This window comes from Amaranthus tricolor, chromosome 11, assembly GCF_026212465.1.
Source record: "Amaranthus tricolor cultivar Red isolate AtriRed21 chromosome 11, ASM2621246v1, whole genome shotgun sequence".
Lineage (NCBI taxonomy): Eukaryota > Viridiplantae > Streptophyta > Magnoliopsida > Caryophyllales > Amaranthaceae > Amaranthus > Amaranthus tricolor.
The window spans coordinates 26,495,601-26,554,861 of NC_080057.1; the positions used below are offsets into that span (position 1 = coordinate 26,495,601).

At 31.2% G+C, this 59,261-nt stretch overlaps 6 protein-coding genes and 1 non-coding gene across 13 annotated transcripts; 2 read left to right on the forward strand and 5 right to left on the reverse strand.

The window, feature by feature from the left end:
• Positions 1–4,322: 4,322 nt before the first annotated feature.
• LOC130827807 (mitochondrial thiamine diphosphate carrier 2-like) lies at positions 4,323–11,175 on the reverse strand. 3 transcript variants are annotated; one of them, XM_057693661.1, is made up of 8 exons: positions 10,958–11,175; positions 9,967–10,125; positions 8,719–8,835; positions 7,759–7,870; positions 7,375–7,502; positions 7,028–7,180; positions 6,017–6,151; positions 4,323–5,540 (listed from the first exon to the last, which is right to left on the reverse strand). In XM_057693661.1, exons 2-8 carry the CDS (start codon positions 10,081–10,083, stop codon positions 5,319–5,321), a joined length of 984 nt encoding a protein of 327 aa, XP_057549644.1. In that variant the 5' UTR covers positions 10,084–10,125; positions 10,958–11,175; the 3' UTR covers positions 4,323–5,318. The 3 variants fall into 3 exon arrangements, with proteins under 3 accessions (XP_057549644.1, XP_057549643.1, XP_057549642.1); XM_057693660.1 differs by lacking the exon at positions 10,958–11,175 and adding an exon at positions 10,555–10,890; XM_057693659.1 differs by lacking the exon at positions 10,958–11,175 and adding an exon at positions 10,532–10,890.
• Positions 11,176–12,236: 1,061 nt separating this feature from the next.
• LOC130827808 (solute carrier family 40 member 2-like) lies at positions 12,237–18,015 on the reverse strand. Of its 2 annotated transcripts, none has more exons than XM_057693662.1 (8): positions 17,592–18,015; positions 16,714–16,864; positions 16,288–16,475; positions 15,141–15,608; positions 14,124–14,295; positions 13,590–13,727; positions 13,327–13,437; positions 12,237–12,996 (listed from the first exon to the last, which is right to left on the reverse strand). In XM_057693662.1, the coding sequence occupies exons 1-8, from the start codon at positions 17,726–17,728 to the stop codon at positions 12,853–12,855; spliced, it is 1,509 nt and encodes a 502-aa protein (XP_057549645.1). In that variant the 5' UTR covers positions 17,729–18,015; the 3' UTR covers positions 12,237–12,852. The 2 variants fall into 2 exon arrangements, with proteins under 2 accessions (XP_057549645.1, XP_057549647.1); XM_057693664.1 differs by having other exon boundaries at positions 12,858–12,996; positions 13,590–13,642; positions 17,592–17,996.
• A 1,072-nt stretch (positions 18,016–19,087) lies between these two features.
• LOC130827809 (putative pentatricopeptide repeat-containing protein At3g08820) lies at positions 19,088–23,122 on the forward strand. The gene is made up of 2 exons (XM_057693665.1): positions 19,088–19,267; positions 20,414–23,122. Exon 2 carries the CDS (start codon positions 20,444–20,446, stop codon positions 22,520–22,522), a length of 2,079 nt encoding a protein of 692 aa, XP_057549648.1. The 5' UTR covers positions 19,088–19,267; positions 20,414–20,443; the 3' UTR covers positions 22,523–23,122.
• A 336-nt stretch (positions 23,123–23,458) lies between these two features.
• On the reverse strand, positions 23,459–23,529 carry TRNAG-GCC (transfer RNA glycine (anticodon GCC)). The gene has a single exon. It is a non-coding gene; the product is annotated as a tRNA-Gly (tRNA).
• Positions 23,530–27,835: 4,306 nt separating this feature from the next.
• LOC130827810 (putative F-box protein At3g25750) lies at positions 27,836–29,800 on the forward strand. Its single transcript, XM_057693666.1, has one exon. It carries the CDS (start codon positions 28,142–28,144, stop codon positions 29,414–29,416), a length of 1,275 nt encoding a protein of 424 aa, XP_057549649.1. The 5' UTR covers positions 27,836–28,141; the 3' UTR covers positions 29,417–29,800.
• A 360-nt stretch (positions 29,801–30,160) lies between these two features.
• Positions 30,161–32,370, reverse strand: LOC130827811 (60S ribosomal protein L10-like). Its single transcript, XM_057693667.1, has 4 exons — positions 32,251–32,370; positions 31,164–31,665; positions 30,973–31,054; positions 30,161–30,445 (listed from the first exon to the last, which is right to left on the reverse strand). Exons 1-4 carry the CDS (start codon positions 32,258–32,260, stop codon positions 30,368–30,370), a joined length of 672 nt encoding a protein of 223 aa, XP_057549650.1. The 5' UTR covers positions 32,261–32,370; the 3' UTR covers positions 30,161–30,367.
• A 4,211-nt stretch (positions 32,371–36,581) lies between these two features.
• Positions 36,582–41,152, reverse strand: LOC130827812 (myb family transcription factor IPN2-like). 4 transcript variants are annotated; one of them, XM_057693670.1, is made up of 6 exons: positions 40,867–41,152; positions 40,021–40,097; positions 39,637–39,697; positions 39,048–39,117; positions 38,529–38,601; positions 36,582–37,522 (listed from the first exon to the last, which is right to left on the reverse strand). In XM_057693670.1, exons 1-6 carry the CDS (start codon positions 41,051–41,053, stop codon positions 36,923–36,925), a joined length of 1,068 nt encoding a protein of 355 aa, XP_057549653.1. In that variant the 5' UTR covers positions 41,054–41,152; the 3' UTR covers positions 36,582–36,922. The 4 variants fall into 4 exon arrangements, with proteins under 4 accessions (XP_057549653.1, XP_057549654.1, XP_057549652.1 ...); XM_057693671.1 differs by having other exon boundaries at positions 38,529–38,598; positions 40,867–41,139; XM_057693669.1 differs by having other exon boundaries at positions 38,529–38,598; positions 39,628–39,697; positions 40,867–41,139.
• Between the last annotated feature and the right edge of the window lie 18,109 nt (positions 41,153–59,261).

The following is a 59,261-nucleotide window of genomic DNA, read 5'->3' on the forward strand; positions in this document are numbered from 1 at the left end:
ACAAATTGGGTCATCGTAGGCGCAGCAGGTGCGAATGTGCTGCTGCGAAGATGGCACGTGGTGTCATCCATTGGCGCGTGATGGAGAGGAACCACGGCATGTAGTCTGGTGTAGTAGGTGCGCCATGAACATCGATCGGCGCGCCTTGTGCCAGTAGCTCCATTCTACCATCCCAACGAGCGATGTGACGCCAGTTGATGTCCATCCAGTTTGTGGTACCCTGATTTTTGCGTGAAATCTGGTGCAACTGAGGTTCAGTGTCACAAGGCGGTGGAATGCCTTGTACCAACCCATATTGGCGCAGTACGCGCTCTGGTAGATGTACTTCGACAATGTCGAAGCATATGAGTGGCACAGAAGCCCTCCACGCACCTGAATGAATCCCCAAGTGTTCGAGTACAGCTGCATAGGCTTCCGTTGGGTATGGGTCCCACAAAAACTAAAATACATGTTATGAAAATGTAAGTGATATGTTAATTAAATTGTACTAATGTTAATGAGTACTGAAATATTTACCTAGTTGAGTCATAGCAGGTCTAACTGATCTCGAATTTGGGTCTCAAACGTGTAGACTCGGACCCAAACCCTATGGTCATGGATCCACATCCGACCAGAATCCATATGGTCCAAAAATAAGTGGACCCAGACTCTTAAAATAAGGATCTGAACCCTTAAAATTCAAGACCCATGCCCATCCCTAGTCAAACTATATTCGAATTCCTACCCTAAGCCGTAGGGAATAAGAAACAAATGGTCAAAAACTCACTTTTAATTGCACAAGAATTCTCATTAAAACGCCCATGTTTATTAGGATATAAATCAATTCAAAAAGTAAATTATAAAATACTTTAAATTATGAACCCTACGAACATTACATATATCACTTGATAGCTATAAATTTTAAAATCATAACTAATAAACTTATAACAATATATTCCTTGAGTCTAACCAGAGTTTGCCGTTTGATCAATTATTAATTAGTGAAAACCTTGACTAGGTCTAATTCTATTATATTTTTTGAAAGAAATAGATTAGTTAAAAATTCTCTGTAGTACTATTCTCGCGTAAATATTTTCCAATTTCTATAATAAATAAAGAATTTTAATAATCGCCTAAAAATAACTAATTAGAAAAAAAAATGATTTTCTTTATAATTTAATATTTATAAAATTTCGTATTAATTGTCATGTTGAGAGGAAAAGTTGATTTTATATTTATTTAAATTTTGTTTGAATTTTAATAAACAGCCGTTTGAAGAATTAGTTATTAATGATTTTCTTAATAATTAATTAGAAAGAAAATTTCCTCAAGCATATTAGTTGAGCTATCTTTCTGCCGCAAAATTAGGGTCCGTTATGGCCATATTTAAATTTTAGCATCATAAGATTTTTATTGTATTTAAATTAGTTATTTATATTTAAAATTAAAATTTAGCTTTATAAAAACATTAATTCTATATAAACCAATCCCCAAATTAAAAACATTATACAAAAGTTTTCTACGTATAATTAAATCTTCTCCATAATCAAAATATTTTAAAATTTTCCCTAAATTTCATAAATCATGTGTAGAAGTGTTGGTAATAACGAAGTGAATGCAATCCCAGACGAGCATGATGTCGAGAATCAAGTGACTGTTGAAGAGAATGTTGTTATTGGTTGGCCCGTTGCATGGTTCTTTCCGAATTATCAAACCAATCATCGTCAATTTCATGCAACAACTAATACGAATAACGACGACAACAACAATAACAACGATCCTAACAACAACAACGACAATGATAACGACGAGTACAGTTGTTGGGATTCATGCTGTTATAAAAGCGATAGAGTTTTATTGTGTTATATTTTTTTAATACTTCTTTTAATAGTTGGTTTGCTTTATCTTTCTATTCGATTTAATTGGTAGATAAGTTAGTTTAACGGAAATAATAAGTTTCTAAAAATATCATTGTATGTTTTATTCATAATAGAGAATTTAATAATTTTCTAGAAAGTTTTTTTCTTTTGACAGATGAGAAATATATTATTGCCTTGAATATATCATTAATCATTAATAATCCAAAAGTAGAATGATGGCTTCTCGATCTTTTAATTTGTTTTAGAGGAGAATAATGTCTCTGGGTTTTATGTCGGTTTCGTTGTTTAATATTATATTGTTTATTTTCCAAAAAAAAAAATCAACAAGTTATATATTGTGAGACTATGAGACTTTCTTATACAAAAACGCAAATCTTTTAGTTTTACTAGTAGTATTGAAGATGTTTGACGAGCTTAGTTATCTCTATTCATTCACTAATGTACCCGCGTGTCGCATGCGGGTTATTTGATAATAAGTTTGAATATGAATAATTATATATGTTTTTAATAGGTAGTTGTAAATAATAAAAACATTTAATTTTATATTCTCAATTCTTTTTTAGATGAATATGTAGCTTACCCGGTGGATAAATTTGTTTTTATTGTTAAATTCGTAGAAATTAAAAAATTTGTTTTTAATTATTAATTAAACAAACAAAAGTATAATTATGTATTTAAGTTTATGTGCAAACAAACTGCCTTCATACCAAAGAGCTGTTTTTGGACGAGACCGTTTCAATATGAAACGGATAGCCTAATCAGCCAAATTATAATATTTCTCAATATGTGCTCAGTACTTGATCTATTTAAGATCATAATTGACATACATAAGGTTAAAATTAAAATTTTTTTATAAGCTATAACTGATCATAATGAATCACTTAAAGGTCGATCATTCTTAGATCAAAATTGAAATTTTTTATAACAAAGAAGCCTCGAATTCTTGAGTGTTTCCAAGGGCATTCATTGAATCGAGGAAAAATTACCGTAAATAATACAATCTTTTGTTAATTTTCCTACAAAAATACCAACTATTGATTAACCATGAAGAATACCAACTTAAAAGGGTGTTTTTCTAGAAAATTCCTAACATGTTAAAAACCAAACTATAGGTGATTTTAAGACAAAAAAATTGGTAAATTAGTTAATAAACTAAAGTTGGTATTATTCTAAAAAAATACCCCTTAAGTTGGTATTATTCATGGTTAATCAATAGTTGGTATTATTGTAAAAAAATTAACAAAAAGTTGTATTATTCTTGCTAATTTTTCCTTGAATCAATTGGCAAACATAATATTGGGATGGTTTATCCCACATCAACAAAATAAAGATGGTGTGCAGACTTTATAAGCTATTAGAGACCTCCTTACCATTGCCGCATTGCCATATGGTTATGGAATAGTAAATATTTCTTTGGCTTATAAAGTGTGTGCACCTCGTTTTTCCCCGTTAACATGCTAGCATTCACAATAAGTCCAGCCTAATTCAACATATAATTCAAAATGAATGATTTATGTGATGCCACGTAGATTGCTACATCTGAATACTAGTACATATTTTGTCCTATGAACATTATAACAGCATATATAAAAAACTAAGCGACCCTAATTAGTTTAATCTATAGTTTTCAATTTTTGTAAGTTCAATGTAGTTGCGAAAATTTAGTAGATTCGAAACAATTTTTCTTAATAAAAGATTATAAAAAATAAAACATAAATTTTACACAAAAAAAAAATAATAAGATAAAAAAATCTAGCTAAAAGATATAACAAACATCCTATTTCCTAGGTAGTTAGTTTATAAATCTACAATTATAAAAACCCTAATCACCATATTAAAAAAAATCATTAATAGCAAAACATTTTTAAAATTCATATCTTTCTAATTTCATTCATCATGTCCAAAACTTTTTTCTATTTGCTTTTCATTTGGTATATACCCGTCGAGTATGATCTTGAAAATCAATCTTTTGCTAATCAAGTTGAATATAGCTTAACTTCTTCGGATAGCGATAACGATGACAATAACAACAACGACAATAATAACGACAACGACAACGACAACTATTATTATGTTGATGATAAATGTAGTTGGATCGTTTTCATGTTTGTTTTAATTTCATTGGTAATTTTTTTTATCTATAGTATTTTTCATATTGCAAATTAGAAGGAAATTTGGTGTATGTATAAAGATTCATTTTTTTATGGCACACTTTATTGTAAAACTACTTTTGGAATATTTTTGAAACTTAGATTAGTTTGTTTATTTTTTTTTTATTTTTCCACTTATTGATTTCAAATTTTCGCATGTAGTAACACTACAAATTTTTCTTAATCAAGAACTTTTAAAACTATTTATAATAATTTCAATGGAATGAAAAAATATAATACTATAAAAAGAACCCAAGCAAAAATTATAAATTCGCGTAATGGTTGAAAATTTTTCCCCTTTAATACTCATGATTAGAATCTCGATTACTCACAATCTCAGTTTGATATTATTAGAACACCTTATTTTAACGTACACCTTATTTGTATGTTGTTTTTCGAATTTTGTAGAGGCTTATTGCGCCTCGTCCCTAACAAATCGAACTTTTGTATATATCACCCCATTTGGGTTTAGTGTAAATGGTCATAAACACCTTGTAAAATGATTGTAAAACGAGTGAAGATTGCTCTTTTATTGCCTCTCGATCAACTCATTTATATGAAAAATATCCGTTTTCCAAGTTTTACCACCCACAAAGTTGATCGTTCCTCGTATAGACTAACATATAAATTGAGACGTCATTTTGTTAACCAACGTCAGTTAACGTCATTAAGTTACTTCCGTCTAAATCGGGTTTGGGAGAGTCAGATGTGCCCTTGTTAGCGATTCACAATAGGGAAAAACGAAAAGGTGCCCTTGTCAAATAAGAATATATGGTATATTGTACATAAAACAATAGTTATTACTTATTAGTACACCAGTCCTAAATTGGATGCAATGCCAGCAATAGATCCTTCATTATTAAGCTCTATTTCCTAGTTCTTTGTATTCGAAACGTATCGCACTCAGCACTTTTCAGTGTCTTCAAAAGGCATCGTAGCATCCCATATTGAAATGCCGGTATACGCATACGTTATCAACACAAGCGTCTTGCATTTGTAGAAATGAGACCGCCTATGATCCAACACTATCTTAAGATATACGTTCTCCGTCTTTTAATAGTTGCAACGTTTTCCCCGAAAGGTTCTCACATGTTCGGGAGAAATGTTGTGACTGTTAAAAGACTGAGGAAGTACAAGTATCGGGGTTTTCGACGATGATCATGGGTTTGTCTACACTCTACGATAAAAGAATGGGTAACAGATTGCAGACAGACCCTGAAATTGGCCGAAACAGGGTCTTCTAGAATAAATTGGCTGAAACAAAAAAAAAAAAGAAAAGAATGGATATAAGAGAACCAGAAAGTACACATTAGGTTCTCGTCAAGGATTCCAACCACTCGGACGTAAATTCATAAGCGACAAAAGTTACAGCACCAGCGGGCGCTGCCTTTACAACGGATGGAACAATGCCTTTGTAGAGACCAGCCCAGCCTTCCGCTTGCAAAATTCTTAAGAGGGCATCATACATGTTCTTGTACGCTCCTTCCTCCACTCTTGCTCCATATCGCACATCCCTTTGCAATCCTTCCACCTAAAATTCAATTACCGGTCAGACTCAAATTTGTTCCATCGTGTTGACTTGTTCGTCATAAAGAAACTTTCCGAAGATAATATTTTTAAAGTTTTAACTAATGACCCAACAAGGAAAGAAAAGGGTATGCCGATGGCAGGATGTAGGGTTACAACCACATATCATCATCGTACCCAGGGTATTCCGCCCATTGGAACTATGATCAGCGTTTGGGGAGGGAAGGAAGGCGGCAACCCATACCCATAAAAAAGGATACGGCCAAATAGTCTCTCGGCTCGAAAAAGGTCCTCATAAAGAGAGATTCCATATCTATTTAGGGCAGACAAATGGTCAAGCACTTCCCACAACCATGGTCACGTTGAAAGCCTAACCAAATGATTATACGAGCGCATATGGAATTGCTACCTTTTACACATTTATTACGACACGTTGATATGGGTATAATATTAGCAACATTTTACGGCCAAATGGTTTACCTGGAATCTTTTCTTGACGACATCTAATGGGTGGCAGACAACCTTTGCCAATGTGCCAGCCGCTAATCCACAGAGGAAAAGCTGGAAGCTTGAAGGACTATCATCGCTGGAATTTCCTCTCATTCTATTCCAGGCCTACAAGAAGTAATTCCAATCAGCAAAATGGATTCAACATTCTATGCTAAAAGATTTTTGCGACATATAAACAGTACTTCATCAAAGTTTACAATCAAAAACCTGTTTGAGAATTGTTAAATCCTATTATATAACTGAGTATGAAATTTCACTGTCAAAACACCGCATTGATTGTTATGTAACTGTAACGCCTGATATTTCACCGTTACATTATTTGTCAAGAAGAGGTTAAAGAAAAAATCTCTTCTAACATCTCCCTAAATTGTAAAAATGGTTCTTACAATATCTCCCCGTTAAATTTTCATTAACACCCATCAAGTTCTATTGTTAAACAAAAATAAATAACTAATAAGTTAATTAATTATCCACTGTAACCACCTCATATAGTGTAATTATAACTATTGCATAATAATAGTCGTTCAACAAAAATGCAATTATAAGCTGAAAACTCCTCTAATGTGATTTGTATCCAAAATTAGCACCGGGCCAATCGTGATTTGCATTATTAATCTGTTATAGCCACTTTCCGCGACACCGCGTTTCCGCAAACGCATCCACAACCGTGTTTTTTTCCTTGGCCACAATATTACAATGACGTTATGTCATTATATTGATTTACACAGAAATTTCATGTGAAACTACAAAAACAATTTCTGTCCAAAGAATTAATGTGCATAAGTTTCAATCAAAAGCATTGTCACAAAATTAGCTAATCTCCTCATGAATCGCGAATCGAAAAAAGCGAATTATGGTCGGTTTTAAGCTATTCTTGGGTAAATTTGAGCAAATCGCGAATTAACTAGCAAATTATGTTATACTGGTCAAAAGAAAGCCATAAGCTCAAAAAAGCAGAAAATAAAAGTAAGCAAGCCATACCATTGTCCAACGCTTGAATGTATCATAAGTACCAAACTGAAGGCCAGCGTAGGGTATAATTTCAACTAGTGTAGGTGACAAACCAGAATACAGTCCCCGCAAGCCACGTGTGTTAAAAACGCCCACTAATGCAGACCTCATCGTCGGGTATACCTACATATAGAAGAACCCTAGAATTTTAAATATCCGTGCTGATCGACAAGCTAAAAAATCAATGACTAAACATATAAACAGAGAAAGCATGACCAAAAGTGAAACAATCAAATACACGATAAACTGACGGATACGTATGGAAATTTAAAGGCTCTTAAAAACTTTACAACATTCACATTGATAATTATCCATACCTTTGGCTCACCCTGTGAGGCTAATATGGTCCGTATAAGATCAAATGGATATGATCCAATAGTAGCTGCACATCCTGCAATGGCCCCACTAATGTATGATAAGTACGGACTCAACTGGATGTGATTTTCTGCATAAAAGAAAAGGAATACTGAGCCCACATCATGATTGACCGAAACATTTTTAATAGAAAGGCAGAACGTGATACCGATAAAATCTACAACCTCAAATTGCAAAATGGATTTATCGTGGAAGTTAGTGCTTCCCCGCTCAATGAAACAGCATACATTATGAAATTCTATTCAAATTACCCGATCACTCAAAATCTTAAATAAGGTATTAATCGAGAAGACAATATAATAGCACTTAAGAAGTTGCAAACAAACCTGCTTTGGAAGATCCAGACATGTATGTTTTAAACTTGTGTAAGACAGTGAATTGTATGGATGTATAAGGCATAACCATTAAAAGAGCGGGGACATTCCCACGCCAAAAACCCTACAATAAATCAATGTAAGTACGAATTATTGCCATGTAGACAAAAAAATTGATTTTTGATATGTTGGCCCAAACAGAGAGTACTGACAAACAAAACGAACACGATTGCAGAGATGAAGATCACAACTTCAAACAACCAACAGAAGTTCATCAACTGTAAAGAACTTGAATCCAATGTAACATGATTCGCTAGTTAATTTGCTTTTTAGATTCGCGATTCGCTCAAAATGACTCTAAAATAGCCCAAAACCGAGCATAGTTCGCTTTTTTTGATTCGCGATTCGCAAGGAGATTAATAAATCACGTGACAGTGCTTGAATCATCATTTAAGAAATATTTAGTTGAGAATTGACACGGGAATGTCAAATTTAATAGCCACTACTTAGTTTTACTTTCAACAGCAGGCAGAATTGCAAGAGGGAACAATCGGAAGACTATTTTGCTGTACAGATATCAACATCAGTAGTTCTCATGTTTAACATAATAACTACTCTTAATACTCCCAAACTCCATGTTTCAAGAGATAGGGATGAAGAACAGAAGAGATGCTTTGTTATAGTCAAGTTACGTTTTCTCGGAATTCAGATAAAGATTCATCATGAACAAGAAAACTTTGGCAGGACAAACTAACTTGAAAATGAAAAGAGACAAGAACCCTCCAAAATGAGTAAAGACATAGTCATAATTATTGCAATTAAACACATCTTTCTTCCAACCACAAGGATTGTAATTGACGTTAAATTTAAAAGTTCAAGCATTCAATTCCACTTTATCTTCCTTGCATAAAGTCGGACCACAAGTTAAAATAAAATATCATCACGCAAGAAGAAAAATGATCATGAAGTTACCGGTAGACCTTCTTCTCTTAAGATGTCCTTAGTCGCCTGTAACATTCCGGTGTATTTTGATGGCCCATACAAGTTTCTCTGAAGCAGAGCCCATGAAGTGGTCGGTTCCAATTGGACCTATGAAGAAGTCAATGACAAATATTAGTACACATAAGTAATCAGTAATTGTCCAATCTCGATGGCACCAAAAGAAATACTCCCTCCTATTCGGCTTATGTGTCCCATTTCCTTTTATGGTCAAGTCACCTTAATTGTCCCATTTCTATTTTTGGTATGGGTTTTTGACTTTTATGCCCTTAGTAGCTTTATCTTATTTTCAATTATACCCTCTATTACTCATACTAATTTTCCTCCCTTACATTAAAAACCCATAATACTATTCTCTTTCCTACCTTTAGGGTCCCACTTTTGACTCTCCTTAAAATCCGTGAAAAAGTCAAATGGGACTCTTAAGGTGAATAGGAGGGAGTATAATTCTTTGGTTCCGGATTATTATAGACTGCGACAGAATGACAGGTATTAAACATTAAATCATGTGCACTTCTTATATACTTGAAATTGTGATGATTTTGCCATCAAGAATCAATCGAAAACTTCTTTGTTGTTACAAGGGTAAGGTCACATAAACTCAAATCCCTAGACCTTGCCTAGTGGGAACCTTGGTGGGAGCCATTTTATAGCATTCGGGTAATGGAATGAATGAAATGCGATTAGTAAAAATATTCAGCATTCAAGCCTTCATGGTATGTGATAGAGTTAATGCGCACACATCACGTAAAATTAACGAAAATACTTAATCATACAAGATTGAACCAGGGGACAAAAAAGAAGAAAAATTAAATTCATAGTGGCTCATCGGGCTTGTCAGGAAATCTTATCATCAATCGAACAACCGTTAGTAGTTCAAAACATATGTACTCTCAACAACATTGACTATATAGTCAAACCATTAGGGAAGGGTTATAAAGATTCTCCTCATCGTTGATTCTATAGAACACGCATAGAGATGGTCATTGCGTCCTCCCCCGCCCCCCAACTCTCCAATAAAATTCAGTATTGGCTAAATTAAATCTTATCAAGTAAAAGCCACAAAGGTACTAGAATGTATGAATTTTCGATTTAAGCACAATGTGTATACCAAGGAGCGGAATTGGCGAGTATATAGCACAATTTGTGAACTCAGAGTCAAATATAAACAGCAAATATGCACTTCTCAATAGACTACCCAAAAATATGCGAGCTAACTACCTGAAACCTGATCTTAATGACATCCAAAGGCGACGTAACAGTGCGAGATATAGCACCAGCGATTGCTCCGGCTGACGCATCTATCAGAGCTCGCTTTAGCTGACCAGGCTCACCCATTTCCCAGATATCACCTTCGGATTAAAGTAATAAAAGAAATACCTGAATTCCAGAGTGCAATCCGTCAATCAATAGAAACAATGGAATATAAGGCATTATCAATAAATTTAGGAGCAAATTTAAGAAATTTAACCATTTACTTTTTCATAATCACAGGTCTTAGATAAACAATCAAAGGTTAAAAAATAACCATTGAAGCAATTGATAATAAATCAATGGAAAAATAAAAGGGCACAACAAAAATCCTCAAAATAAACCGAAAAATAGCAACAAAAAAAAAAACCCAATTCACTTCCCAAAATTAGGGTTCTTGATTACCAACATAATAAACTCCAAAACTTCAAAAACCCAAGAACAAAAAAGTACCCACCTCATTAATTCAACATCTAATCAAGAAAAGAAATGATTAAAAACGATCAAAAATTACAATGAAAGAGAAGAAACCCACCATAGATTCTCAAGAAAACCCACCTCTTTTTATTTTTCCTTCTCAAATTTTTAGTCTTTTCATCACTATATCAACTAAATACTAATGCCTTTTGCCCTCATAAATCAAAAGAATAAAACTGATTTGACCAATTAAATGCAAGTAAAACTGAAACCAATCAATTTCCGAATATGAATCCCGTTGTTGGTAAGCAATTATCTCCCTTTTTTTAGACCCACTAGGAAAATTCCAAGCATAAACAATGGCTTAAAGGACCCAAAAAATTAATCCAATTATCCAACTAAAAACAAAAGAATATAGCATAAAATAACCATAAAGTATTGAACTTTAAATAATGTAAAGGTTTAATAATTTCATTTTAAAACCAATAAAAGAAAATAAGATTCAGAAGACAGAAAATGGATGAATAAATGCAGCTTTATATACCTGTAGCTGTGAAACTGAATCAGGGAAAAATCTGAATTCCATGGAAATTACTAAAAATATTTAAAATTGGAATTGGGGTTGAATGAATGTTGGAAAAGAAAGGATCAATTTAAGTGGGCGGCAGTGGCACCACTTTATGACGGTGGATGAACCGAAGAAATAAACAAAGCAAACTAACAAACCTTCCTCAAACAATCACAAATTTTCAAATGAAAGGGGCTTCAATGTGAATGATTTTTATTGGCCAATCCAATACATATTTACCGTTTTAAAGGAATTACTTATACTCTTATAGATTTAAATGATCATTTTTCATGTTAAAACAAGCAACAACTTGATTAATTAGAGAAATAAGTTAGTTATATGAGCTCGTTTCGTAATTGGAGGATTTTAAATTAAAAATGATATTCATGTTAGTTAGTATTGTAAATAAGAAATGAATATAAAAGAAATTAATTTTTCAATAATGAATAGGGGATAAATTGTCTTAAATTTCTAGCTCTAAAATCATAGACTTCTCACAATATTGTGAAAGTACATTGAAACAAAGCCATTTTTATCTTCATTCCTATTATAATGTTTAATTTGTTTTTTTAGTACTATTCATTAACCACTTTTAGTTTTATCATTAATATTTTGAGTATATGTCGATTAAAGAAACTAAAATTACAAAATTTAAGGAAATGTTTAATATGAAAATGTATTTCCTTGTAAAATAATTTTGCATAAAAACAATTATAATTGAAAATACTAATGATAATTAGCCGAGAAAAGGTAAAAGCTAGATTAAAATTAGGAAAATTCTACATAATAGAATCGAACTTTCATGAAATGCCAGTGGTAGCACTTTTGTAAGATTTTTCCACATGGTAGCATCCACTTTATACCTTATCTAAATGCCGTAGCATTCTCCGTTAAATTCTTGTCAATTTCCGTTTAATTCACCATTTCGACGTTTTCACCCTTAAGTGTTGATTGTTATCTTTATAATTTGCCCTAAACCATTTTTATGCTCTCAAATGCTTAATTTACCATTTTGACAATTAATTCATCGTTTAATTCATTAACGCTTTCCAATGGTTAGGGCAAATTATAAAGACAAGAACCAACATGTAATAAGGGTAGAAAAGTCAAAACGGTGAATTAAACGGAAATTGACAAGAATTTAACGAAAAATACTACGACAGTTAGATAAGGCATAAACTGAATGGTACTATGTGGAAAAATCTTACAAAGTGTTACCACTGGCATTTTATGAAAGTTCGAAATAAATTAAACCCAAAACCTAACATGAAAAAGTGACTTACTCCAACTGAAATAACTATCAGTTCTCATGAAAATTACTCCAAAGAAAAAAAAATATTTGTTGGGATAAAAGAACGGTGGAAAATTTGTATTCTCCTTAATTTTGAAGAAAATGTTTAAAGCAAAATGCATTTGCTACCATAACTTTTTAGCCCACCAAAAAGGCATTGAAGAACAAATAAGGAAGATGAACCACAAGATTATAGTCTTCTAATGATCATATACAACTACCTACAATAATGCTAAAGACTTAATCCCAATTATATAGATATAGATATACAAACGAAGTTACATGAACAAAAAGAAACAACGTGAGAGTTCCTCCTTAACAAAGGTCAAAGAGTATACTTTATTCAACCCTTATCGTTAATCGTAGTCTACAACTAAGAACAACTATTCAAATGTTCGTCCACATATATATTTCCGATATATTGTCATGCTCTTGTAAATCTCAAATTCTTCGTGTCGTTCTTCAGTAGTCTTGTTATCTATAATCTTCGTATTACCTCTTCAACTTCTAAGCTCATCAAAATCGGATGAGGTGATCATTTACAAGGGCAACTAGAAAAGGATTCGAGTAGGACTTACGACTATGATCCTATAAATCTCCGAGCTAGTCGATACAACTTGTCAAAATGAAACAAATGCCTTCGTACACGCCATATGTGGGTTGTGTAGAGTATTGCAGCCCATGTTACTGCTGTGAAGGATATCAAAACCAACTCCCAAAAATGCTGCAAATTAAAGGTCATATCGTCATAACCGTAACTATAAAAATAAACGCCACCTTACCCATTGGAGATCAAACTTTGAACGTAAATTCTTTGGTTTCGAATTATCATGAACTATAGTAATGCGACGCATTTAACATTTGCGCCTTTTATTTATGCGAACTTGCAAATGTTACTTCCATTCAATAGTAAATCGTAACGACTTCTTTGATGAATTCAGCGCAGCGTCACTCAAAGTTTGGTTTTGAACTCGAACTTCAAACTAGTTTGTTATGAACCTAAATGGACTATTCCAAATATAGTAAGAATTTAGAAGCACAAAGTGTAGTCTACCTTAGGATTTGGGACAATTACACCCATGACATAACCCAGTAACTCCATAGTTGATTGGATGGAATTCTGAACCCCGCCCACGATACAGCGGTCCGAGTCTGGCACCTGATCCTGAACACAGCAAAAAAGTAGTGGTTATTCACAAATAAGGCGAGTTCAACACTTGAACATAAACCCGTGTTGGATATGAGTTCCTGAGTCAAAGTAACATAGGGTAAAATACGTGACAAATCTGTTTTTCGACTAAAGATGTTATATCCTACCTGCATCTGTTGGATGACGGCCAAATCGAACATCCATAATCCAAAGCGGGATGCTGCAACGCCAACCATTAACATGTATGATGATGCTATACGATTTTTGACCCATATTGAACCAACACATATTAGGAGAAAAGACCACTGCATATCAGGACACAAGAATATTCCATCAGACTTGTTCAGATACTGTCAAGGAACCAACTCAACCAAAAGCTTAAGCTGATGGTTGAGACACCGGGATATGTATACTCTAACACGCCCCCTCACACGAGAAACCTTAAGGCTAGAAGTGTGGATGTAACACAGACTCTCCTCATACCTGACGCTAAATATTCCACCTTAAAATGAGGGTGATTGAAATTTGAACCCGTGATCTTTAGTCATGCTGGCTTGTGATACCATGTCTTGAGACTAACTCACCAAAAGCTTAAGCTAATGGTTGTGGTCACATGATATGTTATATACTCTAAGTCTCTAACAGATACAAATGGTTAAATTTATGAATAGCGAGTTAGTTTAGAGGTTTAGTTAATATACCTGAGACCATATGGACCAAAGTCCCGTCCTAAGAGAGGAAATATGAGACTCTAGTATTGGATAGGTGAAAGTTGCTGTTATTCCGACAATAGCACTTATACCTCGAGCTATACCTATCAAATATGCAGGTATACCTTCCCATTCCAGGGCAGCGGTCATCAGAGAACCAAAGCTGCACAAAGACCAACCAAGTATGTCATCTGTTTTAGCCAAGGTATTGGTTTCTTGAAGGTGGAAACTAAATTCCTTCTGAAATAAAAAAAAGCCATATTTTCCTCCATATTATATGTTATTCAGACTTAGATACGTATCCCTGACTCAACTATTTGTGAAAAATTTCAAGAATTTTTTCACTAAGGAATGTCGGTGCCAAGGATCCGACATGGGTAGTGAGGTGAAATGAAGAATCTGAGTCCTTCCCCTTCATTTCCGGTTCTTCTCACTATAGCCTAAGAATCAAATGGAGTAAACGAAAACCATGTTTGAAACTTGATTTACTTTGAAAAGTCATTTGTGAAAAAATCCATTGGGAACTATTAGGAATTAAATAAGATAGTCTTGTATATAAAACATGTATGTACAAGATTTTGGGTTGTTCGGCAAATGATTTTTTTTTGTTGGCTTTTACCTTTTGGCTTTTGACTTTTTAGTTAGTCAAACAACGGAAAAATGTGTTTGGAAACTCGCATTTAGGCCAAAACCAAAAGCTACTCATAATAGTTTTTTTTATCATAAACAGCAAACAACTATGACAACTACCTCAAACAGCTAGCTTAACGGCTAGCGAATCAGTTAATACTTTCAGCTGGAGGCTAGAGCTAATTGCTCCACCAACATCTATTAGCCAAACATATTATCTTATTCATTTCTTTATTCCAAATAGATTAAGTGCAAGAATTTATCTTATTTATTTCCTAATATGAACAAATAAACCTAAAAGCTTTCCTTCATGAACATGTCTATAAATGGCATTGTTCGAGCAGGATGTAAGATACTAACTATAAAGACTTCTTTTACCTGAGTACAGTAAAGTACAACAAAGCCAAGGCTAGTCCAGGTAGCACCACTTCTTGTTTTAAGTACACTTTCCAAGCACCAAGACACGGAAGCATCGAAAAACATCCTAATGCTTGGGTTTCTGGGGAAGAAATGCCACTTCTATCCTCAATAGGCGAGTTGGGCATTTGCTCCAAAATAGATGTGCTTGATTTGGGTTCACAAGAACTAATCTCGTTTCTTTTTCTATCTTTCATGTGTAAAGCCGGTATCCCATTATATACAGAGCTAAGCAACCAGTACTCAAGACAAACAGAGATGACATTCCAAAGAGCCAAAAACATAGCCGAGGCTGTCAATGATACAAAGCTTATGATAAAACCGGAAATCACAGGAGCACCTAGTTTGCACACCAAGTCAATTCTTCTAAGAACAGAATTCAGCCTTGTTAAAACTCCTGAAGTTTGGTCTTCCGACATCACAACAACCCTGTTCATGTCTTGACGGAGTTTAGATTGATAGGCCGTTCCAGAAGCCCAATTTTAGTTACAAAGAAATCGTAATTTTTTGGTTAAATTACTAATATCATGGCTAGGGGTGACTAATGGGCCGGGCTCCCATTTTGAGCCCTTGTCCGACCCATTTTTAGATAGGCACGGGCCAGGCACAAACGGGGCTCTACTATAATTAAAATGAACCGGGATATAAAAGGGCTCAATAAGGGTCGAAAACGGGCCTTTGTAATCACAATAACAATACCAAGCCTTAATCCCAAATGATTAGGATCGGCTACGTGAACCAATTGATTGGTTCTAGCATTCATTTCGGTTTTCTACCATCTCAACTTGAAAATCCAATATGATTTCTGTTATAAAGATTTTCTCATATTCTACTTAATGTTGAAATCTCATTTTCGTGAGTTTAAAAACCAAACAACATTCCATGCAGCATACAATCATGCCAATGTCACTATGTGGCTCAAGCCTAAGTGGGGTCTGGATTCGGAAGGGATGTTTTTACACAATCTTACCCTTGTAATAGCAGATATCTCATTTCGGATTGACCCTCAAGAGTTAAGAAACCGAAAAAATATCATCTTACTAAGCTAGAAAACATGAGGTATGCCGATATCTACATATTACTCCTTTCTATTCTGATCTAGTCTTACCATTCTCGTTCAATCAAGATCGTTCCTGCGAGGGTTGAAAGCACTGCCATGGCTCCTGAGAGATAAGTTATCATAACCAGTGATACAAAAATTATCCACTCTAAACCAGGGTAGGCTAGTAGAATAACTACTGTGATTCCAGCAACAATAAATGACACATTCTGTGTTAGTGTCCAGAGTTGAAGAACCTGTATGTGTGGAAAATCCAAAGCCACGTTTGTTAGGCCGTGACAAGTCATCACATAATCACCCCGTGGGCCCATTCATGTAGACACACCCATGGGCTCGGGCCCACAAACCCATGGGTAATGAGCATTAACTTGCATATACACTTGATGAGGCTCATTGTTTTCCAAAGCGCTCACCAAGCATCATATGCAAGTCTACAACGAAACATCAAATACAATTATGATAAGATCAACGAACCTTGGCATACGTTAATTTGTTCACCCATTGCCCAACTACAGGGCCAAAGAGGGCAACCGAAGCTGATTCAATGACTCCGTATAGAGCGGTAAGAAGCAAAGAGTCTGGCCAGATGTTAATCATGTATAAAGCTACTGAGAATTCCCACATTCTGCATACAAGTTCCACCAAAAATTCAAAAACAAAACAAATGACATTCCTAATCATCATCATCATCATCATGACATCAACAACCCAATATCTCATTTGAAAACAGGGTCTGGATGAAGGAAGATGATGGACATTTCATGCCCATATTCCCTTCAAGGAGACATTCCTAAACAAACTACCAAAATCTTCTATAATAACTATAACTAAAGCAAAACATCGTTGACATATCATCTTTTTCAAAATTGTGTGTATCATCTCTTATAAACACTTTTGCCTCCAAAAATGCAATGATGATATCATAGTCATCATCATATTTTGTATCATTACTAAATATCCTTTAATTACAATTTTAAATTCATCAAAATTATACTTCAAACAAGCAAATATGATAAATTTATCCTTGGGCTTATACACAGTAAGACCACGTACGAGAAAAATTGACTGCACAGAAATTAGGTTCCATCTTAAAAATCAATTGTTATAGGAGAACTCATCAAACTAATATCTTAAACAACTAATCTCTCTAATTGTTCGAAATGGAATCATATGTAAATTATTTCAACATAGTATACATGAACATTCAATTTTGAACAGAAAATTAAACAAAAACCAAATAATCCAAATACCAAGTAGCAAATTAATCACTAATTACAACAAAATTAAACAAACCCAAAATCAAAATACATGCATTATAAAATTATACTTATTGAGGAAAGAAAAGAGATAACCTTGCACTCCATCTTGACAAGAACTGTCCAACATACAAACACCTGATAAGAGCTGTTGGCAATGGCTCAGTTTCTGGGTCAATCAAACGCTGCGTTTCGTCTGCTTCCACCATGATTTCTTGATCATTTAATCTCATTATTTTCTCAATTCCCACCTCCAAGTTTGGATCTTTTAAGGTTGTTAGCTCAATTAATGCTTCTTTTGTGGGTAGTTAAATTTATTCATTTTAAATAGGGAAAGCTTCAATTTTTTATTTGTTTGGTACAATGGTGACAATCAAATAATAAAAAACTGAGGTTGACCCAGAATTTATATATGTATGGATCATGCTATTTGGAGTATCTTTTGGATTTGTTATTGCCATTTTTGTGACGAAGTGTTTGGCATTGTAGTGAGCTGAGTTGCTTACTTGTTACATTATGCGTTCAATCCAATTTGTCTCTTATATTTGCCGACTGTCGTAGAGATTTTTATTAGGTTATTAGGTGGATTTTGAATACTAGTGTAAGTGTTTCATCTCAGTTTAAAAGCATGTTTAGTATTTACATTGATTTTTGTAAAATTTAAAAAATTTTTTAATGTTGAAATAAGTCGTATTCGGTTATAAGATCGGGTAAATATTGAATTGTTGAATTTATTTTGAACATCTTTATTTATTGCCGAGAGACCAAGACCAATGGATAAATTGGTATTTTATGAGGTCGAGAGAAATGTGTAGATGAGATCTAAAAATCAGTTAATAAAGAATTGTGGTTCACAGCCAAAATAAAATATGACAAATTTAATAAAACAAACTAAAAAAAGTTAAAAAATACTTAGTGGCATAGAGAGAGCACATTGATGATGCAAAGAATTATAAAGGTTACTATTTAACCTTGTTTTGATGACAAAATTTCCTTTAATTGACTTTTTTTTTCACAATTCAAGGTGCCTAAATAAGCAATTTCTTTAATTTCTTTCTTGATTTTTGTTTAAATGTAGTAAAATGTCAAGGAGAAGGATGTCTTAGGTCAACTTTAGATGAGAGTTTTGAGTTTATTTTGTATTATGCCATTCAAGTGTCGGTTTTTTTTAATATATTTAAGATACTAATCTATTCACATGGTTAAAAGATTCAACATTCTAATTCTAATTCTTTATATTAATAAGAAAAATTTTATAATATAAGTTGCGTAAGGAAAAATTATCTAGAATAATCTCATCTTACACTTATTTTTCTACAATAATCTTAACTTTTGATTAATGAATAATCCAACGTTTAAGGATTGCTTCTCGACAACATCACATGCAAAAAATTAAAAAAGAGAAATTTAATTAAGATTTTTAAGAGATATATAAATGATAAAATATTTTTTCATATAAAATTTCATTAGATTTATCTTTTAAATATAATTTTTATTTTATATTTTTATAATTCATATATTTAAAAATATTAAGACTCTCAAATCTCCTTAAAAACTATTAAAAAAAAATTTACTTCATGACCCAAATAATACCGACCCAAACCTTAATAAAAGGCTGGATCATGATTCATGACCCATAATGAACCTCCGACTCATTACACAACGACTTTCTTGCTTCCTTAATTACTGACGGCGGTGGCGGAGTTCAAGGCGGCGGTGGTGGAATTCTCGGCGACGGCGGCTGCTGCTGCTGCTTTGGCTTTGAACTCCAAGTACGTTTCCCTCCCTTCTTTTCTGCTCTTCAAACTGTTGAGTGGAATGAATTAACAGTTATAGCTTTGGAAACTTATGAAATTACTTGTTTATTGCTGTTTTATGCTTTTGGTTCAGATTATTTTGTAATTGAAATTTGGAGCATAATATTTGCTGTTTATCTATCACATGTTATTGATATTTTACGAATTGAATCCTAAATCTTCTATATATTGATTCCTGACTTTCTAAATCTTCATGATAATTGTAATTGAAACACAAGGAATGATATTATTGCCAATTGGAGTAGAAAATAAAACCTGGCCATTGATAGAATTCCCCTCCTCCCCATTTGCATAAGGTGACATGCTAGTGTATAGAACATTGAAGTGCGAAATGTGAAACTTTGCCGCGTACCGTGTTTCGAGAAGTTGTCATTCACAACACTAGATTAACTTTTCTCCTTCTCATATGCATCAAGATGGCCTTTCACCTTATAGTTATATTGTAATCTCCTGTTACATAAGACTTTTGATTTATGATTGGTATTATGGGTTATATTTTCCGCTTATGATGAATGTATTTGGACAGCATTATGACCTTATCTTAGCTGGATCAAATTCCATTTTCCAAGTTTCCGAAACACTTAACTAACGTTTCATGTTTCTTGTTTCATTTCTCGTATCGTATAGAATTTAGTTTAGTTATCATTGGTAATTAGAATAGAATTAATGGCGTCAATTGAAAACTTGAGTTGATGGTCGGATGAAATGCTATTTTCTATCAATAGTTTTATTATGTAGTTGATTCTGCAAGGCTGAGGAGAGGATAATGAAACTTAATGTTATTAGCATTATACATAAATGCACTTACTTGCAATGGATATATTTTAGGTATGGCTAGGAGTTCATCTGTTTTGTATAGTTCTATTTATTTCTTTCCACATTACTAATCATCAGTGGTCATCAATGATTTTCAATCTTCATTATTAAACACCTACTACTGATTCCTATGATTCTACTTTTGCAACTTTTTCTAGTTTAGAAGTTTCTTTGAAATCCCCAGTTTAGGAAAAGAATTTTCCTTGAACACTGTTAATTATGTGCTTTCTAATGTTGCAATGATCTCAATCACCTAAGATAATGTCTTCGGGAAACTGAATGTAGGCATGATTAGTTGGACAGAAGAAGAAGAAGATGGCGATGTTTGCAGGAATTCCAGCAGTGCGAATTGTGTCTGCGTCCTTGAAAGCTTTGGAGCTAAAAAGTTGTTTCGACATTGGCTTCGAATCCTTTGAGCACCTCAAACAAGCCCATGGACGCCTCTTTCGCCTTGGCTTATGTCAAGATCGTAACTTTATCAACTCCCTTTTGGGTTATTACTCTCAGTTTGGCAATACCAAGTATATAAAACTCTTTTTTTATGGATACAAGAATCCAAAGGTTTCGATGTTCAATAACGTGATTACAGGATTAGTTTCAAATGGTTTCGTTGAAGATTCTATTCAATGCTACCACCTTATGCGTTCATATGGCTTATTGCCTAACAACTACACGTGTCCATTTATACTAAAAGCTTGTGCTAGAATTTCTGAGTATCAATTGGGGTTGAATATTCACAATCTTGTTGTAAAATTGGGTTTTGAGGGGAATGTTTATGTCAATACAAGTTTGCTGTCCATGTATGCAAATTGTGGGAGTATTTATGATGCCCGCAAGGTGTTTGATAGTATGCCGGAGAAAAATGTAGTCTCTTGGACTGCTATTATTAGTGGGTATCTAAATGATGGGCAATTTTATGAAGCTGTGAGCTTGTTTAGAAGTTTGTTGGAGAACCGTTTGAAACCAGATGGTTTTACCATTGTTAGGATTGTGTGTGCTTGTGCGAATTTAGGGGAGCTTGAGTTTGGTGAGTGGATTCACAACTATGTTTCTTTGAATGGAATGGTAAAAGATAATGTTCTGATGACATCATTGGTTGACATGTATGCCAAGTGTGGATGTATGGACAAAGCACATGGTGTCTTCAATCAAATACTCGAAAAGGATGTGGTTTCTTGGAGTGCTATGATCCAAGGGTATGTTGCAAATGGTTATGTAAATGAAGCATTAGACATGTTTTTCGAAATGGAGAGAGAGAATATAAAGCCTGATAGTACTACCCTGGTTGGCGTTCTATGTGCTTGTACAAGGCTTGGAGCAATGAATTTGGGAGAGCGAGTGATCAGCTCCTTGAAGAGGGAAGAGTTGATGGGCAACCTCGTTCTTGGGACATCCTTAATCGACATGTATGCAAAATGTGGGAATTCTATCTCAGCTTGGAAAGTTTTTAAAGAGATTAAACATAGAGATGTTGCAGTTTGGAATGCCGCAATATCTGGCCTATCCATAAATGGCCATGTCAAACTTGCATTTGGTCTATTTGCCCAGATGGAGAAACTCGGTTTTCAACCAAATAGTAACACTTACCTTGGCCTACTTTGTGGATGTACCCATGCGGGTCTTGTTGATGAAGGATGGAAATTCTTTAACAGCATAAATCATGTTTATTCTATGAGTCCCACCATCGAACACTATGGCTGTATGGTAGATCTTCTTAGTCGTTCCGGTTTATTAAACGAAGCTTATCATTTCATTCATAGCATGCCTATGGAACCAAACGTAATTGTTTGGGGAGCATTGCTTAGTGGTTGCAGATTACATCGGAATACCCATTTGGCCGAGCATGTATTAGAGCAGTTGATCCAATTACAACCTTGGAATTCCGGAAATTATGTTCTTTTGTCAAATATTTACTCTGCAAATAACAAGTATTTTGAAGCAGAAAAAATCAGGGTAAGAATGAATGAGCAAGGCATCCAAAAGATTCCTGGGTACAGTTGGATTGAAGTGGGTGGTACGGTACATCAGTTTGTAGCCGGTGACATTTCACATCCTCTGTCTGTTAAGATACATGCAAAACTAAGTGAATTGGTCACAGATGTACGTGCAGCTGGCTACGTACCAGCTACAGATTTCGCTTTATTTGATATAGAGGTGGAGGAGAAGGAGCAATTACTTCAGTATCACAGCGAGAAGTTGGCAATTGCATTTGGCTTAATCAGTACTCCTTCGGATCATGTAATCAGAGTTGTAAAAAACCTTCGTGTCTGTGGTGATTGCCATACAGCAATCAAGATCATATCGAGGATAACAGGAAGAGAGATCGTGGTGAGAGACAATAACCGTTTCCATAACTTTCTTGATGGGTCATGTTCATGTAACGATTATTGGTAAACCCGAAAACAGTTTCATCACGTTTTTGGTTGTATGACATACAATCCAATCCAGTGAAGTACGATGCAGAATGTCGATCGGAGCTTGTAGTAATGCAATTGAAATGGAGAAGTGGTGTTGTGTACTAGGGAAGTGTCTAAGGCTGTTCACCCCACCGAGCTTGCTGGTAATTCTTCAATATTACAACAGATTTTTTCGAACACTAGCAAGGTTTCAACCTGGTGAGATTGGGTCGACGACCAGAGATAGAAAGATGGGATTCTCCTGCTGCTTCTCATCATCCTAACCACAAAAATCTAACTCCGAGCATCGCACCAACCGACGATTGATGGAGCTACATCGAGTCCATTGCTCGGATATTCTGTCACATACGGCCACGAACACTGAATCTTTGCTTTATCAGTTTTCGTTTGTACTAGTAGGATAGGAAAGAAAACTCGATTCCTTTAATTGTACTGAAAGTAGAGAATAATATAGCGCAAATATAAAGTTGCGTATATCCTACCCTCCAAACCCCGCCTATGTGGGAGTCACTAATGGTATTTTCCTATATCACTCTCGATTTGCTGGCTGATGCATGATAAGTTTAGACGATTTCAATCTTTTGGAATTTATGCTTTGATATTATTGTTTTTACCTCTCGATTTCCCATTTTCACAAACTCATAGAAGACGGCCTTAAACATTAGCAGGATCGTTCGAGACTGATAAACTCGTAGATGACAGCATTAACAAGCACCTACTCACTTTATCTTCTCGCTTATGAATAACAATCGAATCTTCGACAATTGGAGGCTTTGTACTTATAACGATTAAGCCATCATCTCACTCTGAAGATTGAGTAATAGACATAAAAATAGAATATGATGCAACTCTTATGAAGTTTTGTTACCTCTTACTTTTGATGACAAAAAAATTTTTTTTAAATATCAACATTTGCACCAGCCGGGAATCGAACCCGGGTCTGTACCGTGGCAGGGTACTATTCTACCACTAGACCACTGGTGCTTGTCTGTGCTATGTTGACGTTATATGCAATCTGTATTACTCTTTTGTAACATTTTTATTTTTGGTCATTTACTAATGAGTTTATAAACATTTTTATTTTTAGTCGTCCCAATTTCTTTGTAATATTTTTATTTTGTATAATATTTACTTTTTAAATTTTCAGTAATGTCTTCAGTAAATGTTTGTTCTATTTTGGGAGATCACTTCAAATTTTGTGCAATGTTACATGTTCTCATGCATTATTCTCTTATCAATGAATTTGTCAACATTTTATTTTGAATCAATTTTTTATTTTATAATTTTATTTTGTGTAATATTTTTACTAGTTTTTTAAATTTTCATTCATATATTTTTTTACTTAATTCCTTTTATTCTTATCTAAACAATTTTAATATCCTTATTACTTTTTAAATTTTTATGTTATTTTTCACTGTATTAATTTTAAATGTTTGCATAATCAACTTTCTCATCAATTAAGTAATATTAATAGACTGAAGGGCCTTTTTGGGCTTAGGCTTTAATAATTTTACATTAGCCTACATAATTGCATGATAAAATATGAGTTTGGCCCAACCCTTTTCCTCCAAGTGTCTTGGCTTTGGTGGAGCTTATTTAATCTAAGTGTTACATGTTCTACTTAAAAAAGTAACATTAGTGGTTAATCTTTGCATAATTAACCTATTGGATATAATCAATTACTCCAAAATTGAATTATTATTTGACTAAATGTTGTCAGATTTTTTGTAATATATCACTCAAACATTCATTTTGTTCTACTCCTAATATCTTTCATTATCAATTGTATATATACTGATACTAATTCTCTTTATATATTGTGTATTCTGTTTATAAAAGTTATAGAAAGAAGAGAAAATAATAAATGTAAAATATTTTAAAGAATTAAAATTTTAAAGACTAGAACATGAATCTTTTTGGAACTTCTCATTTATTGCTTTTTCACTATGTATGAGAATGAGGAAGAGAAAACCATGAATAAATTGAGATTAATCCAATATTACAATCATACAAATATACTCAATTGTACTTAACTTGTACATTATTAATTTCATTTGGATTATGATATGTTAAAGTTAATCTAGATTTTTATAAAATTAAGATGAGTCAAATCATTATACTTGATACATCTTCTTAAAATGAGGTAAATTAATTAACTTAAATATATTTTCAGTCATATCATCTAATAATCATAATCATAATTATCATAATTATAATCATAAGTACTATTAATTTTGAAGGAAAATGACAAATGGCAAAACTATGAGAATCTTGCTATTTGAAATTATTTAATTTGAAATTATTTAATTGGATGAGAAGTCATGTAGACAAAAATAGTTTCCCTATTAAAAAAAATTATATATTTGATGGTAGTTTTAAATCATAAATAATAAATAAATACTACTCCTATTAATCTTGAAGGAAAATGAATGGCAAAACTATGAGAATCTTGCCATTTTGAATTATTTAAATGGATGAAAAGACATGTAGACATTAATAGTTTCCCTATTAAAAAATAAATACTATTAATTTTAAAGTAAAAGGACAAATGGCAAAACTATGAAAATCTTGCCATTTGAAATTATTTAATTAGTTGAGAAGACATGTAGACATTAATAGTTTCCCTATTAAAAAAAAATTATATATTTGATGGTAGGTTTAAATAAAGAATGTTTTAAAAATATATAATATATCATTAAGAATGCCTAATTTGGAATATAACATTTGATTCCAAACGTTAGTATATGACTTTAAAAAAACTTCAAATATAATATTTATTATGTATGTCTCATTTAAGTATGAGCCTAATTAGCATAATTAAAAAGAATTGAAACTACATAAATAGATTAATAGATGTTGTACTTATATAAAAAAATTTATATATATATTTTTGATATGTATATAAGAATATATAATTGAACAAATAAAAGAAAAATAAATTAAATTAAAAATAATATGGTATATATTAATTAACTTGGGAGTGTATCAATGATTTTAAAAATAGTCTTTTTAAATCAAAAAATAGAAAATTTGATTTACTTACAAAAATATTTACATTATACTAAATTAATAGAAAATTATCTTTTTTATCATAAAAAAATTGTTACTTAGTTTAATAAGATCTATTAAAATATTAATTACTCATTATTTTAAAAATGACTTTAAACAAATGGTCATCAAACTTCATAAACTCAAATTACAAGTATTAAATAATCATGAATTATATTTGCGCATGAATATTCATAGATAGTAAACTTTATAAAAACCATGCATTGCATAGGTATTTTACTAGTATAATATACTAATGAAGAAACGATTATGACACATGTCGACTTCACAATAAAAAATTTTCCGCTCTTTTCATGTTCTTATTAGGCAAATATTTTTTTTGCATATCATGTAATATCTTTCTGATTAGATTTGTTTAATAGATTAGTAAAAAATTAAAGATTTTAAAACTATATCTTATTTACTAATTTTTACCATGTACAATCAATTAAGATATGTGGTATCTTTTAATTACAATAGATAATTATAGGATAACATATTAATTATTTATGTAAAAAATTTAGTTTTATTAAAATATTTTTGTATTAAATTAAGAAAAGAAAATAATATTGAAATAGTTTTTTATAGATAATCATATACACTACATACATTGCTATATTAAAAAAACTACACATATTAAATAGATTATACATTAATTATTTAAGTAAATAATAAGAAAAAGATGTTGGTGAAATAAATTCTATCACCTATGTATGACAAGTATAACACATAAATAAATAAGTTAGGTTATAAGTTGATTATTATAGTAAAATTATACTCTTTTCATTCCCTAATGAAGTTCCCATAAAGAAATATTCACAAGAATTAAGAAAAATAAAATCTTTTAAATAATAGACATCTTATTTTATTAAATAATAAATTTAATGTAGGAAAAGTGGAGACCATAAACATTAAAAAAAATTAAATAAAAGTTAGTGAAAAAAATTAGGGACCATAACTAATAAAAAAATATTTTTATAATGTTAGTGGAAAATATATAGGGACCATAAAGAATATAAAAATGTTAAAATGAAGTTAATAGAAGATATGTGAGGACCATAAGTATTATTAAAATATTAAATTAGACCGCATAAGGTTATTTTTGTTTAAAATTTGTGACATAAACAAAAAGATTTTTTATGAGAACAAATAGAACATCCCAAAATGGCAAATGGAAACTTTTTAAGAACTGGAGGGAGTATGTTTTCTAGGCTGAAAGCTTACTTTAAGGTTTTACAAAGACATTAAACATTTAAATTATTATTTATATTATTTTTTATGTGTTGAAAGTTTCTATTATTTTTATGTAATTACTTATAATCTATATTGTTTAGTACATGATTTTATGATCATGTTTTATATATATTAGTAATATACATCTCAATCTAATTGTAATACTTTTACAACTTTTAAAACAAATCAATTTATAATTTCAATATGATTTAGGAGTTATATAATAACTTAATTACTTATATAAAATTAGTAATTTTTATTTAAATAATTCATAAATCGTGTTTGACACGAAAATCTATCTAGTATATATACTAATAAAAATGTTGAAAAATGACAAATATCATTCTTAGAGAGTCTTGACAAATCATTATACATCATATCATACATACTAATAAAAAATATTAGAAAATGACAAATGTCATTGTTGAAGAATCTTGAAAAATGAAATTATTTTAGTGGATTATAGTTTATTACATGATAATATTTACCTAATTTAGTATTTTATTTTTCTAAATTGGAGCCAAATTAGGTAAAATATTTATATAATTTTATTATAGCAGTTTTATATACCTAATTTAAAATTTGATATATTTGATTTAATGAAAGGGTGATATATTCGATAAATAATATAAAAATTAATATTTAATTTTTGCTTTAAAAAAGTCATGTTTTTAATATTCAATCACGATGATATATATACTAGAATTATTCTTTAAAATTGTATTTTTATATATTTCATACTAATAAATTTATGCATTGTATGAGTTTCTATACTATGTTATATATGACCTGCTTGACAAGATTCAAAATCACGATCAAGAGCATGCATATACACATAATAAAAATGTAATCAAAGTAATTTTTAGTGAATGCTAATTATTTAGGTAATAAAGATTAATATTTTCAAGAAATCATATTATAATTATAATAAATGTTAACATATTAAATTGTGAGGTATATGCATATCCTTTAGCTTAATACTATAAAAGGCGGAAAATTCTCATTATTGATCAACAAACAAATTAATACCACTTCAAATTTTAATTACACAAACAATACTAATCTAAAAAATTTCAACCATGAATAATGAATGGAAAATTTTCTTCATCTTTTAAGTGCTTGAATCATTAGCATTAGCATCAAACATGATTGACTTTTGCGTAGCAGACTTTAATTTTCCTGTTGGATCAGCTGGATATCCTTCTTTCAAATATCTTCAATGTCTCGATACTAGCAATGGAAAGGAAATCCCCAATTCATCTAGGGTCCGCCAACAATTATTAGGGTTTTACATTAGATTGAAACCAAAAAAAAAATGCAGCACCAGATCGTTAATTGGTCAGATCTTTGCTCCGAAATCCTTTCAGAAATCGCCAATCATCTCGAAACTAGATCTGATGTATACAATTTCCGACAAGTCTGCAAAAATTGGCGTTTTTCTCTCTCTAACATCCCACAAAAACTTCCTTATCTTTCCTCTTTATTCCCTCGAAGATATTTAGCAGTTGATTCAGATTTCTTCGCTCTTCTATCTCGTGAAACCCATCATCATCTAGTTGCTGATGCAGTGTATCTTCTTCGACCTCGGAATCATCAAATTTATTCTAAACCATGGCTCATTACAGTCGAAGAATTCAATCGTGGTAAACTTTCAATTAGATTACCGTTATCTAAAATTAGGGCTAAAGGAATTTTACCTGCAAATGAGAATTCGCCAATTAGTTTGAATTTGTTTGATTTTGATGTTAATTTGATTGCTAGAGGATATAGTTTAAGAGCACCTGAATCTGACGAGACTTACTCAGCAAATGGTGGGTTGAGATTTAAGAATAAATTGATCTTATTTCCAATTCCTGTTGGGTTTCAGCCTTTAACAATTGATGATTATATTGGTTTGCTCTGGTTTGAGGATGGTTTAATTGCTTGGTTGACATTGTCAGGGAGTTTAGACTGGGGGTTTCTTGGGTACAAAAGAACATCAAAATTTGATGACATTGTGAATTTTAAGAGCAAAGTTTATGTTGTTGATCATAGAGGGAGAATTTATGTTCTTAATCATGATCCAGAACCGACAAATGGGAAGAACTACAAGCAGAATTTGAGATTGGATTGCATAGTGAGTGATTCATTTTCGAGTGGCTGTGATACTGATAGACGAAATCGATTGGTAGACGATTCGAGGGATTTGTATGTTGTAAAAAGGATTGTTTATTGTGGTGATAAGATACATTTCAAGGTTTTTAAGTTGGATGAAGAGAATGGTAAGTTGGAGGAAATTGGTAGTTTAGAAGATGATAGAATACTTTTTGTGGGTGTTGAGTGGTGCTTCTTTGGATCTAAAGCTGATTTTCCTGGTTGTAGAGGGAATTGTATATTTTTCACCAGTGATTCGTTCCCTGTTTATGGTAGAGGAAGACTGTCTAAAGGAGTATCGGACGAGTCTTACTTTAGAGGAACAACCAAGGGATTGGAATTTGCTGTGTTTCACTTTGCTGATGGCAATGCTCGACCAATTACCGATTTTTCTGGGCATTCGGAGTTCTTATGGCCGCCTCCAGCGTGCTTCTGTTCAGCCTCCACTCTGTTTTGATGTTTTTTTGATGGGGTACAGGTAGAGGATCGTTTACAGGAGCGGGGAAGAGAGAAGTAGTCCTTCCTATGATAATCGAACCCTTGTGACAAGGGTCAAAAGGAAATTGTACAGCCTGTAAATTGTGTACACTTTGTATTCATGTGAAATGTGAAGTTGCAAGTGATGTTATCTATTAAGGGTCAATCGTACGCTTATTGACAGAAGGTAGAATCTAAACTCGTGTCTTCTTAAATCATGACACTAAACATTATATGATAGAAGAGGGGGTTCATTAGCGTAAAAAGTATTGGGTCAACTGTATACTAATATTCTGAATCAGCCTTTATTGAAAAATTTGTGTAAATTGTTCGAGTTATATAAAATATTGATTTCTTATCAAAATGCACTTTAAACCGTGAATCATATAAAGTTCAAGGTGTACTGATAGTGCATAAGCTTGGATTCATTCTTGAATTAGTCTAACAGAGACAAATGTCTTTGGTATTTGATAATATAAGTTTTTTAGTCTGGTCTTTGACATTTAGAACTTACGAAAGGATATACAATAGTATGTATCTGGTATGAATCTATTGAGCTAAACAAATAGTAGATGAATTTGTAGACTTGTAGTTTACAACGAACACTACAAACCAGACATTTTCTTCGGAATATTGGTATGAGAGTGATTTATGATAACTGAGTTCAGAAATAAATTAGAAGGAAACTCATGAACAAAAAAAAAAAAAAAAAAAAAAAACAGGCTTACAAAATGAAAGGGTCTTAGCTAATTCATTCACTATAGTTAAGGAAAACACAAAATTTTAAAGAAAAATTGTCATATTCGAACCATTGCATATTGGACAAAATCAGTCTTGCCAAATTCAAAATAGGACAGCAAAAATAATATCTAGGCCTGGTGAAATCATGCACTACATGGTATCATCTATGATCATATCAAGTACATCCCGCTCATGCACTAGCAGTAGCACTCGTTAAGAAACCTTTCCCAGCTGGGCGATTTGCCAGAGGTCCATGGCAACCAAGCAACTGCACCAACAAAAAGAGAACACCAGCCAAATGGCCACATTATTGATCAACTAAATTAAGCTTGGAAAGAAATATTATGTTTTGCATATAGAGATGTAGGGAATAATGACACAAAACAATCGACGAAAGATCACAACATCAACTAGGAATATGATTTCATTTCAGCAGCACAGGGTAATGCAATTTTAACTATTGGCATTTGCAAGCATCAAGATAGCTTGTGATCACCAATTTGTTCACACAAAAATGCTTTTGGGGTGTTATTAAAGTAAATTCTTGCTCTAAGACAGAAACGTTTACACAAGGAAATATAACCATAAATCAAAACAACAGAAATAATTAAGATGACAAGCAAATTGTTGCTCTAGAGTTTCTGGAAGACGAGTACAATCAATCGTGCTAACCAGAATATAAACTATCATTCGCAAGCATCAAACTTTCATCATATAAACATTGACCACCAGAGACACATAATATAAAAAAAGATCAAATTTATACAGATAGGTCAAAGAATAGTGTTGACAAACCTTAGCATTAACTCCATCTGGTACTATCCTGCCCTCGGATTTGTACTTCAAGTAATCAGCACGGTTGTATTTGGTAAATCCCCTGCAGCATTATAAGTAAAAACATTGATATTCAGCAAATAAATGCTTCTCTAGGAATATAATTACTAATTACCACATCACAAGCAAATAAAAGCAATGAATATACATACCACTTCCTGCTAACAATGATCTTTTGACGACCAGGAAACTTGAACTTAGCACGACGAAGAGCCTCCTGAGCATGGTGACTGTTACTATCCTTGCACCGAACAGAAAGAAGCACTTGACCAATTGCAACCCTGGCACAAGTCCCTTGAGGTTTGCCAAAAGCACCCCTCATACCAGTCTGGAGCCTATCAGCCCCAGCACATGAAAGCATCTTGTTAATACGAAGCACATGGAACGGGTGCACCCTAACCCTTAAATGAAAAGCATCCTTCCCAGCAAACTTAGCCATGTACTTGTTACACGCAATTCGTGCAGCTTCCAATGCCTCACTTGAAACATTCTCCTTCTCCCAACTTACAAGGTGCACACAGAATGGGAATTCATCCACACCTTTTTTCTTCATACCAACATCATAAATCCTAATCTTAGGATCAGGAACACCACGACAAAAGCGGGATTTCGGGTAAGGCTTGTTCTTAATCTGACGGTAACATCTTGCCGGTCCTAATTCAAACCATTCACATTTCAGTTTCTTTACCAATAATACAAACCCAAATTTTAACTCATTTAGTTCAGTGATACGTTTAAGCTTCACTCACTACCACTAATAATCGTTACCAAACAACTCAAAATATTGACAAATGAAATTATAATGTAAAATCTAGCCCAACCTGTTTCAACCCATTCATATTTCAATTTCTTTAACCAAAAATAAAACACAGATTTCACTTTGATTAGATCAATCATCAATTCATCTCATTAGCAAGAAATAGGAAGCGCAAAATTTTGACAAATTGAAGTACTATTGTCGTCTTCTTAACTCTAATATACAAGTTCCTATTCCATAATCATATTTCCAAAAATCCAACCATTCATAACCAAAATAGCATCCGTGAATTATATTTTGAAGTATATATCTTTACGAGTTCATCATATTTGCAGCCAAATTGAATGAACAATTTTTCATTATAATTAATCAGGGATTCAATCAGAATAGAGATATTACAATATAAACAGAGTAGTAATCGAAGAAAATAATATAATAATTGTACATAATTAAGTAGTAAACATAAAGATTCGGAAGCTTACTTCTTCCCATGGCGATGATTCTGCGGCAAACCCTAAATCCCCAAATGAGAAAACCCTAAAATGAATGATTTTATTTCATTGATCGTATTTATATAGTAGAATAGAGAAAGTATGCATATTTAGCTTGGGCCGTAAGTGCTGTTTTTCTCGAGTTTTTACGATCCGGGTTATGTGGCCCACGCAAATCTGAGGTTTTAAACCAAGGCCCAAATTATTATAAGTCGGTCTTCTAAAAGACTGTCTCTTTAAAAGACGTCTCTCAAGCCCAATTCTTTAAAGCTTAATCCTTAATCTTACTCTACATTTTACTTTATGGGCTGACCCAATCAGAAAGACAGACCATTTCTCATAAGAATTTGTGATTATTTATAGCAACTCTTGCGAGCTACGATCTCGTATTGAGACCAATAGTCCAATCGGTCTAATTATAATTTTTATAATACGCGATTAGGAATTGATCAATTTAAGGTCATGATTAATATGTTAAGGTCAGAACTAATTTCTTTTATAAGTTATAACTAATTATTTAATTGATCACTTTATATATAATTATCACTTTAAGGCCTGGATTAATCACTTTATATATAATTATCACTTTAAGGCCGGAATTGATCAATTTAACGTTGACATTAAAGATTTTAAAATAATTAATTTTTCTAAGGTTATAATTTGTAAGTAGAAAATAATCACTTTAATGGCAAAAGCAATTTCTTTTAGATTAAAATTAAAATTTTCATTTAATTTCTTTTAAAAATTATAACTGTATCATTTAATTGATCATTTCATATATAATTGAACATTTTAAGTTTTGAATTAATCACTTTAACGTCAAAATTGAAGTCTATGAAATAATTGATTAATTTAAGGTTTTATACTTGTAAGTAGAAATTGATCATTTTAATGTCAAAATTAATCATTTTTATGTCAAAATTAATTTTTTTTATAATCTATTTCCTACATTTTTTACACGTACTTAAATGTATATTTTGATATTAAATATCATTAATTTGTCTAAACGGAAAATTAGGAAAATTACATATTAGAAAACAGGGTTTTAAGAAGAATTAACAAAATCTCATATGACTATATTATTTCTTATGCATAAGTCGGAATTATCGATACAAAATTGAAAATAAATAGTATTTCTATTCAAATTTAACAAGTATTATAAAACGGATATGTACAAAACTTAAGCTTTTGATTAAGTTAGTTGATTGACACATAGAGTACTGGGAGGCACAATGCCCTATGCATGATGTAGCACCAGATGACTAAAAAGTGCAGAAGGAGCATGACAAAGTAGAGTATAGACCAGACTTCTTTTAAGCCAAGGCAACATTCACTTTGAAACTTTGCTTTAGCCCAAAGTAAGATCCAATTAGTACCTTTACTACTCAAACCTTGCACTTAAATTCAAGATGATCATTATGAATATTAGTAGTCACAATATACACTCAAATCTTGCCCTTAAAGAGAATAACTTTGAATGTATATGTAAAAATTTTTGTGTCCCTGAATTTGCTATTCGTAGCAATGGTACTTATTTCAACTAAAATAAAATTTGATTCTCTCATCTATTATACTTGATTTGTCATATTTGCTTTTAAAAATTTTGGTATTTAGAAAGCAAATGCAACACGTTTAATGAAATGAAAAAATATTGGATTACTACTTTTCTTTATGTTCTTGAATTTGTTATTCTACATCCAAATGACTCTCACTTTAAGCTATGTATTGTAATACAAAAGAGTATCTAAATTTCAAAAATTCATTTACCTAAAATTTCAAAAGGACAAAAAGTGAATATGTAATAAAATTCCTTCATATTCTTTAAGGTTATATTTTTCTTCATCAAAAGAATTAATCTTTTTGATAAATCGATGTCTTACTTGAGAGAAATAAATAAAAGAGATAAAAAATAAATTAAATATTTAGATAAGCATTTGAAAAAATAAAAGTACGATCAAATAAAAAATAAGATGAGTTAAACAAAACAAACTACTCTTTTCATCCTATTAAAATTATACTCCCTTCTATTCAACTTAAGTGTCCCATTTACTTTTGGGACACTATTTATTAATCACTTTTAAATTGTATTTTTTTATTAATTTATAAGTTAAAACATAGTTATATGGAATTTTATTTAATTCGTTTTAATGTAAAATTTATTAATATTAAATTTTTATATTTTTAATTATATATAATTTAATATATTAAAAATTGAAAAAAAACAGAGGAAGTAACTAACAAGTGAAGTAAAAGTGAGCGTCAGAAAAAATACTACTGCATCGGGAAACATTATCCAAATTCCAAAGTTCTAAAAATGGACCACCAAAGTGCAACAATAATCATAGTAAAGCTTTACACAATCTCTGCCCAAATTATTTACATTCCTTTTTGGGAATATTAGTTTTGAATAATACAAGTACAACCACATTTTTTGAGTCAAGAGACTAAATATAGAAAGGTAAGACTGAACAATATTATTGATTTTTTTTTATATTTGTTCAGCTAATTTTACGATTTTAAAATACGTTACTTAATTACTTTAAAGTAATGAAATAATAAACATATGTTATGTTTGGAAATTGGAATAATGATTTTATTTTAAATTCTAAAATTAGCTCAAATTTAATGGTTGATAAATTAATAAAATTTAATTTTAGATTTGAATAATTCAACTAACATTGTATTAAAAGTGTTTAAAATTGAGAATTTGAGAATAATGTTCATAAACTTGTCATTCTCAAAATTTTCATTTATAATTTTATAATTAAATCTAAAATTAAAATAAAATATTTATTTACAAACACAACCTTGTCACATTTGAGTTTGAAGATATTCTTGTAGATGATAGCAAAAAAAATTTCATAAGTTTCTATCATTTGAGTCATGATGTGAATAATAAATTATATTTATCGTATGTTGAGCGAGATATTGAGTTGATGCTGATCTTTATCTTTTATGTATTTGCTTTGGAGATGTTTGAATGCAAAATCTTTAACATACAAATTTGTATATGTATTTTGATAGGGTCACAATAATTAGGATAAAGGAGCTAGACTAATTAAGATAAAAGATAGACATGATTTTGCATAATTCCCCAAATCAAGATATTCACTCTATACATAGTGTTACAATAAAAATAACCAATTAATTAGCCAACTAATTATATCCCACTTGTAATACCCCAGATTTGGTTTGAAAAAGGATTGATAGACTACTCATATCAACAAGGTGCATCTTCTTTTCTAGGGAGCCCATTTGCTAAGAACTCCACAGTTAAGCGTGCTTGGTGGGGAGCAATCTTAGGACGGGTGACCTCCTGGGAAGTGTTCTCGGGTGCGCACGAGTAAGGCCAAAGTGCGCTGGAAAGACTTGTGTTGGTTTGTGGGGCCAGTCTACAGTCTCCATGAGTAGTCACCAGCGGTCCGAGGAGCCGAGGTGTTACAAATGGTATCAGAGCAACCCTGCGACCGTGGCTGATAGTGTTCAGTGCACCTAGCGGGGGAAAAAGATCCTGAAGTTACGGTTCAACGAGGATGTTGTATTCTTAAGTGGGGTTGAGTGTAATACCCCAGATTTAGCTCGAAAAAGGATTGATAGACTACTCATATCAACAAGGTGCATCTTCTTTTCTAGGGAGCCCATTTGCTAAGAACTCCACAGTTAAGCGTGCTTGGTGGGGGCAATCTTAGGATGGGTGACCTTCTGGAAAGTGTTCCCGGGTGTGCAAGAGTAAGGCCAAAGTGCGCTGGAAAGACTTGTGTTGGTTTGTGGGGCCAGTTTATAGTCTCCATGAGTAGTTACCAGTGGTCCGAGGGGCCGGGGTGTTACACCACTACTCCCTAATAATTAGCAAACATAATGCTGGAAAATACAATAATTAACTAAAATAATTAACCACAATAAAATAAGGTAGTTACTAATGCTAAATAAAGATAGTGGAGGCATTTCCCATGCATGATCATACGTGAACCACTGCTCCCTTAACTGCTTCCCCTTTGACCGGAACTCAAGCCACGTAATCCTCTAACCAACGTGGACGCCTCCTGCTGTGGGATGGACTAGGCTCAGCCATGGACGTATATCATATTTTGTATCTTATCCCCACTTATTAATAAAAACATATCATCCAGTCAATGCCCTCATGTGCATACGTGTGAAAAACACATAGATCGGTCAATGCTCTTGTTGCTTAGTTATCAAATAAGTTATATGAGAAACTACGAGAATTAACAATTAAGAATATCTACAACATTTTTATTATAAAAAGACCATAGTTTGGAATTATAAGGTACAAATTTACTCAGAAAGATAAACATACATGATTATACATACCATTAAAAGTAGTCATATATTTATACACTGAATGTAAACATTTCTCCTCCCTTTCACATTGATTTTCTTAATCAAAAGTCATTAAAATTCTACTTAGATAACTAACATTGTAACCCACAAAAATGGAACACTCTTCTAAGAAAATTAACTTAAGATTAAATTAAATTAAACCTACCAAAATCATTTCCAAAATTCATGCCATTGGGTGAATTTCTTCCTTGTCTTGTATGTCTTGTAGGTAATATCGTGACATATAATTCGCTAATATTCTCGAGAATCATTAATAAAAAATATAAATTGGTTAGCGAATTATATTACACTGGGTCCAAACTTATTCTCCAACTGAAATATCATTGGCCAATAATGGCTTTGATTCATAAATTTGATCTGAAATCGAATCGATTTGATGATCGGGTGGCCCGATTTGAATATCAATCTTAAACGGATCTTGTTGATGATGATGATCTTGACAATTTAACGGAGCCCCAAGTTCTTGAATCCGGATATGATCATCTCCCCAAATCAAAGGGCTCTTACCATTATTACTATTAAACGGGTTGACCCGTTTCTTCCCTAAACAAAGACTATGATCACTTGGAACTTGCATGAAGTTCTCAAGTGATGAAGAACGATCCATACCTTGGTGGAGATCCAATGGCGGATCTCCACCATAGATATTAAGGTCTTGAAATGAAGGAAAGTTCATGGACCCGAATTCTCTTATGGATCCACCCAATGGATCCGCTGCCATATTTGATGAGTTGTTTGAGCTTAGAAGGTTATGAGTATTATTATTGTTGGTTTTGTTATTGTGAGTTGCTGATGAAGCTGCCATGTTAGTTTCTCCTGCTAGTGTTTGACATGCCTTTTCTAGTATGTTTTGCATGTATTTTCCTTGTGCTTCAATTCTTAGTTGGAGGTGTCTTTGTACCTGCATGCAATAATCTACAATTTTCATTCATGCTTATTATATAACATATATATTATACTGATTTCAGTTTAAGTTTTTAGTTGAATTATTTGATTTATGTTTAAGTTTTTAGTTGAATTAATTGATTTATTAATCATATGGTATTAAATTTCTAGATTATGGTTTTTAACTATCACTCTATCCTCATTTTTCAAGTGTATTATTAAGTGAGTATGGAAGGCCTTTATTGCATTTACAGTTTTAGCTTAAAAGGATCTCAAATAAGTAAGCTTGTTAGAGTATACTTTCTCTGTTGTGAAAACATGTTACGTTATAGTTATTGACTCTATTAATCGTTCAAATTTATTTTATATATTGAAGCTGATGTGTAAGAAAAAATATAGTTAAATAGGATCTTATTTGCATTGTCTAATTGCATATTTTCATGATATTTCATAATTTTTAGTTAAGAATAATTTAATATATTAATGATCAGAATAACGCATTGGATTACGTAAAAAGTCAAAAATAGTAAGTTTATAGAACGGATGAAGTGTAAAATATACTATGAGACTATAACCATTAAACTTAAACTTTTAGTTAAATTGATTGATTAATAATTGATATCGTATGCTGGGTTTAAGACCTTATGGGTTTCAAACCCTATTCGCGACTCTGATCATTTTAAGTGTAATATTAAGTGTCACATATGAGGAGGAAATATATTGTGTTTACACTTTTAGTCCAAATGACTGTCATGTATAAAAGTGTATTATAAGTATATAATATATATATATATTACTATGATACAATTAAGTTTGCAACCATCAATTTAAAATTTCCATTTAGTTGGTTTATTGACACATTATATTGAATAGAACATTTCTATTGTGTGTATGTTTGTTATAAAAGTATTAGTTTGGAACTGCAGTAAGCATTTTTAATTTAATTTTCTAATATAAGTACTCCATAACTAATTATTAAATTTTAAATAAATATGAATTGAATATAAAATAAATGGTCTGACCTCCAGCTGTTCTTGAAGCCTCCTTTGGACTTCCATTTGCATCCTGATTGCATCACTAATATGCACATTGCTGCTGCCATTTTTTGCAAAAGGAACATGAAATTATTAACTAATTAAAAGAAAAATTAACATAGAAAATTAAAATCCAACAATAAATAAATTAAAATAATAAAAAAAAGAGAAAGATAAAAGTATTAAAGATGATGCCAGATAAAAAGATATTCTAGGGAAGGGTGTGGTTCTTAAACAATTAAAGGTTACTTCAATAAGAAGTTGCCTTAAGAAAGGTTTGGTCTTACTATGAAAAATATATACATACAAGATTGCTTAATTTTTTTTTATTACATATTACCTCCGATTAATATTAATAGCTACACTACATTCTTTAATTTGAGAGCTTTTTAAGTAAAATGCCCTGAAAACAATTACTTGTTATTTAATTAAAATAAAATCCGATTATTAAAATTTTATAAAATTAAATGAAAGTAAAAATGTAAATTTAATTTAATTTATACATACTCATTCATACTTGGTCGCATTAATCCTGATGAAGATGCAGCATGTGGTCTTTGAAGCTCCAAAGTCGATGCTATACTCATGAATTATAGAGAAGAGAAGACAGAAAAAAAATGAATTAGATTTTTATTTATAATTCATATGGCATGTATTAGAAACTACAATATTGTATGTCACTCCGATTTTTTATTTTACCTGAATAATTAGTGTTTGATTTTCAATACTTGATATTATGAGTATGACAATGTACACTCAAATATGCTTTGTTTAAATTAAAACTAGCTATGATTTTTTTAAAATGGTCAAATCAAATGCGTAAACATTTACTCGTATCTAATACAAGTATATAAGTCTAAGTAAAATTTTATTTTTTATTTTGAATAAGGCTGAAGATTTCCTAACATGCAAGCTAAAGGAAAAAGAAAACTAATCCTTTGTAAATATAAAAAGGTGAAATCGAACAATATAATAAGGATTATAGGAATATTGTTCAACCACTAGATTTAATCATGATAATCCCGATTAATTAATATGATGAAATTGAGAGAAAATAAAAACCCTAGGTGTGTTGATGATGAGTCACCTCTCTTACCATCCTTGACTGAATGATGATCATTGAACTCTTTGTGTGGCTGCTTTCCTAGCCTGAATTTCTATCCAAAAATAAAAATTAATAAGGAAATTATTAGAAGATCATAATAGATGAACAAGTGAAGATCATTCAACTTAATTTAATTGTAATTATGAACATAAAATAATGTTTAAACTTATCAAATTTTCTTCTTTATCATCAAACACAATAACCATCAATATAATTGCACCTCATAAATATATTAACCCTTAAATTCATAATATATCATCACAAAAAATTTAATAATTGATTGAATTCATTATATTACAAATCCAATATTAATTATAATTAGCTAGGGCTTTTTATTAAAGGAAAAAAAAAAGAAATAAAAGAAACTAAAATTACCTGAAGATGACTCTTGAGATGGTACAAAGTGAGACCTTTAACACCCATAACTCTCATAATAGTCTTAGGAGTTGCCTCTACATAATTTCCACCACCACCATAGCAAAATCACAAAAAGAAACAAAAAAAAAACCCTAATTTTAGACCATAATATTGCATTGCATTTATATCATATATAAATTCATATTCCTATACGTACTTGTGAATCGAAGAAAAACCTCACTACAATATAATTTACTTTTAATGGGATATATTTAGCGATATTTAATTCAAATGTCGCTACTTAAAATTTCTGCTAGTATATATAGAGGATTTAGTGACATTTATTAAATTCTTTAGAAACACAATAAAAAAGCACACTAAAGCTTTTTGTAACATAAGATCTAGTGACATTTCTCACAAATGCCACTATAGACTATAGGAACAATTACATATGCCACTAAAGACCAAATAAAGTGTCACTAAATCACTTTATAATGGAACTTAAAATAAAAATCAATAATTATTACACTAAAAATATAAATCAGTAGCATTTTTTAAATGCCACTAAATTCAATGTTGAAAAAAGTTAAATTTATTGTAGTGTCTTTAACCAATAGACCAACTCATAGCCCAAAAGCACGTGTTATTCAGTGCCCTTATAGCCCAAAAGCACCGAGGGCACTGAGTTTATCTCTGATGCCTACTCATGATTCTCAAAATCCATAAACGTATTTTTCTAGATCGTTACAAGGCGAATCAAAGGTTAAAAAAAAAATTTCAAAAATTAAGTCACCTCATGATTCTGAAAACTGAAAAACAAAATTAAGAATGCATGAGAGATTTATAAAGGGAATGAGTAAGTACTATCAGGGCCGCCAAGCTGAGTAACGGCATCGACGAAACGTTCATGAAGCTCGACGGTCCATCGAAGACGAGGTTTAGGATCAGTTGTAAGGACTAAGCCAGAATCATTTTGAACACACATGGAAGAACTATTATTCCTTTCATTTGAATTCATAGAAGAAGGTAATTTCTTAGGGTGATGGAACATTCTTTCTCTTTTTTCTTTTTTTTTTTTTTTTTAAGTCTTTCTCTCTCTTGTTTTCTTACAAGAATAGGAATTAGGAACAAATGCTATATGCCTATATGCAAATTTGGAAGAGAATAGGATGCGGTTTTTGAAGGGTGAAGAAGATAGAGATGGTCCTCTTCTTTTTTAGTTTTTACTACCTTTCTCTTTTGTGGGGCCACAGATTTGTTCTCTTTTGTGGAATAGAAGACTGTTTTTCCCATGCAAATTAGAGCTTTTTCTTCTAGGACTAGTCCCTTTACCCAAAAGAAAGTTGCAAGTAGAGGTGTTAAAACACACTAATCCTATGGTTTATTTCACATCTACAAATTAAAGATGATATAGACACTTTATAAGTTATTGAAGTCTTTTTCCCATTGTCATATGCTTTTGGGATGGTATATACTCCTTGACTTATGAAGTGTGCGCACTTCATGTTTTCCCGATAATATGCTGACATTCACAATAAGTCCAACTCAATTTAATAAACAGATCCAACAATTTAATATTTATCCGATCTTGTAGCTAAATCTGACATGATATATAATGACTTTAATAAATTAAAAATTATATACAAATAAAACATTATAGATACAAAACTCGCTCTTGAATCGACCCGATAACTAAAATGAACACATATTATTGCAAATATTCAGATAATACCTAAAATTAATTAGAGAACCAGTCCTAAATGGAAGAAGCATGAGTAAATTAAGTGAGTAATTATTTATACAATGTTATTTTATGTATTTTTACCTCAATTTCCCATATTTTAAAGTATACATGAAGAGTATTAACTCTCAATTCAATAAGCTTATTTATTTATTTTTCATATATTATTTTATTTTATACCTTTTTTAACATGAGAGTTTCAAATTTATAAGCAACGACGAGTTGTGTATTAGTCTATCGATCATGAATATATACAATATTACAATGCACCGATATTGTTAAAAAAAAACAAAGGATTTTAAATTATTAACCCATATATCACTAAGAAGAATAAATTCTTTCTTCTTTATCAATTCAGTATTGATTCCCCTTCCTAACATCTTTAACATTTAGCACTTTCTACTAAAATTAAATAAAAGGAAAATATATCTTGACAAATACTACCAAAACTAATTTTTTCACTCCGAGGATGAGAAAATTAATTACTAAATTGCTCAACAATTTTAAAAGTTCATTTAAAAATAAATGGATATGACAATGAGAAAATAAAAAATTTCACACACAGATTTAACGTGATTGAATAAAATATTTTAGCTACGTTCATTGACAAAAAGAACATATTTTATTAATAAGTGTGGAGAGAGTCCAATAAAAGATACCATTAATAGATTAAGAGTGATTTATATGACTATTACTATAACTATGACTATACTTACTGAAAATCTCATGTGAACTTCATATACCTTTTAACAATTAAAATAGTTTACAAATAAATTAATATCTTAAATCCTCTTTATTCTCCGATTGATAACTCATAAAAATACTAATACAAATAATCCTACATATCAAACAGGCAACAATAATACAAATTATCTAACAAAACAATTTTTATTTTGTAAAATAAAACAGCCTTAAATGTATTCATAATGTACAATTATTATATATACACTAAGTTAAGTTTAGTTAAGATTTGAACTTTCAACCTTAATGACTTAAAATGAGGCTTTTAAGTAAGTTTGTGGGTGAAATATTCAATTTTTTCACTAAATAAATAAATAATGAGTAAATCATTAGGTTAGAGAGATTCGATGAGCTAAATCAAGCATCAAATAATTGGTGGCACTTCTAATTCTTAGACTAAATTTGTAATCTCTTTATCTCCAAAAAATAGCCTTAAGCACAAACAGAGCGCAAACCAAGAAAATAATTTGTAAATATGGTAAAAATGTATATTTTATAAAAAAGTTAGAGAAATGTATTAATGAAATAAAAATGCAAGATAAATGTTTTGATAATAATTAAGGGAAGACATTGGGTTATAACCAAAAAGGTAAACTCAATAAAACATATTAAAAGTAAAAGTACAAATTTTGTTTGAGACCGTGTTATGGTTGGACACGTTTAATTGTGTCTCTTTTAAACAATTTTAATGAGTATTTTAATATTTACAGTGGGCTATTTAGCCTTATGATTTGTAACACCCGAATATCCTTCCTTCGTTCACGATTTTTGGTTTCGTTAGAGGGGTTGGAAATTCAGGACCTGTAACACCCCTAAATTTCCAACCCCTTAAACGAAACTAGAAATCGTGAAGGAAGGGAGGAAAATCGGGTGTTATATGATTGTTTCACGATGAGACAATTTTAAATGAGTTTTTCATCATCAATGTACCTAGTGTTTCTCGCTCATTAAAACTATGACTCTATGAAAAGAGTGTGGAGAGGAAAAGAAGATAACAACCCATACCCATAATCATAAAACAAAAATGACACTAAACTAATCTTTTTTCGACAAAGCGAGTAAAATAAGCAAATAATTGATTGCATGATTTTTAGTCGTAGGAAAAAAGTAGATCACTCAAATCTAGTCATATGGAGGCTTTTTCACCATAAGAAAATGGGATTTATATATGTTTTAATGATTAACATATTATTATGTACACTTACACATTCGACAAAATAAAGCCATAGTTTAACTTTTAGTTGATTATGTTAAGACAACCACAAGCTTTGTGACAAAGTAGAGTTGGCATAGTATCCATTGTTTGCTTAGATATCAAGCATCTTTATGTGCTTTCGAATTTATTCTCAAGAATGAATATATTCTTTTGATAGTGAACTTGTGGGACCCACCAACATATTAATACTATAATTAAAAAATAAAACTTGAATATTGATAACAATATAGCAAATTTAAGAGAATTCATGAAGTATTAACTAGCAAAATAAAAGGACTAAAAAAACAATCAATTTTTGATTTATAGCTTTATTAAGAGGATTTCGCATCTATATTCTAAAATTTGAAACTATATGAATTAAATCTAATAATTAGTCTTTAAATATTTGTAACAATGTTAAATTTATTTTAATTCTACAAATAATCATAAGGAGAATAGGTTAATAGAATTAGAGACTCAAAATCAAAATTACAAAATTTATGGAGGAAAAAATTGATAATTCTTGGAACTTATAATTAATTTTGTTGGATTATTTTGTGTGATCGGAAAATTCTAAAATGAAATTATCTTATAGTGAGACATATCTAGAGTGATTTAATAAAACAATTATAATGGGTTCTTTAATAACCAGAGTGTCAAACAAGTATTTTAACTACAAAATAAAATCTATTAATTAATTTAGTTGAATTATTTAATCTAATAAAAATATTTAGCACTGAGATAGTCTTAAATGAGAATTTGTGTGATTGTGTCTGAAAGATTAGAATAACGCAGATTCTTGTGAGAGATGGTTTTTTTAAGAGACCATTTTTAATTAGGCTGGCTCATTATATATTTTTTGAAATATGGTAAGTAGACATTAAAATGATGTAAGTAGGCGTTTAAAATATTATGAGTAGGCATTAAGGATAATGAAAATGGACGTTAAATTTTTTAATGGGCTGGGCTTGAGAGACCATCTCTTAAAAAGACGATCTCTCAAGAGATTAGTTGTTAGAATAAAAAATCCCCAATGTATGGGCCATAGCCAACTCTAGCCCAATTCAATATGGGCCTAATAAGTAATAATTTTTTTTCCCAAAAACTTGGACGAGACGATCGCATTATGAGACCGTCAATTAGTGCCTGCCGTATTCATGCGTATAAAAACGTTTCAAATTTCTGGGCATTTATTAATTTTGACGTTAAAGGTTAAAACTGATAACTTTAAAATCAAAATTGAAAATGCACAAAAAATGAAAAAAATGCCCAAAATGTTACACGCGCGAATTGGACCGGCCCAAATTAATGGTGTCATTATGAGAATTTTTGAAATTCTTGAGTGAAAAAAAAATTAATTAAATAAACTAACATTTAAACTTTTTCCAAAAGTAAGCGTCAAAACCCCAAAGCTGTGCTTTGGAGCTGTTCGCAGTTACTAACTGCGAACAAAAAAAAAAAAAAATAATAATTTTTTTTTTCTGTTCGCAGTTAGTAACTGCGAACAGCTATTTTGTCTTTTTGACCTGTTTGCAGTTACTAACTGCGAACAGCTCCAAAGCACAGCTTTGGGGTTTGGACGCTTACTTTTGGAAAAAGTTTAAATGTTAGTTTATTTAATTAATTTTTTTTTCACTCAAGAATTTCAAAAATTCTCATTATGAGGCCGTCTCGTCCAAGACCAACTTTATTTTTTTGAAAATTAAATTATGATCCATTAGAACAATCAGAGACCCATTAAGTAGCCATAAATGGGCCCAAACTCTACAATTTTCCAAACGCACCTTTATGTAGTTCAAAAATTCCAATCCTAGCCCGAATATTGAGATCATATCTATTTCGATGAAGGTAGTTTGTTTGTGCATAAATTTAAATAGATAATTATACTTTTGTTTGTTTAATTAATAATTAAAAACATATTGTAAATTTCTACGAATTTAACAATAAAAATAAATTCCTAATAATTAGAACATTCTATGAAAATCTATTTTCCTTGTCAAATATGAGAGCAACATTGTTTACCGACCGGGTAACCTATCCATCCAAAATAGAATTGAGAATATAAAATTTTTATTATTTACCATCTACCTATTAAAAATATATATAATTATTTATCAAACTAATTATCAAATAACACCTCATGCGACATACGAGTACATTACTAAATGAATAGATATAACTAAGCTCGTCAAACATCTTCAATACTAATACTAAAATTAAAAGATTTGTGTTTTGAACAAGACAGTCTCACGGTCTCACAATAGCTCGTTAATTTTTTCTAGAAAATAAGCAACATAATATTAAACAACGAAACCAAAATAATGTACTCTTGAAACTAGACACATTATTCTCCTGTAAAACAAATTAAAGGATCGAGAAAACATCATTTCATTTTTGGTTATTATTGATTATTAATATACTTTTGTCAATAATATTTCACATCTATCAAAGAAAACATTCGAGAAAACAATTAGATTCTGTATTATGAATAAATTATAAAAACGACATTTTTAGAAAGTTATTGTTTCTGTTTAACTAACCTATCTACCAATTAAATCGAATAGAAAGAAAAAGAAAACCAACTATTAAAAGAAGTATTAAAAAAATATAACACAATAAAACTCTATCGCTTTTATAACAGCATGAATCCCAACAACTGTACTCGTCGTTATCGTTGTCGTTGTTGTTGTTAGGATCGTTGTTATTGTTGTTGTCGTCGTTATTCGTATTAGTTGTTGCATGAAATTGACGATGATTGGTTTGATAATTCGGAAAGAACCATGCAACGGGCCAACCAATAACAACATTCTCTTCAACAGTCACTTGATTCTCGACATCATGCTCGTCTGGGATTGCATTCACTTCGTTACCCACACTTCTTGACATGATTAATGAAGTTTATGAAAATTTTTAAAATATTATAATTGTGGAGATTGGAGAAAATTAAATGATGCGTAGAAAATTTGTGTATTATGTTTTAATAAGGGGATTGGTTTATATAGACTTAATGTTTTTATTAAGCTAAATTTTAATTTAAAATTTGAATAAAATAACAATTTTATAATGCTAAAATTTAAATATGGCCATGGGCAGAAAGATAGCTCAACTAATATGCTTAAGGAAAATTTCTTTCTGATTAATTATTAAGAAAACCATTAATTAATAATTCTTCAAACGGCTATTTATTAAAATTAAAACAAAATTTAAATAAACATAAAATCGATTTTTCCTCTCAACGCGACAACTAATACGAAATTTTATAATTATTAAATTATTAAGAAAATCAATTTTTTTGAGTTATTTTTAGGCTATTTATTAAAATTCTTTATTTATTATGGAAAATATTTACGTGAAAATAGTACTACAGTTAGAACTGAATTTTTAACAAATTTATTTCTTTAAAAAAATATAACAGAATGAGACCTAGTCAAAGTTTTCACTAATTAATAATTCATCAAACAGAAATTTCTGGTAAGTCTCAAGCAATATATTTTTATAAGTGAATTACTTATGATTTTAAAATTTATAGCTATTTTAAGTAATATATGTAAATGTTCAAAGGATTCAAAATTAAAAATATTTTACAAGATTTCAAATTAAATTTATCATTTATGAAAATATTTATGCGATTGAAAGTGAGTTTCTGACCATTTGTTTCTTATTCCCTTATGATCACTTAGGGCAGGAATTCAAACCTAGTCTGACTTGATCGAAAAAGTTATTGTTGATTATTTTATTAATACAAGTTTCAAATTTTTAATGAGAAAGTAAGTTAAATCTATCTGACACAACCAAATTTACCGTGCTGTAAACAAGCTTTTGGTCCAAACTACGTATTTTGTTGATGATTACAACTACAACAAAAATATGCTAAAAATATTAAATAAAGTTAATATAGAATGTTATCTAAAATACATTAACAATACCCCATAATTAAGTAATTTCACTATAAAGTGTGCCATAAAAAAATGAATCTTTATACATACACCAAATTTCCTTCTAATTTGCAATATGAAAAATACTATAGATAAAAAAAATTACCAATGAAATTAAAACAAACATGAAAACGATCCAACTACATTTATCATCAACATAATAATAGTTGTCGTTGTCGTTGTCGTTATTATTGTCGTTGTTGTTATTGTCATCGTTATCGCTATCCGAAGAAGTTAAGCTATATTCAACTTGATTAGCAAAAGATTGATTTTCAAGATCATACTCGACGGGTATATACCAAATGAAAAGCAAATAGAAAAAAGTTTTGGACATGATGAATGAAATTAGAAAGATATGAATTTTAAAAATGTTTTGCTATTAATGATTTTTTTTAATATGGTGATTAGGGTTTTTATAATTGTAGATTTATAAACTAACTACCTAGGAAATAGGATGTTTGTTATATCTTTTAGCTAGATTTTTTTATCTTATTATTTTTTTTTTGTGTAAAATTTATGTTTTATTTTTTATAATCTTTTATTAAGAAAAATTGTTTCGAATCTACTAAATTTTCGCAACTACATTGAACTTACAAAAATTGAAAACTATAGATTAAACTAATTAGGGTCGCTTAGTTTTTTATATATGCTGTTATAATGTTCATAGGACAAAATATGTACTAGTATTCAGATGTAGCAATCTACGTGGCATCACATAAATCATTCATTTTGAATTATATGTTGAATTAGGCTGGACTTATTGTGAATGCTAGCATGTTAACGGGGAAAAACGAGGTGCACACACTTTATAAGCCAAAGAAATATTTACTATTCCATAACCATATGGCAATGCGGCAATGGTAAGGAGGTCTCTAATAGCTTATAAAGTCTGCACACCATCTTTATTTTGTTGATGTGGGATAAACCATCCCAATATTATGTTTGCCAATTGATTCAAGGAAAAATTAGCAAGAATAATACAACTTTTTGTTAATTTTTTTACAATAATACCAACTATTGATTAACCATGAATAATACCAACTTAAGGGGTATTTTTTTAGAATAATACCAACTTTAGTTTATTAACTAATTTACCAATTTTTTTGTCTTAAAATCACCTATAGTTTGGTTTTTAACATGTTAGGAATTTTCTAGAAAAACACCCTTTTAAGTTGGTATTATTCATGGTTAATCAATAGTTGGTATTTTTGTAGGAAAATTAACAAAAGGTTGTATTATTTACGGTAATTTTTCCTCGATTCAATGAATGCCCTTGGAAACACTCAAGAGTTCGAGGCTTCTTTGTTATAAAAAATTTCAATTTTGATCTAAGAATGATCGACCTTTAAGTGATTCATTATGATCAGTTATAGCTTATAAAAAAATTTTAATTTTAACCTTATGTATGTCAATTATGATCTTAAATAGATCAAGTACTGAGCACAGATTGAGAAATATTATAATTTGGCTGATTAGGCTATCCGTTTCATATTGAAACGGTCTCGTCCAAAAACAGCTCTTTGGTATGAAGGCAGTTTGTTTGCACATAAACTTAAATACATAATTATACTTTTGTTTGTTTAATTAATAATTAAAAACAAATTTTTTAATTTCTACGAATTTAACAATAAAAACAAATTTATCCACCGGGTAAGCTACATATTCATCTAAAAAAGAATTGAGAATATAAAATTAAATGTTTTTATTATTTACAACTACCTATTAAAAACATATATAATTATTCATATTCAAACTTATTATCAAATAACCCGCATGCGACACGCGGGTACATTAGTGAATGAATAGAGATAACTAAGCTCGTCAAACATCTTCAATACTACTAGTAAAACTAAAAGATTTGCGTTTTTGTATAAGAAAGTCTCATAGTCTCAATATATAACTTGTTGATTTTTTTTTTTGGAAAATAAACAATATAATATTAAACAACGAAACCGACATAAAACCCAGAGACATTATTCTCCTCTAAAACAAATTAAAAGATCGAGAAGCCATCATTCTACTTTTGGATTATTAATGATTAATGATATATTCAAGGCAATAATATATTTCTCATCTGTCAAAAGAAAAAAACTTTCTAGAAAATTATTAAATTCTCTATTATGAATAAAACATACAATGATATTTTTAGAAACTTATTATTTCCGTTAAACTAACTTATCTACCAATTAAATCGAATAGAAAGATAAAGCAAACCAACTATTAAAAGAAGTATTAAAAAAATATAACACAATAAAACTCTATCGCTTTTATAACAGCATGAATCCCAACAACTGTACTCGTCGTTATCATTGTCGTTGTTGTTGTTAGGATCGTTGTTATTGTTGTTGTCGTCGTTATTCGTATTAGTTGTTGCATGAAATTGACGATGATTGGTTTGATAATTCGGAAAGAACCATGCAACGGGCCAACCAATAACAACATTCTCTTCAACAGTCACTTGATTCTCGACATCATGCTCGTCTGGGATTGCATTCACTTCGTTATTACCAACACTTCTACACATGATTTATGAAATTTAGGGAAAATTTTAAAATATTTTGATTATGGAGAAGATTTAATTATACGTAGAAAACTTTTGTATAATGTTTTTAATTTGGGGATTGGTTTATATAGAATTAATGTTTTTATAAAGCTAAATTTTAATTTTAAATATAAATAACTAATTTAAATACAATAAAAATCTTATAATGCTAAAATTTAAATATGGCCATAACGGACCCTAATTTTGCGGCAGAAAGATAGCTCAACTAATATGCTTGAGGAAATTTTCTTTCTAATTAATTATTAAGAAAATCATTAATAACTAATTCTTCAAACGGCTGTTTATTAAAATTCAAACAAAATTTAAATAAATATAAAATCAACTTTTCCTCTCAACATGACAATTAATACGAAATTTTATAAATATTAAATTATAAAGAAAATCATTTTTTTTTCTAATTAGTTATTTTTAGGCGATTATTAAAATTCTTTATTTATTATAGAAATTGGAAAATATTTACGCGAGAATAGTACTACAGAGAATTTTTAACTAATCTATTTCTTTCAAAAAATATAATAGAATTAGACCTAGTCAAGGTTTTCACTAATTAATAATTGATCAAACGGCAAACTCTGGTTAGACTCAAGGAATATATTGTTATAAGTTTATTAGTTATGATTTTAAAATTTATAGCTATCAAGTGATATATGTAATGTTCGTAGGGTTCATAATTTAAAGTATTTTATAATTTACTTTTTGAATTGATTTATATCCTAATAAACATGGGCGTTTTAATGAGAATTCTTGTGCAATTAAAAGTGAGTTTTTGACCATTTGTTTCTTATTCCCTACGGCTTAGGGTAGGAATTCGAATATAGTTTGACTAGGGATGGGCATGGGTCTTGAATTTTAAGGGTTCAGATCCTTATTTTAAGAGTCTGGGTCCACTTATTTTTGGACCATATGGATTCTGGTCGGATGTGGATCCATGACCATAGGGTTTGGGTCCGAGTCTACACGTTTGAGACCGAAATTCGAGATCAGTTAGACCTGCTATGACTCAACTAGGTAAATATTTCAGTACTCATTAACATTAGTACAATTTAATTAACATATCACTTACATTTTCATAACATGTATTTTAGTTTTTGTGGGACCCATACCCTGCGGAAGCCTATGCAGCTGTATCCGAACACTCGGGGATTCATTCAGGTGCGTGGAGGGCTTCTGTGCCACTCATATGCTTCAACATTGTCGAAGTACATCTACCAGAGCACGTACTGCGCCAATATGGGTCGGTACAGGTCATTCCACCGCCTTGTGACACTGAACCTCAGCTGCACCAGATTTCGCGCAAAAATCAGGGTGCGGCAAACTGGATGGACATCAACTGGCGTCACATCCCTCGTTGGGATGGTAGACTGGAGCGGCTGGCACAAGGTGCGCGATGTTCATGGCGCACCTGCTACACCAGACTACATGCCATGGTTCCTCTCCATCACGCGCCTATGGATAACACCACGTGCCATCTTCGCAGCAACACATTACGCACCTGCTGCGCCTACGATGACCCAATTTGTAAGTCTTCATTTGCATTTATATGATTAAGTTGCCGATTAAATAATATAATGTTACATTAACTAAATATTATTTGCAGGCACAAGGTGCAGTAGTAGTGATGCGGTACAGCCACGAGGAGCCGGTGAGGGAGATTGCGCATGGCATTCTCGTCGGCTCGCAGTTCCAGCACTTCATACCGAAAGTCGCTACAGAGTCCTCACCGACTACCGCCCATACGCACGTCTCATCTTCTGCTTATGAGTATCATTTGGAGGAGATGGACCATTCATACCCCGTAGACGTTGCAGGGACCTCACAGGCTGGGCCATCACAACCATCACAGTATCAGTCCCCTCCACTACCAGAGCGACACCCGAACGCCTCTTACTATCGTAGAAGGCGTAGGAGACCAACTCAGTTGGATAAGGTAGATGAGGGTCGTGAGCGTTAACGTTTAACTTTTGTGTATTTGGATCGTCGGCTCGCAGGTCTAGCACTTCATACCGGAAGTCGCTGTAGAGTCCTCACCGACTACCGCCCATACGCACGTCTCATCTCCTGCTTATTACTATCATTTGGAGGAGATGGACCATTCATACCCGGTTCACGTTGCAGGGACCTCACAGGCTGGGCCATCACAGTATAGTCCCCTCCACTGCCAGAGCGACACTCGAACGCCTCTTACTATCGTAGGAGGCGTAGGAGACCAACTCAGTTGGATAAGGTAGATGAGGGTCGTGAGCGTTAACGTTTAACTTTTGTGTATTTGGATCGTCGGCTCGCAGTTCCAACACTTCATACCGGAAGTCGCTGCAGAGTCCTCACCGACTATCGCCCATGCGCACGTCTCATCTCATGCTTATGACTATCATTTGGAGGAGATGGACCATTCATACCCCGTTGACGTTGCAGGGACCTCGCAGGCTGGGCCATAACAGTACCAGTCCCCTTCACTGCCAGAGCGACACTCGAACGCTTCTTACTATCGTAGGAGGCGTAGGAGACCAACTCAATTGGATAAGGTAGATGAGGATCGTGAGCGTTAACGTTTAACTTTTGTGTATTTGGATCGACTATGTATATATATATATATATATATATATATATATATATATATATATATATATATATATAAATATATATATATATAAATATATATATATATATATATATATATATATATATATATATATATATATATATATATATATATATATATATATATATTATTGAGTTGGTATATTTCAAACATTTGTATATATTTTGTTGTATATATATGTTTAATTACTTTATCATAGCCTCCAAGCTTTTACTTACGAGTGATCGGAGTTTTGGCGATGAATAATGCCGCCTGAAATATACATTGACTTGTAATTACTTATTCTAATGTCTCTAATGCAAATACAACAAATAACAACTCAAAAATTAAGGAAAAAAAATATTAAATATTTGTTTGCAGTTAACTGTGAACAGCTCCAAACCTCAAATTTGGAGATTTCACGCTTACTTTTTAAATATTTTTAAAACTTAAATTATTTGATTATTTTTTTTTAATTTTTCGCTTAATGGTTTCAAATTTTCCGAAATATACATATTGGTCAACATAAAGCCCAAGTAATATTTTAGGTGGGCTTCTAGATATGGCTCTTCAATGTTAACGTTTGATATGACAACTCTTGTGATTTTTTAGCAAGTGTTGTATGATGGGCTCATTATATTAAAAAATAATTTAAAACTACCTTTCTAAAACTGATTTTTACTTTTTTAAATAATTTAGAACTGGAGCATTCCATATTAAATCATCCTATCGGTCTTAATAAAAAACTACAAATCATTGTGAGAGACAGTCTCTCCGAAAGGCGTACTAGATATATGAGCTACATAGCCCAATTAATACAAATTAAAGAGAAAATAAAATTATGGGCTTCTTGTTTTGAGGTCGTCTCTTTGAGAGAGTAGCTCTTGTGAGAGACCGTCTTTCGAGTGAAACGATCTCAAACAATAAGCCTATATTCTCATACTTCCTCTGTTATGTTTTTGTTGCTACATTATATAAACTATAATTATACCTTCCATTTTAATTCTTAATTGAAGAGGGAAAAAGTTAATGAGGTATAGAGCAGGATAAAAATAGAGGTAAAGTAGATATTTATATGATTGTTTTATAACTAAAAATGGAAATATAGCAAGTAATATGAAATTGTCAAAAACGGAAAATATAGTAAGTATTATGGAACGGAGGAAGTTTTATGTACGAGATGAGCTATTTAACCCATGTATAAAGCACGTCTCTCAGTGAGACTATCTTATACAACAATCCGTGAAACCTAAAAGTTAACGACGATTCTAAATAAATAGTATCATTTTTCATGCCAATATATAGATTATTAATCTAAAAATTACCGTGAATAATGCAATCTTTTGTTAATTTTCCTACATTAATACCAACTATTGATTAACCATAAATAATACCAACTTTAGTTTATTACAATACCAATTTTAGGGATTTTTCTAAAAGTTAGGGGGTATTTTCCTAGAATAATACCAACTTTAGTTTATTAATTAATTTACCAATTTTTTTGTCTTATAATCACCTATAGTTTAATTTTTTATATGTAAGGGATTTTCTAAGAAAAACACCCCTTTAAATTGGAATTATTCATGGTTAATCAATAGTTGATATTATTATAGGGAAATTAGCAAAAAATTGTATTATTCATTATAATTTATCGTAAATTAATTAGATCATAAAGAGGTATTGTATGTCATCGAATTTGCAAGTTCAATAATGTCCATGTTGATTAATTAGCATAGAACACTAGATATATACTCTTTAATTCAGTTGCAATAAGTTTACTACAATTTTTTTACTTTAGTCAATTTCAGTTAATTTAATATATTTTTAATATCAATTAATTTTTAATATATTTTTTTCTCATCTCATCTAGACATTTATATTTTATTTTATTTATTTGCTAAAAGTATAAATACACATAAATATTTAAAAACTTCAATTGTTTATCTTTTTCTAGATGGTACATGCCAATATACCATACCCTTTACACCATACCCTTACACCTTTGTCTTTTGTGAAACCATACTGTTATGGTAGTATTTTCTCACTCATTTATTTATTTAATTATTAATGTTATATTACTTTTATATTCTTTGATTTTTGGTTGATCTTGATTCTAGGTTAAGGGGCTTTTTTTGAACTTTTTAACCACCTCGCTTGGTTGCCAAGCATATAACTTTCATAACCCTAAAATAACTGCCCATCATTTATCACCACTCTCCCGAATATCCGTAATGTCCTCCCTTCTCCAGAATAACTTTCTCTAATTCTTATAAATAAAATCCACCAACACCATCTCAGATCATGATGATTCCATAACTAAAAACTCTGCCCAAATTATTACTCTCCACAAAAACTTAAATACAATTCTCTAACTCCTCCATTAATTTATCTTACATTCCAATTGATATTATTCGTTCATTGATCTCATCACCAATTTGACTTGGGCGTCGAAGGGCTTTTTCGGGAGATCACCCCGGACAAGACTAATGTGTGGTGGTGTAGGAGTTTAGATCACATTGGTGGAAGGACTACTTCACGTTCTCAGGTTGCGGACGATTGATCTCTATAACGCTTCCCATTAAGCTATTTTAAGTGTCTTTTGCACTTCCTCGTTTCATTACCGAAACACATGCCAAAAATAATGAGACGTTTGGAAAGAAAGATAAATGGCCAACTAAACATCAAATTTGCTTGAATTCACATGGCTATTAGGCAATGGCATGACCACTTGTTAGCACTCTAGGCTTATGGAAGGAAGAGCTAAGAGTACAACGTAGGGGACTACAATAAGGACCTTTAAATTTGACTCAGTCATTATATGCTTTGCTTGATCGTGTTTGTGTCTAGCCTATATGGCCGATATTAAGTATTTATTTTTATTTGTAGGTCACTGTCAAGTTGAGATATTCACTAACCGTAATATTAGTTGTTCCTTTTGATAAGAGTATCATCTATACTTTATTAGACCTTAATTATAGTATCTGTAAATGACCAATTGAGATATATTGAATATGATGATGAAATAAGAATTATCTCCTACTCTAAATGTATATGTATTATAAGGCTTATAAAAACGACGCTACATTAGAGATCAAACGACGTGTTTCAATTTCTAATATTACCAAGATCGAGTGTATGAAGTTTTGTAATGAACAAATTACACTTTCAATGAAAACAATGTTTGTAGGAGATAATAATGCAAGAAAAATGACACAAAGATTTAACGAGGTTCACCCAATTAAGGCTACATCCTCCGGTGTGTAGTATCTCTTATATTATCAAAGGAGTTCAAAGAACTCTCAAATATGGAGAATTACAATTGAGAAGAGATTTAGGCTAGTGTTTAGGCTTGGGGTATTTTTGTGGATGTGTTACAATGGCATATGAGACCTCTATTTATAGAGGTTTGTACATTAATGAGTATTACATAATTAAGGCTAAGGATTAATGCACAATAAACAACTTCAAGGAACATCAAGAGTCGAAAACCGAATCCAATGCTCGATCAAGGCAATGTTTCATTACTTGGGATGCCTCGTACAAGAATCTTCACTTTTTAATCTTCTCATTAACTATCATTCATCATGCAATAATTTATCTTTATTACACCCATGTTTAAGTCTCTTATTAAATGTTTCATAACTTCATGCATTTAACACCCACTTAAATTTCACATTCATCATACAAATTAAGACGCACACTAAATTACCCTAAAGATTTCACTTTTATGCATTCATATTTATATATAGAATTTATTAGGTGCATTCAAGTCAGTATTAACAGTAACAGCTTAGATGAGAAAGATTGGTGCCCCTTTGTTTGCCACCCTACAACCTATCATGTCAATTGTCAAGTGGAGTTTTCCCCTCTTTTTTATTAGTAGGTGCATGGTATTATATATTATTGTATGCACACTAAATTTGAATAAAAAACAATAATGACACAATGTACCAAAAAAACATTTATATTAGCTAAACAATTATCGTTTGTTTTTCCCTATCTATATTTTTTACGTTTGTGTACGAAATCTCCAAGGATCGGGTATCAGTGGTTATACTCAATAATCCTGCATTAAACCTTGGTAGCAAATTTATCATTATTTATTTAGTCGTATTTTGCTTTCAAACTAACAGTCTCTTATCATGATTTATTAATTATTTAGTCATTTAAGCAATTAAAACCCTTGTGTTTAAACAAATGATCATCTACTTAATTACATCAAAACCTATGTTTAACTTTTAAAAATATATCAAAATTCCACTAAACAATGCTTGATAATTAACCTTCCACTGTCTTTGGAACACCTTTTGTTGCAATCTACAACCCTTTACAGGCTAATCAATGAGCACACCATTAATTTATATATAATTATTATTTAAGTACATAATGATATAAAATTTCATTTAGATGCAACAAACAATTTATAGTGCATGAATTATTTAACCAGGCACCAATTTTTGTCTTGGAGGAGACCGGGGAATTTTGTATGTATTTATCCCATCTTAAGCCTTAGCTAGATGCAAATTATTGTCATTTTTTTTTATTTTCTTTAGATTATAAATCAAACATCTTTAGATTTGTGAAAGTATTGTTGTAAATTGAATTGCTTTCTCTTATATTCGTCTATATTCTTATTATTTTAACGAGTAATCTCTCATAATTATACAACAACGTCACTACAAAAAAAATAAAAATGACGACTAACCTTTGAGTTGTCAATTGGTAAGGAAATAGGAGTTGGCGACTAAATGGGGACAAAAACTCTTAGTCGCTAAAAGAAATTGGGTCGCCATAAAGTCGCCACTGACGACTAGAATAAATGGATCGTTAACTTATGGTGAATGGCGACTAAAATTATGTGTCGCTAATAAGTTGCCAACTGTTTGCTGCTTTGCGTGTTGTGTGTGCAGCACTATGAAACTTATTCCCGGTAGCATAGCAAATATTGTAACTATGCACATATTTCAACGGTCCTTCTGCCACGTCCTTCAATATGTCACCGTTAGGATAGTTATGTAAACGCCCCGCTTTGGCCTGATTAAGAAAAAAATTGATTTAATTATTGTATAGCAAAGTTAAACTGATTAAATAATAAGATACGACGTAACTTACAAACTTACATATAATTGAAGGAATTTGGGAAATTCTTCCTCAATCATAGCATCAAATTGTTCACGTGGCATTGACTAGTATTTTGGACAGAGTTCAGTAATGAATCAATTAACAAATGGTGCAAGCTCTGGACAGTTCATGAGAACGTATCGATGCGCAAAAGGTAGTATTTTAACCTCATTAAACAACTAATACCTACTTAAATCACATACGCTGAATAATGAACACTACACTTAATATGCATTAAAGATTAGTGGTAAATGATACAATATATAATAAAACATATTTGGAGGCTTTAAATATGAGTTTAAACTGTTTGGTTGAGTTAGAGTTTTACATGATATCAAAAGCCAATGTGACAAAAAGGTGATGATTAAAATTGCAAACACACCTCTCCCCTCATGTTAATTTTCATGTGGAATATTTTGCACCATGTATGAGAAGAGCATGCGCTGCATCCATATTTTTAGTCCAAATAACTTAGTTTTCCTGTTATTTAAATGTGTTGCATTCACACTTTTAGTCCAAACAAATTCTAAAACTTTACCCATAAACTTAAACTTTTAGTTGAGTTGATTAATTGACGGTACACTAATTTGATATGCTAATTAATTAATTAATTATAATTAGGAAGTTATCTATCTCAATTTTTTTGCATTCAAAAGATACTTTGTGATAAGATAAAAGTTACTCAGGTCTACTTCGAAATGACACCACTAAATAATGACCTTTATTTTTTTCCTCAAATTACACTTATAAAATCTTTATTGGAGGAGTTTATCCTAACTTTTTTTGATTTTAGTTGGTGGGTTAATTTTATGAGTAATTTATTAGTGATAAATTTGAAATTAATGACAAATGGCTATTGATCCTATCATCAAACACAAAATGTACAAAACTTTCTTCTGTTGATTTGACTTTTAGAATTATTACTAATCATGATTTGATTTCATGGTTATCTAACAACAAATTTTCTAATTAATTAACAAATTTTTTTTTTCTGAAGACAGAGTATATATTATTTTTTAAGTAAGATCTGTATTCGATTTTCGTTGTCCTTTTATTTATTATTTTTTCTTTCATCAATCTATCATGTAATATATAAAATTATATAAACTAGTAATAACAATTAATGATATAAATGTTATGACTAATTAGTCATTAATTAATACTCCTATTTGATTAGTATCATAGAATAATTAGGGTTTTTGCCAACTATTTGACTAGGGAGGTGGCCAAGCTAAAGGTCATAAAACCTTTTCAAGTGTAAGAAATTGTGTCACTTACGGTTCTGTATATGTAAAATATTAGTCAAAAGTAATTATGACAGAAAGTTATCTGAAAGGATTAATTTAATACTAATCTGGAAGGAATTAGTAAGTTTAGAGAGTGAT

Coding starts and splice junctions, on each gene's coding strand:
- LOC130827807 (XM_057693661.1), bottom strand. CDS start 10,083: ATGGGTGAGCCTGGTCAGCTAAAGCGAGCTCTGATAGATGCGTCAGCC. Junction 7,503..7,758: donor GTCTGGATCTTCCAAAGCAG/GTTTGTTTGCAA, acceptor TCTTTTATGCAG/AAAATCACATCCAGTTGAGT. Junction 7,181..7,374: donor CCTCACAGGGTGAGCCAAAG/GTATGGATAATT, acceptor TTCTATATGTAG/GTATACCCGACGATGAGGTC.
- LOC130827808 (XM_057693662.1), bottom strand. CDS start 17,728: ATGAGATTAAATGATCAAGAAATCATGGTGGAAGCAGACGAAACGCAG. Junction 16,476..16,713: donor ACAAATTAACGTATGCCAAG/GTTCGTTGATCT, acceptor CCACACATACAG/GTTCTTCAACTCTGGACACT. Junction 13,728..14,123: donor TTTGGTCCATATGGTCTCAG/GTATATTAACTA, acceptor CCTGATATGCAG/TGGTCTTTTCTCCTAATATG.
- LOC130827809 (XM_057693665.1), top strand. CDS start 20,444: ATGGCGATGTTTGCAGGAATTCCAGCAGTGCGAATTGTGTCTGCGTCC.
- LOC130827810 (XM_057693666.1), top strand. CDS start 28,142: ATGCAGCACCAGATCGTTAATTGGTCAGATCTTTGCTCCGAAATCCTT.
- LOC130827811 (XM_057693667.1), bottom strand. Junction 31,055..31,163: donor ATCATTGTTAGCAGGAAGTG/GTATGTATATTC, acceptor ATAATGCTGCAG/GGGATTTACCAAATACAACC. Junction 30,446..30,972: donor CAGATGGAGTTAATGCTAAG/GTTTGTCAACAC, acceptor TTGTTGGTGCAG/TTGCTTGGTTGCCATGGACC.
- LOC130827812 (XM_057693668.1), bottom strand. CDS start 41,053: ATGTTCCATCACCCTAAGAAATTACCTTCTTCTATGAATTCAAATGAA. Junction 40,098..40,866: donor TCAGCTTGGCGGCCCTGATA/GTACTTACTCAT, acceptor GAAATTATGTAG/AGGCAACTCCTAAGACTATT. Junction 37,523..38,528: donor GGCTTCAAGAACAGCTGGAG/GTCAGACCATTT, acceptor TATTGCATGCAG/GTACAAAGACACCTCCAACT.